The sequence below is a fragment of the Neomonachus schauinslandi genome, chromosome 3 (genome assembly GCF_002201575.2).
Source record: "Neomonachus schauinslandi chromosome 3, ASM220157v2, whole genome shotgun sequence".
Taxonomy (NCBI): Eukaryota; Metazoa; Chordata; class Mammalia; order Carnivora; family Phocidae; genus Neomonachus; species Neomonachus schauinslandi.
The window spans coordinates 154,564,577-154,636,665 of NC_058405.1; the positions used below are offsets into that span (position 1 = coordinate 154,564,577).

At 36.4% G+C, this 72,089-nt stretch overlaps 2 protein-coding genes and 1 pseudogene across 2 annotated transcripts in view; all 3 read right to left on the bottom strand.

The window, feature by feature from the left end:
* Window positions 1-10,435: 10,435 nt before the first annotated feature.
* On the bottom strand, window positions 10,436-42,609 carry STK17B (serine/threonine kinase 17b). The gene is made up of 8 exons (XM_021702772.2): window positions 42,380-42,609; window positions 33,638-33,803; window positions 27,353-27,565; window positions 21,441-21,585; window positions 19,255-19,381; window positions 17,119-17,167; window positions 15,770-15,949; window positions 10,436-14,074 (listed from the first exon to the last, which is right to left on the bottom strand). Exons 2-8 carry the CDS (start codon window positions 33,757-33,759, stop codon window positions 13,792-13,794), a joined length of 1,119 nt encoding a protein of 372 aa, XP_021558447.1. The 5' UTR covers window positions 33,760-33,803; window positions 42,380-42,609; the 3' UTR covers window positions 10,436-13,791.
* Window positions 42,610-47,923: 5,314 nt separating this feature from the next.
* LOC123324365 lies at window positions 47,924-48,038 on the bottom strand (annotated as a pseudogene).
* A 20,685-nt stretch (window positions 48,039-68,723) lies between these two features.
* HECW2 (HECT, C2 and WW domain containing E3 ubiquitin protein ligase 2) overlaps window positions 68,724-72,089 on the bottom strand; it is a 225,631-nt gene continuing 222,265 nt past the window's right edge. The window contains exon 28 of the mRNA XM_021702919.2: window positions 68,724-69,444. Within this exon, the coding sequence (XP_021558594.1) occupies window positions 69,333-69,444 (112 nt within the window). The 3' untranslated portion in view covers window positions 68,724-69,332. The remainder of the gene's footprint in view (window positions 69,445-72,089) is intronic.

The window sequence follows — 72,089 nt, forward strand, 5'->3', positions numbered from 1 at the left end:
CAAAAGTAGTTTCGCCTTAGAATACATTCACACGGAGGGTAGGGAATGAGAACCATCGTGGATAATGACAACTCAGGGCCTGAGAACAAAAGAAATCTGCTGGCGATCTTAAGGAGTACACTGTGAAGGAAAGTCCCTTTTTAGCTCCCAGTGAATTCCTCAGCAATTAGTGGTTTGTCTTGAAATGACAGCAGTTGCAAGAACTGTGACCAGAGATCCAATGCTTGCCTCCATCATGGGAATATCCCTGGCCTCTGAGAAAAGGACCTGCACGGAGCTATTGTAACACACGATCTGTTTTTCAAAGCTTTATGGGCCCCTCTTTCAATAATATGTGAAACAAACAAACAAAAAATAAGCAAAGAAAAATTGCCCTTGATCAGGATTTCATAGATATTTCAAAGGAGAGGGACGCATTCCTACCAGAAAGTATTGTTTCCGAATGAGGAAATGTGTTTCAGGATGCCAAGCTCCTTCCAAGAAGTATCTTAAAACACGTGGGCAAATAAAGTCCAACATAAATGGTTGTGGGATTTTGTAGGTAAGAGGACTCTAACTTTCTGGCGTTCCTCAAAAAGATATAATGAATTGCCATGAAAAACCACATACTTCCAAAATCATCAAAATTCATTAAAGTTGGTATATTACTTTAGTTTTACATTTTTGTGTGTGTTACTGCTGAGAGAGCTTTGCCTCCTTCCCCATCAAATGCCTGATTATAAAAGAAAGGCATGCTTATTGTAGGTAACCGCAGAGCATGAGGAAAAGATCACCTATCATCCCATTGCCCGGGTGCGGCCATCACTAACATACCACAATGTTTTTTGCTTGTCTGTTTTCTACATTTTTGAAAAAAACATAGTTAAGATTATACTCTGTGTGTGTGTGTGTGTGTGTTCACTTGATGTCTCATAGAAGTTTTCCAAGGTCATGGAGAACACTTCGTAATTATCATTTTAAAGGCAGCATCATATTTCATCACATAAATATGCCATAATTTGCTTAACTTTGTCCTGTTACTGTACGTTTTGCACATCCTTTTGAACATGTGTACACTTAGTGAGTGTTTTGCTAATGCAAGGAATGAGGAGATTTTCTTGCTAAGAAATGGTATCTTACATTTATTTGTACGTATATGAGTGTATCTCAATTTTGGGTGTCAGATATTTTGATTTATTTAATTTTTTTTATGTCATCTCTCAGAAATGAAGAAGACTTGTTTGTATCTAGACTATATAAAGAATTCCTAAAAGTCAATAATAAAAGAACCCAATTTCAAAATAGGCAAAAGATTTGAATAGATATTTCTCTGAAGAAGATATACCAATAGCCCATAAACACATGAAAAGATGCCCAACATCATTAGTAATCAGGGAAATGCAAATCAAAACCACAGAGAGATATTACTTTACACCCACTAAGAGGACAATAAGCAAAAAGACTAACAAGCGTAGCGGAGGATGTAAAGAAATTGCAACCCATGTGAACTGCCAATGGGAATGTAAATGGTGTAGCCTCTTTGGAAAATAGTGTAGCAGTTTCTTGATGGTTAAACACACATTATCATGTGACCTAGGAATTCCACTCCTAGGTATATATCCAAGAGAAATGAAAACATACACCTACCCCAAAACTTGTACGTAGCAGCCTAATAGCCAAAACGTGGAAACAACCCAAATATCCATCAACTAATGAATGGGTAAATGAAATGTGATGGATCCATACAGTAGAATATCATTCAGCAATGAGAAGGACTACAGTATTGATATGCATGGATGAACCCTGAAAACATTTTGTTAAGTGAAAGAAGCTAGTCACAAGAGATTGCTTATTTTATGATTTCCTTATAAGAAATGCATAGAATAGGCAAAGCCATAGAGACAGAAAGTAGTTTGGTGTTGCCTAGGGCTCAGAAGGTTGGGAGGAAATTGGGAGTAACTGCTAACGGGCACAGCATTTCCATGTGGGGAGATGGAGATGTTCTGGAATGAGTGGTAATGGTTGCACAATTCTGTAAATGTATTAAAAACCATTAATTGTACACTTTAGATAAGTGAATTATGTTTCAATAGAATTGTTATTTAAAAAGAGAAATCTTAGCATATTATGGGAAATATTCAGATATTGGCTCAATTTTATCACTTAAAAGGTACCAATAATGGAGCCACCATATTTTTGGAAATATAGTTTTCCTGGTTGCAAAGCACCCTCTGGTATCAAATTTCTTTATATGTACAAGATGATCTTGTAGCCACAGGAGATAATTACTAAATTTCTAGTCTTGTTTCAGACGGTTAACTCATAAATGCCTGCTTTTTTAAGAACAGAGTTTAGGCTTCTTGAGTGAAACTAAACACATTATTTTTTTTAGATAAATTAATCCAGTTCATAGGCCCTTACTGTAAGTTCAAAGAAAATGTGAGTTTTCTTTATCCAGGGACTGGAATAAGATTTACATTTGAATCTCAGACACTGCAAACATTTTGAAAAAATTCTATATAAATCTCACATGTAGATATTCCCATTGCTAATTTTTCTAAGAATAAATGTACCCTGGCCAGTTTGATTTAGTTGGCATTTGTTTATTTTTTCACAAGCATTTTTTCCTTTTTTTTTTTTTTTTAAGTAGGCTCCACGCCTAGCATGAAGCCCAACATGGGGCTTAACTCTGACCCTGAGATTAAGACTTGATCTGAGATCAATAATCAGACACTCAACTGACTGAGCCGCCCAGATGACACCTATTTGTGCAATTTCACAAATGGGGATGGAGTACGGGAGTGGCAAGGTTGTAGAAGCTCATGAGGGATCATAAATATTGCTGTGGTTATTTTCATAAAATGTAATCTGCCACTAAGGATAATTTTTAAAGCTTATATTAATCATTTTCACTTTTGTGTAAATATATTTCAGATTCTCTCTGGGAAGAGATTTTCATAAGAGGGAGAGAACCTGAGTATACAGCCTTAAAGGAGTTGGGAAGGGGACATAGGTAAAAGAAGGAAATGGGGTGCTTACAAAAGTAGAGACAGGTTTTACCTACCACCCCTCCTGCAGTGGTACCCAGGAACCCATAAGTGCCCTAACCCCCCCACACTATTTTAATTGTTCCTCTCTGTTGATATGAATGGTGGATATTTTATTAAAAAGACATTTGAATTCCTTCCATCCTTTCTCCAATCACTTCTCTCCATCCTGTCTTACCTCTCTCCTCCCAAACTATGTCCTGCTAAAGACATGGCTTTAAAGCAGGTTAATAAGACTGTAATATGGAGACCTGAATTACGGAAGGCATTGTAGGGCCTGGCTCAATTTCACTGGACTGCTCCAAGCTAATAACCTCATTCAATCAGCTTTGCAATGACAATACCTCAATTTATATCTCCATCGCTGACCACACCTTGCAGCTCCAAATCTATGCAACAAAAAAACCATCATCATATTCAACACATCTAAAACTGAGCTCATCTTCCCCTCAGACCTGCTTCCTCCTCCAGGGTTCTCTTGTTTTACTAAATAGCCAACCACTGAAATGGCTGCTCAAAAGAAAAACTTAAGAACCATTACTTACATGCTCCCTCATCCTACACATCCACGTAATCAGGGAACTCTAACAGTCCTAATTCCCAGGTCTCACTTGAATCTGTCCATTTCTCTCGGTTTCCTAAGCCCCCACCATCTCTTGCCAGAACAACTGAAATAATCCTCCAAAGTGGGTCTCTGCCTTCAGATTGACCCCCTTTCAAGACATCCTCCACACAATGTCCAAACAACAAACCTTCTAAAACACAAAATATGATTATGAGCAACTCTCACCTGAAAACTCTTTAATGGCAGCATGTGACCTTAAAGTAATTCAAACTGGTTACCATAGACCCTGCCCACCTCGCCAGTGTCTTCCCTCACCTGTCTGGAGATCTTCCAGTTCCTTGAATGAGCCAGGCATTTCCTGCCTCGGAGCCAGTTCTGCCTGGAGAAGGTGTTCACGGGAAGGCTATCTTTGCAAGAGGTTTCTCAGATATTAGAGATGAAGAAATGCGGAAGACTCATCTTATACCAATATCTGCTCCACGTGGAGCAAATTATGTGTGGATACAGGCCATCTGTTCAGTACCTGTTTGTATGGTACAAAATGGCTAACTCAGAAACACTAGCGAATTATTCATATTTCTCTTTTCTACTTAGCAAATACTACATTCTGAAATGCTTCAAATATTACTTTGACTTGATGATATGTTTTAAATTTTTAATCAAACATATATAAATTAAAATTTTGATCCAAATGTTTTTCAATGATACAGATTCTAATCACTTTCTCCTAGTTTTTTTCATTCATTCCGGGAAAATTTAATTTAAATCTGGTGTGATAGAAAGGACCCAGGTGGCATTTGAAGCCAGGTGGACTTGAGCTCAAATCCCCAAGTGTGGTAATTAGGTAACTTTGAAAACTGCTTAACCTCTCTGCAACTCAGTTTCTTCACCTACAATATGAGATATTCAGGGTTGTTGTGAAGAGTAAATGAAACAGCATGAATAAATAGTGGGACCTTAGTAAACTTTATTCTTCCTCATTTATTTTATATCCTCTATATTTCTGAATACAGACATACCAGCCAAGTGGTATTTTTTTATATAGACCCACAAACACCCATTTTATAAACACAAACTATAAAGACCTTCCAAAATTGATACTTAGATACAATGTTGTGGGACTATTTGTGTGGGTTATTTGGGACACTGGAACAAAGCCAAAGTAATTAAGTCTCTTACAAATTTAGTAATATAAAAGGCTCCAGGCACTGGCCATTGTAATTATTCTATTTCTGGGAAGAAAAGAGACAGGTTTATTTGCAGTATCCCATACTTAATCATTAGTATTAAATGAATTCAGACCAGAACTAATCAAAGAAGCAAACAGCTGATTACTGCTGTTTTGTAAAAGAAAGAAGTAATTGATGTTCACATAGGTTAAAACGGCCAAAAAGGCCTTTAAATAAATGGCTCAGCTTCTTTTCTCCCTTTATAACTTGTTTTCAATGGTCTTTAGTCTGTGATTACTTAAATATTCATTTATTTCAGAAGTCTTTTTGTGCAAATGCCAATTAAAAAACCAATCACGTTCTTAATAAATTGGGCTAACAACTTCTTTCAAAGGAAGAAACAAATAAATCACAATGTTTCATCTATAAAATTTGACTTCCTATGACTATCTAGGCAGTTAATTCAATTATAACCAGGAAAGATCATGAAGCCTCATAGATTTAGTCCTGATGATTGAGTTCTAAGGCAAGGAAAGGCTCTGATATTACATGACACGAAAAATCTGTTATATTTTATTTGTTCAATCATTCTACCTTATAATTTTCTCCACATACATTTTGTACTCGCTTGTTGACTATTCGGTATAACTAGAGTGCCTGCACATTTACAATTGTGTCTGTAATTGGTGACCCAGTTGCATTTTATGATCTGGCTAGCAATATTGGTATAATTAGCATATATCTTTCTTTTGGCCTTTCAAAGGGGTGTTACAATCACTAAATTTAAATTCCAGTGGTGAGCCACAGAGGGTGGAATCCTTCCTACCATTATAAAATAATGCCTTTTTTTGCTTATTCCGAAGATTGACCACAGTATAGGGTTGGCATAGGACCTAAACGTGAAAGATAATTCATTTAATTCTGACCACACTTGCACCCACTCTGCCTGTTAGATTCTTTAACAGTTTCTATAGTAATATGTTTTACAGAAAAGGACTTAATTTCAGTAAAGTGGAAGATTTATTTGTTTCCTATAATTAAAACTTCTACTTTTCCATATAAAAAGATAGACATTGTGTGTGTGTGTGTGTGTGTGTGTGTGTGTGTGTGTAGTGAGGAAACTATGTTGAGGGAAAATGTTAGAACTTCTCTATTCTTATAGGAAAGCCTTGACAAATAAGGAAGAAGCCAGAAGATAGGGAAAGGCCCATGATACTTAATTTCATGGTATCAACTTGATAGGGCTGAGGGAAGCCCAGATAGGTGGGCAAACATTATTGCTCGGTGTGTCTGGAGGGGGTTTCTGAAAGAGATTAGCATTTGAATTGATAGACTCGGTAAAGATCATGCAGGTGGACATCATCCAATTAGTTGAGGACCTGAATAGAAAAAAAGGCACAGGAAGGGAATTTTCTCTCTCTTTTCTTGATCGAGGATATTCATCTTCTTCTGCCCTCAACATTGACCCTTTTGGTTTTCTGGCCTTCAAATTTGGGCTAGGATTTACAGCACTACCTTTCCTGTTTCTCTAGCTTACAGACAGAAGATCATGGAACTTGTCAGTCTCCATAGTCATGTGAGCCATTTCCTATAACAAATCTCCTCTTAAATATGTCTACATATCCATATATATCCTATTAGGTTTCTGGGGAGAAACCTAATACAAGGCCTTTGCTTTTAGGTGTGGAACATATACAAATGAACGGATAGAGATGAAGGAGCAGTGAGAATGCAGTCTGCTCATGCTGGAAGCCAGGGCATAGCCAAGCTGAGTCTCCACCAAAAAGCCATGCCATTGACTTTCTATCAAGGAAACATCATCAAAATATTGAGAGCTCATGAAAATCAAGAGTGTGTTGTATCAGAACCTAAAGGTGATTGCTAATAGAGGTGTGAAGCTTAGAGTACTACAAAGAGGGATACTGAAAATGGTCTCACTTAAATAAAAAATTAGGAGTCTGTCCTTCTCAGTCTCTTCTCCAATACAAGAGCTGATTCTTAACAAAGTAACTTTAATTTTATTTTGGGATAAGCCAGATCTTTTGAGATACTTGGATTACATTTATTTAGCATCTAGTACAGTGTAAGTGGTCCATGGATACCATCCAGAGAGATGTTAGCATGAACAAAGTAATTATAGTACACACTACACACTAGGTTCCTCACTTGGAGATTCCCAGCATAAATTAAAGCCTCCAAGGAATCTTGCAGTAAAAATGCAGGTTTAACACTGTTGAACATGGTGTTTCTAAAACCCAGTTGGGTATATGTGCCTTCTTTCTTTGCCACCTACCTAATAACATTACAAGGAATGTTAGTTTGGAAAACATTGATTGTGTCAATTAAAATGCTTTCAGCTGCAAATAACAGAAAATCCAAAGAGAGTAGCTTAACCAAATAGGACATTTATAAAAAGCAAACTGAAAAGTTGAGAAGGAAGTGACTACTCCTATTACATCCGTGGCTTCAGTGGAACAATAATGTCAGGGCCAGGATCTCCAGGATTCCCTTGTCCCTTCATTCATAATTACAAAATGGTGGAAACAGCTCTCATCCAAGATGGTCAAGAGGTTGGGGCTGTCAGCATTTCTTGTTTTCATCCAGAAACCAAAGCATTTCAGAAGCCACCCAGCAGACTTCCACTTCATCCCTTGCCTAAGTGAGCTGGATAGTTTCTGTAATGGAGGTAGGCAACAGAGAAAGAAACGGTCTATGGCTGGTGAGTTAGCCAACCTATGGTTTCTCCAACAATGGTAGAATTACTTTTAGAGACTTGCATTGTAGCTACATGCTTTCAGCTTCCACCAAGGGATACTGTTAGAACCAATTGTATGAAACCTACTGTTTTTCTAGTAAGTGCATTCTGTTCATGAGGATGTTGGCCAAAGTAAAAGAATATACTCTAATTATACCCACATGAGAACCTCTTCTCAGGCTCAATGCTATCTTCTCCCTCCCTGCCATGCTCATTCCAGAGACAATGTTTACCCCACACAGGCTTTTTGGTTCTACCTTAGCCCTAGAGGCCACATTGCTGCTGTTGGACCATTCTCTACAAAGTCCCACAATACTCAATGTGCACAGGGAACTGGGCAAGTTTCGTATTGCTCCAAGACCTATAGATTTTCCTTCTTGTTGCCTTCTGAGACTTTCCCACTCTTTTCAAACTCTATTTTTCTCAGCAGATTTAAGTCTTTATAAATAAAAGCCCCAATGGAACAGGGGTTTTTTTTTCTTTTGAGTGCTACTATATATCTCCCTGATGCAAAGAAAGTCTCCTGATATAAAAGCAAAAGATATAGGCAGAAATGATAAATTAGTATTATAAGAATTATTTGGCTACACACTACACACAATAAACTAATCACAAATTACGATCTTTGGTGTTTAATATCTGTCTCTCCTGATTGGTTATAAACTCCACTCATTTGACCAACATTGTTGACCACCTCTGTCCTCACCTTGTGCCAAATTTTTACTCTTCCCACCACACCCACCTCTACTTCCTTTACTCTCAGCAGACCACTAGCTGCAGTCTTCTTAGGAGAAACAGATTGTCCCCTCACTTCACACCTTTGTTGTCACCCACTTTCTTTTTCATTTTTTCTGTTGGGAGACATTTTCTTTATTCTAGCCAAAGTTGACCTCTGCCTTTGTGCTTGTGATCTCATCACTTTCTCTGGCATTTTCTATCATTAATCATCTTGTGCTCTTACGCATTTCAACTGTTGCCTCCATGTGGACTTCTCTCCTTTGCCTATTAATTTTTTCAAGTCTTCCCCATTTTAAAACATTTTTAAAAAACACTCTTCAAACTATAGTTCTCCTTTTCCCCTAGATTTCTTGGAAGACCAGTATATACCTGTGGCCTCTACTTTCTATTTTCTCAACTAGTTGCAAACTCACCATTCTAGTAAAATCACATATCCAATGACTACTCAGTCTTCTTCCTCTTGGACATCTGCTTGCTAGACAAAGTGAATGCAGATGAGGCTCACTTCCCTGTGTCTTTCTGGCTCTCCTCCCCTTTTAATCATGTTAGAGCTAAGAGAATTAATGTGATAATCTAGATTGGGGTCAAAACAAACTAAATGTAGCTCATCATCTGTTTTTATAAATAAAGTTTGATTGGCTCACCCATTTGTTTGTGTATTGCTTATGACTGTTTTCATGCTCTAAAAGCAAAATTGAGTAGTTGTGACGAAACACTGGCCTGCAAAGCCTACAATATTTAATAATTGGCCCTTTATAGAAAAGGTGTGCAGACCTCTTTCTAGGTGATATAAACAATCTAAATCTAGATGAATGTATAGGAGTTATTTTTAAGAGAAAATAACTATGATATATAAAAAGATATTATTGATAGAAATTAATGACTATTAGGGAGCACCTGGCTGGTTCAGTCAAAAGAGCATGTGACTCTTGATTTCAGGGTCATGAGTTTGAGCCCCACACTGGGTGTAGAGATTGTTTAAATAAATTTTAAAAAGTTTAAAAAAAAATAATGACTATTGGAAGACGTGCAGTAAGAAAACAAAATTTTTAGAATGACACCTAGAGATATCCAGTTGGGATGTGTGGGTAAACAGTGCTATATTAACTGAGGGAGATAACATGAAGCCAGAAAGTTTGGGTGAGGAGGTGATATAAAGAGAATATGATCATGATTTTACTTAGAGCTATTTTACATTTGAGTATTCTTCTATCCAATAAGGATAATACATATGATTTCAGTATCCAGGAGGAAAATTGGGACTAAAGAGAAAAATTTGGGAATGCTATTGTGTCAGAAAAATATGGAACCTGAGAAGAAAGTGCTCACAATTAAGAAGTTCCAACACATAACAATTTCTTCTCCCTAAAGACTAAATTGTTAAGTTGTGCACACCATTTCTTTATCACACTTCATACTTTTTACATGATGATTTTGGCATGTAGAGTTGACCCTTTTCATTCATTAATTCCATATTTGTGAACTTACATACTTACTAAAATTTGTCACCCCAAAATTAACATGCATAATGCTTTCACAATCATTTGCAGACAGGATCACAGCAGTAAAAAATTTGAGATGCCGGACACACATTCCTGTCTTAGGTTGAGTGAAGTGATGCTCTGTCTTGTTTTAGCTCTCATACTGTAAGACAAATGTCCATTTTGTGGTCTATTTAGTGTCATGTTTTCTGCATTTTTGTGCTTTTTGTTAGTGACTTCTGTGTTTAAAATGGCCCCAAATCGTAATTTTGAATTGCTGTGTAGTTATGTTCCTATGCACAGGGCTGTAATGTGCCTTATGAGAAAAAATGTATTTTTAGATAAGCTTCATTCAGGCATGAGTTATGGTGCTGTTGGTGTGAGGCCAATGTTAATGAATCAACAATATATATTAAATAAGATCCCTTTAAACAGAAACTGCATAAAACAAGGTTATGCATTGATTAGTTGGCAAAAATGTTATAAACAGAACCTTGTAGGAACCTAACCCTGTATTTCCTCTAGCAATGTTTGAGTATTCACTGTTTGTGGGAACTTTATAGAACATAACCAGAGTATGTTATGTTAACTGATTAGTCCATAAACAGATTATAAATTTCTTAAAGAATCCCTTATTCATTTTTTTAAAAATTCAATTTATTTAAACTATAAACAAAGACAAAAACAAAAAAAAACCCAACAGAAACAGTTCACCCATTTCTGGGTAAATAAAAATCCCTTATTCATCCTTATGCAACAGGTAGTACACTGCCATTCACTGACATTTTCTGAAAATATCTAGCATTATCAGAGAACAGACTTGTTTTCAAATTTATGTGGCTTTTTAATAGACAGGATCTAATAAACAGATATGTACTGAAAAGGGAGTTCAAAGATGACGTGTCAAGGCTAGAACCTTCAGGCAAGGTTTGCTTTTAAGAAAAACAAACTTAGAAATACTTTAAAGCAAAAGACAATCACAGATGTAAAAAGTGCTTTTTAATTTTTAACCAAAAGGATCATTAAATTGATATATATATATTTTTTTTACTGGGGTATTCATAATAATGTCAGTCAACATGTTTAAGCAACATGATTATTTAATGAAAGATGGGGGCAGTTGTAATTTGTGTGAAATTTACAATTAGAATTTAAAATTCTTTAAACTCATAAAATTATAAATTTATACTATTTCTCCAAATTGGAGGTCAGATAACTTAATTTTAATACAATTTGAAATTGAAGTACAATTGTTTACACAACAATGAATAAAGACAAGTTTTTAAGACAGATATAAAAATGGAAATTCAAAAATAAACAGAAGAAATGTAAACAGTTATAAAATATCAATTTATAAATGCTGCTTAGAGCAAGGCTATTCCAAGTATGGTCCGTCAGCTATTAGCAACCCATCCCAAACGAAAGAAATAACTTGTACCAGGATGAAAATCAATTATATCATTAATCAGCTGACTTTTTTTTAAACAACTTGCTTTAAAGGAAGCAATGTATTGATATACAGTCTGGCACAGGTGCCTTATCTCATTACAGACTGCAGAACACACACTGCTTACATCCTTAAAGTGCCACTATAATTTTACTGCTCAGAGTTAACTTGACTGTGGAGAAAAAAATTAAAATGACAATTGTAACTGTCGTCTATACTTTATTTTTTAATCCTATCTATCCAAAAAGAAAAGTTATTAAACTTTATAAACTCATCACAATTTAACATTAATTTTCAGATGTGTTTAAGTGTTAAGACATCTGGTTCACCTCAGAGGGGCTAAAATTCCTACTTTAATGAGGTATATCACCTACTTTTGATAGATGCTTGTTTTCAATCTTGAGAGAAAAAGAATTGAGTCATTTGTTGAGTTCTCTCTAAATACTGGTTTAATTTTCACATTTCAAACAGTGAAAATATTTAAATTCACTTTTATGAAAAAATTGAATTTTTATACTGTTTGTGCAACTACTTGTTACTTTTTTACAATAAAAATTGTTAGGGAGAAAGGTATGGAAATTTACGACTTTGTGTATTCTGTTAACTAAGGGGCAGCATATGAACTATTTTAAGATTCCTCAGACTAAAAGAAAACTGGTATAAAATATTTTTTAAGAATTAGCTTATAATTTCAAATTCAAACATTTCTTTATTTTTAATTTTTACTATGGCATAATTCCTCTAGAAATTTAAAAATAAAATATGATCTTTTGTAAAAATCCTCTTCCACCAATGGCTTACCAAGCTTTACCTGCATTAGCTTAATATGGAAGGCAAATAAATGGACAATCAACAATTTAGAAAAAACTCAGTTTTAGATATACAAGAGCCCAATGTAGCTTCTGCAATGGCTAGTTTATTGAACAACAAACTACTTCTTAAAGAATTTAAATGTATATTTACATGTCCTAAGAAGAGAGCTCCTTTGGCACCTGAGTTGAACACAATATAGTAGAGCAAAGAATCTCTAAGAGAAGGTTGTCTAAAGACTATATTTTATCTATCTATACATAAATACATAGCCTATACATATACACATATGCACACACAAGTAGAAATAACTTTTCCTTTAAGAAATGCTGAAGATTTAAAAGGAAGTCACCACTTAGCCAAATAAAGTGAACAGATGGCTATTAAAAACAGTTTTAAGTTATTTGGAATTTTACCAGATTTCAGAAAGTTAAAAGTTTAGAGTAATATATAATTCAAGGGGGGAACTCAAGAATTTTTTTTGGTCAAAATATAATTTCTTTTAATGTAGTAACATGGTAATGAGGTTACAGTTATCCTAACATGAATCTTTAATAGTAACCAGGTGCAAAGTCATCAAAGATAACCAAAAAAGGAGTAAATTTCCCTCTATTAGCAAAACAGTCATCAGCCACTCTGCTGACCTTCGAATCTTACTTAGATTGGTCCCAGCAAAAGACCATTAAAGGCCACCTGGCAGATTGCCTTCTGCTGAGCCTCGTCACTCACTGGAATTCTACAAAAGCACTTGAGAAGAGCGTGATGTCATCAGGTTTTATGATCACGTTCACCTTGCTGTCACAGACTCTAGCCCTGAGTTAATAGTCTTACTGGGCTGTGATATTTTTTTATGCACACTTTTAGAACTCTGAATGACTGGCTTATATCCTAAGACTCAGAAAACATCTAAAATTCTCTAAGTTGCCAAAATCAGGCAGCATTTTGTCCTATACTCAAATAATAAATATGTTTGGCCACCCAAAATAGAGCACATTCAGTTTTATTTAAGTCTCTTCTACTCCAGAAATTCTGGAAGATGAAAATCCTCTACACTTGTGTACCATCTAATTCTCCATCTTTCAGACCTTATTAAATAATCTGAAGAACGTTGAGAGAGGGCAAAAGACATTTGAGTTAAAAAATGATGCCACGCTGCTCTTTTTTCTGCTCCAACTCGTATAGAGTATTCCTAATCAGGTTTCTAACTCCCTCTTTGCTCTGGTTAAAGGACCTGTCTCATATAGCAGACCATATATCCTGGAAATTTTAGGCAGTTTCAAAATATTTGTGATTGAAATATTTTCAAATGTAAAAAATCCTTTGAGCATCTATAAAATAGGACATAGTCTTCTTAAACTTGACACTATTATCCTAACAAAATTTTGTCAATAGAGGCATGGTATAGGACTTAGCTTAGAGAACCTATTAAATTCAAATGTCTTCATTTTGTTCAGTTTATTTCAACCATAACATAACCCAAATCACTGTTTTCCTTATCTGTAAAACATTTTGAAAAACCCATTTGAACTTGAATTATTTCCCTAACATGTAAACTCACATGCAAAACTTTATCTTTTGTCATATATTTAAATATTTCTTCTCTGCAGTTAGTATCTCAGAACAGGAAATGAAATTATACTGGTAGCTAGTAATGTAGCATCAAAACACTTCCCTAAACTCTCCTATGCAAAAGTGCATTTACAATATAAACAAGCCATAAATGAAGCTACAAACTACAACCTCACATTGGAGTAGATTTCAAATTCCAAATTCAGTCCAAATAACTCAAAGAGAAAAGTGCTAACACAGCAAATCTGAAACAAGTTCATGGGGATTGGGCAATGAGTTATCAAAGCGAAATCTTTTAGAAACCATGCTGCTATCCTCTGGAATATTCTCTTTGTCTTCTCGATCACTACAAGTTCCATTACAAGAGGATTTAGAAGTTTTGTCTTCAGAGGACCTTAATGAATGATCTTGACTTTGAGAGGAACTGCAAGTTTCTTCAGGGTGAAATAAGCTTCCAAAGTCCCACTGCTGTAGCCAAGAATGAGACAGGCAGATTTCTGCTGTTGGTCTTTTCCTTTGAAAGAAAGCATCAAGTGAAAATTTAGAACTAAAAATCAAGTTGGAAATGCCTGCAGTTTGATATACAATAGACTTATTTTTTTAATTTATTATGAAAATAACACATAGTACAGAAGAGAATAACAATACAAAGACTGGAGTACCTAGAGTTTCTTTAATACTGACATGTGCTGGAAATTCATTTTATCATGGAGCTTACGGATGATACTATCTAGTCAAAAAGCTTGAGAACATATGTTTGCCTCACAAATAAAAATTAGTAAAATTATAAAATCTCTTGGGTATAAAAACTCTGAAAAAAATACATATATTTTATAATCTTTATTATTATTTTGTGTTCTTAAAAGCAATACTGTTAAATCTTGAAAATAAAGTCTGCTCTTGAATGATGTTTATCCAATATTTTGAATTTTTACATTTTGTTTTCTCTTTTGAAAATAATATGGTCAAATATCACAGTATGTCAAAAGTTAAGAAAATATCTATTTATAGTCAGAACTCCAACCTTAACACAACCACCATTTCCATTAGAACATATGCTTTCTTAGGCTTTGACTTCATTTTTTTAAAGATTTTATTTGTCAGAGATAGAACACAAGCAGGAGAAGTGGGAGGCAGAGGGAGAAGCAGGCTCCCCGCCGAGCAAGGAGCGAGATGCGGGACTCAATCCTGGATCATGACCTGAGCCAAAGGCAGACACTTAACTGACTGAGCCACCCAGGTGTCCCTTAAATTCATTTTTTATGATCATTTTAATTTCATTGTTTTCTGATTACCAAAAAATTAATGTGTTCATTTTAGAAATTATGTTCATTTTTTATAAGAAAATGAATGTGCTCATTTTAGAAATTTTAAAATCTAAGTAAAAATGAAAATGAAAACTGCTTATAATCAGAAGTATTTTTACTACTACTACTAAATAACCATTCATGTCCAAAATATGGCCAGTGAGAATTTGTTTGGACTTGCATTAAGCCAATAGAATAATTAACAAACCTGTGAGTTCTTTTTCCTTAAACAGATAAGAAACTGAGTCCTCTAGGAGATTAAGTAATTGTCAGAGATAAAAGACCTGACAAGTAACAAAACCAGGATCCAATCCCAAGGCACTATATCACAGCTTCTGCATTAAGTATAGCCAGGCCATTTTAAAGTAAATGGGGCTGATCTGAGTAAAGAAAAGGGAGGTCAGCTTTTCTTTTCCTGCTCTGAAGTTGGCAATGAGAAACCTGAGTCCTAAGCGATAGTTTCAAGTTCCTTTTTTTGCAGGTGGTCAAAGAGCATCTGACCCTTAAAGATCTGACAATCAGTAATTTATACTTACCACATAACTGTAATTACTTGTCTATAAATTATTCATAACAAAGCCTATCATAGCCAGCCATGTGTATTGTAAACCTACTTGTAATTATTGTAGGGAATTTCAGGGTTTAGTAGCAGGTTGAGAGAGAAATAACCCAAATCTTCTCTTTAATCCAAAATTTCCTGTTGTATGTTTTATCTATTTTCTATGTTTGAAGTTACCAACTTGTTATGTAATGATCTCTTACACCACCTCTCTTCCCATTTTATCTGAAACTTGAGAGCATACTTCTAATAACTGTATACTGTTTTAGAATGTATCTTTTCTCAATAGACATATATTATCCATTTTGTAACAGCACTTAAACAAATTAATGTTATAACTTACTCTGGATTTTTTACTAAAAGCCTCTGGATAAAGTCTGTGGCCAGCTGTGAAACTGATGAAAAAATTTCTTCTGAATAATCTACATTAACTTGAGAAATATTGAGGTATGTTTCTTGATTATCTTCTCCCACAAATGGAGATGTATGAGTTAACAACATATATGCTATTATGCCAATATTCCTGAAAAACAAATAAGGGACAAGAGGGGAACTTAAAACGCATGTTAATCTGAAAACATTTATATAAAGTAAAACTGATACTCAACATATTCTTGTCCTCAAAACTTGTACAGTTAATCTACAGACTTAAATTGCTTTTCAAACTTCCTATATTATTAAAACTAAGATAACTGTGTTATCTCAAAGTCTGTCTCACAGAAAAAGAACATGAGGGGAATGCATGTGTGTTACATAATTATAAATATAATGTATAAAATACATATCCTGATATCTATAGTCTGCCCTTCACTCAGACACCTGTTATTGAGTACACAAAGCTGCTCGAAGGGCAGCATTTCCTAAATGGTGTCAATGACACAGTAATGATCTGTGAGACATAAACAGGAGTTCTGTGCAAATAGAGTCAGCAAGTTTGGCAAAGCACAAAGTTGGGCAGGCAGATTTTTTTCATTGCAAAACTTTTCAGACTTAAATATATTAATGACAAGTCTGGTGCTCAGGAGCCAGAAAAATACAACACATACAGTACATGTTTCCCACTTATTTAGCCAAGGACATTTTTCCTTGGCAAGCCAACTACAGTTACATGGAACACAGAGAGTAAGTCTAAACTCTTCCACGTGGTCTGTGGAGTCAGCCCCCATTGTGGTCCCAACTAAAGTTCCAGTAGGAATTCCAGTTTTATTCCTTATGATATCTGATATTCAAAATATCATTTTGCTTGTGACAAAAACTCACAATACCCTAGAGATATCATAAATAAAATTAAACTTTTGCATGAACCCGACCTCATTTTTCTGCGTAGCAAATACCTTCCTAGTTCTTCCAGACCTAGATGAGATTCTTACATCTGGTGCTTGTCTGCTGCTTCCTCCATGCTCATTAAGTATTTTACCTTATTACAGAACACGACGCACAGTACTGCAACTATTCTGGTTTTTTATTCCTTCAGGAAAGGGATTTTCCTATTTATTTCTGTACCTTTGGCTCACAGCCAAAGTATTACTTAAAAAGAATGGACAAGTAAATGTCTTCTTGTGGCATAGTAATGATACTTGAAAAAAAACCTTTTATAGAAAGCCTTATTATTTACATTTGGAATCAAAGAACCCTAGGATATATACTACCCAGCACGTAATAAAAGCATTTAGGTAACTAGCAAAATCTTACCACATATCTGTTGCTGTGGTAATAGGATCATAGTTCAGGATTTCTGGAGCTGAAAGCAAAAATAAAATTCAAATTCAATACTCACAAATTTAAAAACATGAAAATTATTTTATAATAAATTAAAACTGGTTTTAATTTTAAAGACCTAGTAACATCAAATTAATAGAAATTTAGCATAGTATTAATTACCCTGTGATTAGACATTTAAACATATCTAATGTTGAGCAAATTGTATAACCAGACGGTTCGAAAGCACAAATAATATTCTTGGAGTAACCAGTAGCTATGTAGGGTTTTTTGGGTTTTTTTTATTAAGATCAATCTTAGGAAAAATAATTATGAAGTAAAATTTTAGACACTAGAATCCTTTGAAAAATTTTAGTTTTATTACTCTATGTTAAGAGTTAGCTTGTGTTATTTTATTATACTAATTTAAGTTTTTCTTTTCAGGGTAAAGAGAATCATATGTATTTATAATAACATAATGAACAAATTATGCTTTCTAGAAGTGCTTTAAATTTTCAAGTAGATTAAATATCCCTCTTAAACTATCAAAAACCTAAATTCCTATGCAATTAGTTTCCCCCCTTTTTCTTCCCCACCAGTTTTTTAAGTGCAAAATAAATTTTCTATATTTTGTAAACATTATCACAAATTTCAAATTAGTAGAGTCCAAATTAGAATTTATGCTTGAATAATAACTTTGTTATTTCATAGCAGTTTCATAATTTCTCCAAAGAGAAATTTTTTCCTAAAGCCTAATGTTTTTATTAATGAAGACTTTGAGTCATATATATTTGTCAGTTTCTGTCTGTCACACAATCTACAACCTGACACACACTTCTGTGAGCTGTGTTATCTATAATTACAATCATTTATTCTAGAACATTATAGCCCCCATTAGCATTCAAAAGTTAGTAATTTGCTTTGTTTTCATTTCAGGAAATTCAGCCGTCTTGATGAGAAGCACCTGTTCTGTTTAGTTGTATCTTTTCAATGCTCACATGGGGATATCAATATGAGCAACAACAAAAAAGCGTAAAAAGATTCTTACTATAACTTAAGATACTTCTTTTTTTTAATGATTTTATTTCTTTATTTGACAGAGAGAGAGAGAGCATAAGTAGGCAGAGTGGCAGGCAGAGGGAGAGGGAGAAGCAGGCTCTCTGCTGAGCAGGGAACCCGACACGGGGCTCGATCTCAGGGTCCTGGGATCATGACCTGAGCCGAAGGCAGACACTTAACCGAATGAGCCACCTAGGCACCCCTAAAATACTTTAAACTTATGTGCTGCTTTATAGAACTTAAAATTTTTTTCATCTGCATCATCTAATTCGTTGATATAGTACAATATCCCTATATTATCTAATCATAGGATCTTTTTGGCATCTTTTTTCTTCAAAATCCTCCTTTTACAATCCTCACATTTTTAACACAGCAGCAACGAAGAGCAAGCAGTCCTGCTAACAATTCTTGCAAAACTGAAGATAATGTATATTGTAAACAGTTTCAGAGTTGGGACCAGGACAGAAGTAGAAATGTTGGCACTCTAGCCAACAGCCAGGCTTCAAAGGCAATAATGGACCACGTGACTCTCTGTTTTCCTCTTTTTTCTCCTGTTCCCTAATTTCCCCTTTACCCATTCTTCTTTATGTACAAAGCTTTTACACACAAACATTAACTTTTGGACTTATATGACCAATGTCCTATGAATTGTTGTGAATGTCTCAATAATCCTATGTATGCTAAAGTTCACATTTAGATGTGTAATAACCAAATTTCAATGCATTAAAATACCTGAACTAAATATATCCTGGAATTACATGCTCTAAAATATAGTTTTATAGAGGTATCATTTAGTTGATAAATTTCAAAATGGTTGGGGCGCCTGGGTGGCTCAGTTGGTTAAGCGACTGCCTTCGGCTCAGGTCATGATCCTGGAGTCCCGGGATCGAGTCCCACATCAGGCTCCCTGCTCGGCAGGGAGTCTGCTTCTCCCTCTGACCCTCCTCCCTCTCATGCTCTCTGTCTCTCATTCTCTCTCTCGCAAATAAATAAAATCTTAAAAAAAAAAATAAATAAATAAATAAATAAATAAATTTCAAAATGGTGTAGAAAATAAAAAGAAATTCTTACCTAAGTATTCTGGCGTTCCCATGATTTCCCGAAGTTCACAAGCATTCCCTATTTTTCGAGACATTCCAAAATCTACAATTTTTATATCTCCAAGAGGGTATATGCTGCTCAATAATATATTCTGTGGCTAAATAAAGCATAATAAAAAATGGTAAGTAATATACAACAATAAAAGAATACTAGTCTCAGATTGGAGGTAAATTAAGTGTTTAGCTATTACCCATTTCATTGAGTCATTCACCAAACATCTGCTGAACTACTTATTTAGGAAATGCTTTACACTCAATGATAAAGTTAAAAATATACTCAGACGATTCTTAGTTTGGACAAAAAAGTTAGATGAATATTTGGATTGATTAATTGACTATGAGATATACTCAGTAATAAAGACTATTTAATTCTGCCTATTATAAAGTTTAAGAAGCTTTTACTGTAGAGATGATATTTAAGCTGAACCTGATAGGATAAATAGGAGTATGTCAGTTAGAAAGGCACTCTAGGGAACAGCATGAAAGAAGGAATGAAGGAATAAAAAAGTATACATTTCCAGAAACAGAAAATGGTCCAGTAGAGTATGATGGTTCTGGGTCTGACTGTTGCCAGGTTTTTAGCTTAGACAATAAGAGATATGGATGTATGGAAGGTTTCAGCCATTGCTTCCCAGAACTATGTGACTTTGCTTTACAAAGCAAAGGCCTGAGGTCAATTACAAAACTCCCTGCCACTGTCATAACCCATATAGCTGCCAAGGTAGTGCTCCCAAAGTCTGCGAGAAGAATTGTAAGTCTAACTTTGGGAAAACCCCATGCTTGTTTATTATTAAATCACAGAGAGATTAAAGAAGAAGAGGCAAGGGTAATTAGGTCTATTGTCAATCACAGGCTTTAGGATATATAAAGTCAAGTTTATTTGCCATCCCTGACTGCAAATGCTGCGTGGTGTTACATAATGCACATGACTAGTTTGTCCTTAGCAGGAAAAAAACCCAACAGGAAGTTTGTGGGGGCATGATTATCCTGATAGTAATGGTATTGTTATTTTTCAAATATCTTATTTGTAAGGGACATGGCAGGGCTATTAGATAGTAAGTACTACCCCTCCTCCATGGGGGGGACCCACAGAGATGAACAGATTTTCTTTTTCTTTTGAAAAATGGGATAAGATAAAGAGAAAAAGTAAGTCTAGTTTGAGACATGTACATTTTAAAGTTTCTACAAGATATCCCAATGGTATCTAATCTACAGTTGGAGAAAATAATTTGGAGTTTAGGAGAGAAGCCTGGGCTATAGGTAAGAGAACTGGAAATCATCATTATTGTGAAAGTGATAGGAAAGGACAAAGGATCATGCAACAGAGAAAGTGTAGAGAAAGAGAAGAGTCCAATGTTCAAAAAATGAGAGACAGAGTGATTGAAATTTTGGATGGCTGTGGAGGAAGGATACGGAGAAAGGATAATAATATAAGAGGCTAAAGTGGTATTTCAGGGCTTGAGGAGTAAGTGGCCTGAATGCTTGGGGGGGGGGGCAAAAAAAAAGAAGAACCAAAAGACTAAAAGTCTCAAGGTAAAGATGAATGAATATAATGGGAGCAAAGAAATGAGGCCTAGGAGGAGGTTATCTTCAGAGATGGAGATCAGACTAAAGTATTTAGAGGTAGGACCATTTTACAAGATTAGAAAATCCAGTGTGTAAGAGTGAGATGGAGTAGGGGGCGCCTGGGTGGCTCAGATGGTTAGCGTCTGCCTTCGGCTCAGGTCATGATCCTGGAGTCCCGGGATCGAGTCCCGCATCGGGCTCCCTGCTCGGCGGGGAGTCTGCTTCTCCTCCCTCTGACCCTCCTCCCTCTCCTGCTCTCTGTCTCTCGTTCTCTCTCTCTCAAATAAATAAATAAAATCTTTATAAAAAAAAAGAGTGAGATGGAGTAGAATGACTGAAGGATTAGAACATGGAGGAATGATGGTTTTTAAGAACCCAGTGATTAATTTGAGCTGCTCATACATGCGGTCTTTTCCTCTCTGCCAATACAAAATTCAGTCCCTGTAGCACATGGGTAAACAAAGACTGCACCACTGCAGTACAGAGGGGCATGATCTGACTGTTGCTTCCTACCAATACCAGCTTGCAATTATGCATCCCAAGAGCAGAAGGAACAAAGATGTTGTGTTACATAAAATCATGTTACATTACCTTTAAATCAAGGTGAACAATGTTATTCTGATGTAGATAACAAACTCCTTCAAGTATTTGTTTAATGAGTCTGATAATGTCATTTTCAGAAACCATTTCAGCCAGCTCAGGTAAACACAAGTTGAAAATTTCTCCACCTGCAGCACTGAAATGAAATTCAAATAATAGAAACTTGAAAAATCATTGACCTAAAAATGACAACTTTTAAATACTGTGTAACTGTTAAGTAAAAGACAAAGCTATCTAAACTTTAGTCTCTCTATATCGATACATATACTTAAGAAATTGGGGGAGGGGAGGGTGAGAGAGATCTTTAAGGAAGAAAGTAAATGACAAGAATATTTCAAATTTTGAGTACCAATACTTGTATAATAAATAAAACTAAATTGCTTTATAATTCAAGAATATTATAGTCTGCTTTAACAATGCAATAAAAATAATAGCTAATACTCTGAACTCTGCTCTTCATTTTATTCATTTATATATAGATATAAATATCATCTCTTTTGATTCTCATGACAACCATGTGGGTAGGTAGTTATTATTTCCATTTTACTGATAAAGAAACAAGTACAAAGAGGTTAAGCTACTTGTACAAGGTCACATGGTAAACGGGGAACCAGAATCTGAAGCAGTATGATATGGGTGAAAATCTGCATTCTTAACCAATACCCTGTATTGCAGCTTCACAAATCTTTTATTATTTTTTTTTAAAAGAACTGAAAATCTAAAGAATGTTGACAAAGGCATAGAAAGAAGTCCCTAGGTTTGGAATCAAACAATATAAATATAAATCCCGAATCTGTTATTTACCAGCAATATAACTTAGGATCAGTCACTTATTTGGCTTTCCCCATCTGTAAAACTGAATCAAAATCACTGAATTCAATAGATTTTTTTTTTTGAGGGCTAAATCTAAAAAATGCAAAAAAAATCTAGGTGGTTATTCAACAAATTTATAAGGTATGTTTAAGAATATCCCAAGTAAAGCATATTTTATATGGTAAAATAGGACAGTGTCTGGCATGTAGAAAGTGTTCAGTAAAAGTGTTGAATGAATGAATGAATGAATAGGCAGTCATTCTTCAGAGTGGCTGAAACTGAAATGCAGAAGTCTCATTGGTTGTCAAGAGGAAGAAGCGTGTCATATGTATTAGGAGCTAGAAGAAGAAAAAATAATGGTGGTAAATTTCAGTCCTACACTGAAAGTCACAGGACTGACCCTTTACATTGCAGATATAACGTATAACTAAGCCATCTCTACCAATCTGTGCCAGTTAGAGGATGCAGAGATTTGCTGCTTTGCACTTTACCATATTCCAGAGAAAACTGTGTGGGACAGCTGGTAAGGAATACTTGTGAAAACTCCAATTATACTGACACTTCAACTTCCCCTAACTCCTGAAACTCCAAGAAAATTCATAAAAAACTAATACCTGTCTCAAGGTATCACGGTAAAGACAATCTGAGTATTAAAAAGTTAGTTTGCTATAAAACTTATAGAACCAAACTTGAAAATAACATATAGGAAGACAATATTAAAAATTCATGCTCACCTACAAAATAAATTAATCTTTATGAATAGTTATATATAGACTGCCCTTGGTAGTCCCTTGGTCTGCAGGTCAGATGTTTACTTGTCACAGCCCTGCTCAAGGTCTCCTGAGGGAAGAGGGACTCCCCAGGCCAGATTGCCAATGACACCCTCACTCCTTCCCTTTCTGGTTACATTTTTTAATGAAACAAATCCTCTTAAAACAGAAAGTGGTCTAAATATTCCTACAAAGATATTGCAGATAATATTACTAATGCAATCATAAGCAGTAAGAAAATGAAGAGATGATGCTTTAGATTCTTAGAATGAGTCCTGTGCTCAACAAGAATTATTTGATAAGAAACTAGACAAAATAATTTGAAATATAAGAAAACTATATAAAATATGGATTTACAACCACTATTAAGATATGAAAATCCAGGGTGTAAAAGTGAGATGGAGTAGAATGACTGAAGGACTAGAACAGGCAGGAATGATGGTTTTTAAGAAGCCAGTGACTAATTTGAGCTGCTCACAAATGCGGTCTTCTCCTCTCTGCCAATACAAAATTCAGTCCATGTAGCCCACATTCACCAAATTTAATTCAACAACCAGAACCCTCCATTAATTCAAAAATTCAAAAAATATAAGAAAACAAACTAAGAAAAAGAATGTGAAGCACTCCCTGGTGCCTAGGACATAAGAGATAAGACAGCAGTTTGCTTATAGGGGTACCTACTGAAATTCAAGACTGCCTGGGTTCCATTCTGGCTCTGCTGCTAACTAGCTGCATAAATTGGGACAAAATGTTGCCTCTGTTTCCTTTACTGTAACACAATGATACATGATGAATAACAACAGCTTCTGCTTCACTGGATTGTTTTAAGAATTAAATTAGATAAACCATATAAATTATTGGACATAATAGATGTTTTAGAGATCAAAGCAGATCTATAAATATTTATCACAGTGTCTGACACATGGTTAATATTCAGTAAATATTAACTATTATAATAATGAGTCAACAAATTTTAATTCCAAGCCTAGCGAACATCTAGCTTTTCTGAATTTGGGAGCTTTTTACTGAACTCTGATTTTTAAAGGCAATTTAAAAAGTCTTTGCTAAATTAAAATTCATTTTTAGAAACATTATATTATGCATATAAAAATGCACATAACATATTCTTAAGTGAAAAAAGAGAGTTACAATAGAGTACTCCCAAACTCAAAATTTTGTTTCTAAAGGTACGTAGACACAGACCAAAAAATAAGAATAATTCTAAAATATAGGAATATGCCATAAAAGTTACCACAATTTACATATGATTTCTATCTTCTACATCCTCTAAATTTAACACAATTCATAGATATTACTTTTGTAACCAGGAAAAGTATCCTAAGGGCTTTTGTCTGTTTCAATAACAAAATTAAACAATTATTATGATTGCCAGCTAATCAGATTGTCTCTTCTTTTCAGTTTGGCAAGCTGACCAATGTCTTTTGTAGGATTGCCATTTTTCCCATAAAAGAGGGATGTAGGTAGAGCTATGGGAAATGGAAAATTAGGAGGAGCTAAGAGGAGGAAAGAACAGATAACACAAGAAGCAGACAGCAGAAGTTAGCAGAAACTAGAAGCATAAATGGAAGCAGTGAGTAGTAGACAGGCAGATGCTTTGTTAAAACAAGCCACCCAAGAGCAGTAACTAGTGAGAAGAAAAAAATGCCTCTATAGTCAGGAAAGACACCTATATCATTATCATTGCGTTGGAAGGTATATTCAGGTATATCTCTTCTCTGTTAGAAGAATTTGCCCCCTGATGGGACATCAACCAACAAACTCAGAAACTTGGGAGCGTTTGCATTCATTTGCTTATGTATTTGTATATATGTTGTGTGTGTGTGATAATAGTACTTTAGTATAATTACACTGTCATGCAAACCTATGTGTATATACCCTCTTTCAAATGGTTCAGTACATGTGGTAAAATGTCAACAATTGGTAAATCAAACGAAAGAGTATGTCAATTGTATTGTTCTTTCAACTTCTCTGTAGATTTGAAATTTTGTAATAAAAAAGTCAAAGAAGAAAAGTATGTAGGATGGTTTGAGGAGGGGATCAGATTGGTAATTGTTTATTAGAGTAAAAGATCCCACTGTTTTGTTTTCACCATATAAAACAACTAAGCCTGTCTGACCAAATTTTTACCTTTGAGATTATCTGATGTGACAATGCCACCCCGAAAATGATAGGAACGGTAATTAAACAAAAGTTCTAGTAATAAATTTTAGTAGGTCTTAGTTGTTCTAGTAAGAAATTATTTTAATCCATCTACACATTTATTGAGTGCTTGCTACACTTCAGCCATGAGGTACAGTCCTGCCCTTACAGAATTCAGTTTACTGGGTAGGGTGCCTGAATCAATGTTCAGAGTATGGACAAGGTCCAACTGTTAAATGTGTCAAAATGTTTTGATATATCTTGTTGCTGCTATTTAGATAAACCCCCCAAAGAAAATTTTATGAAAAGTAGTCAATGCTCCTATTTATTTACCCTCCAAAACTAGTATTCCATTACTGTGTTTGAAAAATGTTAGCTAATTTTCACATACTTCAAACATGCAGTGTCATACAAGTAGCTAATTGTTTAAAGGTTAGGTGAAGAATCTGATCAATCACAAAATGTATGAAAAATGAAGTCATGTTGGTAGTACTGTGGGTATTTCTACAATTCTAATTTATTTTGAAGGTGCTATAATATACCTTAATTGGTATGTTGGTATTATGGGAAATGTAAATAGTATTCATTTTTAAATGAACTATTGGTCAGTTTAACATTTTGCAAAATAAGCATTTTCATATTTAGAAGTTGATTCCAGGCAATCAAATTTCCTGGTACAAAAATATATTGATTTTTTATAAATATATAAATAAACCTCTTCATCCTTAAAATAACTGAATACTAAAATTAGGCTAATATACTTTTAAATTCAAAAAAGCAATGATGCAGTTTAACCACTAAAAAGGATTATTATATTTATAATGCATTTTTTTCTAAAATGAATACTTAATTTCTTTAGTTTATTATGAAATAGATTTCTTTTATAAAAAACTAACAGAGCTTAAAGCATACTGAACATAAATTTAGCTAATCTCTTCCAACCATTGCAGATATTCAAACACATTTTACATACATACAATAAATGTGTCAGACTGTCACTCAATAAAAGTACTATTTTAGAGTCACATGTGAATATACTGGTTAACAAGCCAGTTGGCTTAACCATGCTCTACCCCCTCCTCATGCTTAACCTGATGAAATGTTGAATATTTGGGTGTTTTCAGCTTTTCAATGACTTGTGAGAAGAGATACATTTTATTTCTTATTGCTATAATTCCAAACAGTTTTTCACATGTTACACAATACTAAATAAATGTGTTTCTTCAAAAGGTAGCGGGAGGGGAAGAATGAAGCGGGGGAAATCGGAGGGGTAGACGAACCATGAGAGACGATGGACTCTGAAAAACAAACAGGGTTCTGGAGGGGAGGGGGGTGGGAGGATGGGTTAGCCTGGTGGTGGGTATTGAGGAGGGCACATTCTGCATGGAGCACTGGGTGTTATGCACAAACAATGAATCATGGAACACTTCATCTAAAACTAATGATGTAATGTATGGGGATTAACATAAGAAAAAAAATAATAAATTAAAAAAAAAAATGTGTTTCTTCAAGAAACAATGTGGTAGGCAGGGGCGCCTGGGTGGCTCAGTCGTTAAGCGTCTGCCTTCGGCTCAGGTCATGATCCCAGGTCCTGGGATCAAGCCCTGCATCAGGCTCCCTGCTCCGCAGGAAGCCTGCTTCTCCCTCTCCCACTCTCCCTGCTTGTGTTCCCTCTCTCGCTGTGTCTCTCTCTGTCAAATAAATAAATAAAGTCTTTAAAAAAAAAAAACCAATGTGGTAGGCATACCTTCACCTTCATGCAAATTCACCCTTCTACTCTCCATGAGTCATTTCCTTGGATGTGTTTTTCAAATAGATGGATAAAATATGTAAATGATTTCAATTCTATTTATCCATCAGATAGTTTTGCACAAAAACTCATCAACTTTCTATCCTATAAAGCAATGAAAGTTTACTTATTTTACCACATCCCCCAAATGTTGTGTTGTCATTCATTTTGTGTGTGTGTGGTTTAATTAGTTTTTGTGTGTGAAAATATTCGAATATACACTATGTCTTTCTAATATTTTATCAACAGAAATCTTTACAAGTTCTTGTCATACTTTCATCACTCCTGTTCTTGATATTTCAAGTCACCTTATCCGACCAATTAAAATAAGTACAATAAATTTACTTAAATTTATTAAAGTGTATACTTACTATTCCAGTATCAAAATGATTTCACTGGCATTTTCATAGACTTCATGAAGATTAATTACATGAGGACAAGACTTTGCCAATTCAAGTATGGCAATTTCATGTAGAATCTCTGCTCGACAATCCTGCCCTCTTCTTCTCTTTTTTAGAAATTTTGCAGCATATTCTTGGCCAGTAGATTTTGATATACACTGTCTAACCACAGCAAATTTTCCTCTGGGGGAAAAATGAGGACAATCAATTTTAATGTTTGCATAAAGAACAATATTAGTATAATACAGACACAGTTATAACTTGAACTTAAGAGTTAATCCTTTCAAACAACTATGCTATCAGGAACTTATCTATGTTCTCTTAACTGAATCAAATACTACATGTACTTTTATAAAATTCATAGTACTATCACATAAAAATGAAAATGGCAAATGTAATAACAGGATAAGACAGAATTATATTTGTTCATCACCATTAATATAATACATCATCATTGTAGGGGGAGATCTCATCTTCATACTAACTCCATGCCATACTCTTGATATAAATTTTTGGGTTTAAATATTGTAATAATCCTATATAGTAAGTGATATTCCATTTTGCAGACACCAGAGAGTATATGTATCTTGGTCTATTTCCAAAGACTGTACCCTTAATAGAGTACCACACTAACTCTCTAATCAAAATAGCTTCCTTCTAAAACAAAAAATTAAGATGAATGCAAAAATGAGTATTTGACATTTAATTTTATTAGTGTAATCACTTTGCCTTTCAACACCACTTTTGACAATCTTTGAAGTTTTCTATCATTAATTTAGCAGTTGTTTTACCAGTAAATCTCTTAATATTGCCCAGTGGTCTATGAAGCCTGTAACAGATATCAAAGGTATATGTGTCCTATGGAGAGTATCCAGAGATAACTTCACGATCAACTAAGAAAATTAATAGTTGTCAACAGCTACCTATTAAGGTCATGTTTATTGTTTTAGGAATAAGTATGTGTTTAGCTCTTTCCAATAGAAGTGCTTAGCATCTCAGCCAAAACTTAAAAAGACACAGGCAAAATGTGTACTCTAAGCCTATATTTGCCTAAAATCTAGTTTCCCCAAAGACCTAAAGCTATTTTGAGTAAAACTACTTTAAGAAACTAATAAAGGCTACTGACTGCCTACCCAGAAAAATGTACACATACCCTTAAATAGAAAGCTTTACATACAATTCCAGAGGGTTTTCAGATTTCAAAGCCCATCTATAAACCTTCTAAACCTGAGTCCAAGGGATCTAAAATTAAGAACCTGTATCTTAAGGCTCAAATTACTTTATAGATACTAACAAATGAGGTATAAATAAAGGGTCTTTAGAGAAGAACTTTTGTTCCACAACTCTTCTTTCCCCAATTCGACTTCTAACACAGAATATCAGGTGCTTGGCAAGGAAAACTTGGTATTTGGGGTGGGGGTAGGGGACAAAATAAATTGCCTGATTGTATTTTACTTGCTATTCTCAAGGGTCAGGATGACAAAGATTCCTACTCTTTATTTTCCAAATTTCTTCAATATCAGTGCCAGTGAAAAGCACTGGAAACCAAGCTGAAAAAGTATAGCTAATACCAAAAAAAAAGGTGACCAAGCTATAATTTGACTCTTCTACATTTATCAAAACTACATCAACTCAATAAATTTGCATGCACAAACCTGATTCTTAGGAAGACCTTTCCTTTAAGATCTGAAATGTCTAACTTAAACTATAAGATACTTTTTCACTGTACGCAAAAGCAATGCAGATCAATGCATTTCAATGAGCACACAAAAAGGTCATCAGTCTCTACTTTGTATTCAAACCACCCATGTTTATAGATTTTATACTGGATAAATTGAATCAGACTAAGATTCAATGATTCCTGAAAGGTCATATATGGAATCGTAGTGCCAAGAATTGAACTATGGAATGTGAATTCCTAGCTTTCTCTTCTAACCACTACAAAACAATTCCTTCCTTTAAGATAGTTTTTTTTTTAAGAAGTACAACTCACTTCTGCCAATTCTCACTTAGATTTAGAAGTGAAAACATGTCTAAGACAGAAAGGAAATTTTGAGTTTTATGAAGAAATTCACCTTGTAAAACTTAGTAAACAGAAACTAGTTAGCCAAGACAATTGTGCATCCGTAAAAAAAGTTTATACTACCAATTGTGACAATTAAATTCTGCTGTAATTTTACAATTGGCAAGCCAGAATTTTCTCAGGAACAACGAGCAAAATTAACTAGTAACACCTTTTTATCTAAATTCTTTCATGTATTCTTACAAGGCTTTCTTAAAACAAGTACAGAACTCATTAATCTAGTACAAAGGTGACCAAATGATATTGGTAATTATTTATCTGTCAGTATTTACGACTAAGTAAAAGCCCCATGAGGGCAGAGACCCTGTCTGTCCTAATTACTACAGTTATTATAAAATGTACGCTTTGGTGGGGTGCCTGGGTGGCTCAGTCGTTAAGCATCTGCCTTCGGCTCAGGTCATGATCCTGGGGTCCTGGGATCGAGTCCCACATCGGGCTCCCTGCTCAGCAGGAAGCCTGCCTCTCCCTCTCCCACTCCCCCTGCTTGTGTTCCTGCTCTAGCTATCTCTCTCTCTGTCAAATAAATAAACAAAATCTTAAAAAAAAAAAAAAAAATCTACGCTTTGGTAACACGTAACAGGAACTGAAATACCTGTTGAATGAATGCAAGAGTTATGCACCTACTACAATACCATATACTGTCTTATTTTGCGTCCTGTGCTTAAAGCATTTATATTTTTAAAGCTTTTTTAAGATTCCAATAACATTTTACATATATATTTTTATATACTGTTAATTACCATAATTATCAGATGACTTAGGAAGAAAAAAGTATTTGTTTCCCATTCTAAAATGCTAATTGTGGTTTAGAAGTATGAAAAATAATCTTTTATACATTATGTTCCTGTATCAAATTTAACAGAAACATTTAAGAAAATTAAAAACCCTTAACAATAATACTTAATTCATACCCTAAAAATGCAAAACTGACTAGATTTCCCAGCAGTGAAAAGGTCTAGTAGTTAGTGTTCTGCATTCTAGAATAGACAATAAAATGTGAAGGGTGGGGGAGGGTAAGCCACAAAGGAAGCTACGTTTATTTCTGCATCTGCCTCACCCTTCTAACCACAAGAAGTCCTAAGGAACCTTGCCTCGGTTGGGGGAGGGGTGGAAAAAAAACTTGCCCAACATGTTAAAAAACAGGAACAATGCAAAGTTTTTTGAGAATAGTCTAAAATGAACTGTTAACTTTTACATATTTTCTTTTAGTCTGCTAAAGGAAAATAAATTCTTAAATACTAACATCTTAAAATGAATTAAAAAAAAAACAGGTGATTCAGAAAAATCAACTTGATTTACAAAGAACTTTGTAATTCACCACATGGTAGAATTATGTTTACTACATACTTAAAATGTAAAGCCTCAGGAGAAACAATATTATGATCCTAATTTTCATTTTGCATTAGTTCTGCATATTAAAATTGGTAACAATATTGGAAGAACTTAAAGGAAGTTATTGGTCGTGAAAGATCATGATTTCAACTGATCAAGTTTTACTAATTAGAAATATCAGTATTTACCACAGGACTCATTAGCCCACATCAATTTAAAGAATAATGTTAGGTCCCTTTCCTAAAGATATTAGAAGATGGGATATTAGCAAACTGAACTTGTTTTAATCACATTCTATCGTTTTTGCTCTAAAATGTTAAAAAATATACCTGATTCAAGTTTATGCTTGTTATTTATGATAGTACCTCATTTATAAAACCATTTAGAATTACTAATAGTGTCCCCCTCAAAGTTTAAGTTCTCCAAAACTCCCAAAGGAAAAAAATATTTTATAGACTTTCAAGCCACGTGATATCCCTATTTTGAAAAGTTAATTTAATAAACGTATGTACATTTACCCATCAAAATAGTAACTTAGAAATATGGGAAAGAACACCCTTTATTGTGCATACTGTTCAAGGCTTTTCATATTCAGTTACCTGTTCAAAGCAGTTTTCAAACATTTTTTCAAATAGAAAGAAACTTGGAGTCATCTTAATGAAAAGGAAACCACACAACTAAGTATATGACACAACTTTAGATCCAGAGTAAAGACAGGTCAACCGACTTCCAGTTTAATCTGTTTTTTACTAATATACTATATATGGCATATTTGACATAGCTGTTTTTTAAAAAAAAAAAAAAAGGAAAGAAAACTCCTAAGAGAATCTTAAGCTACCTCAATAAAGCTTTATGATAGTCTAGATGTTAAGATATTGACCAAACTGTGTCCACTCTAGGCCTTCTTATTTTAAGACTGACAATGAAAAATGCAGAGTGGTCCAGAAGAACGTAACTAGATCAAAGATGGCTGTCTGGAAATTAGGTCGTAAGATGAGCATTTAAGGAAACTGGCAGTGTTTAACCATATTCAGATCTCTGAAGGATTTATTATATTTATTATAATAATATTACATGCAGCTACAAAAGAAGAACTATGTCTATTGGGGGTAGATGTTAGCAGAACAGAGAACCTTCTGTGCCTAAGAGGCACCCACAAAATGGAACAGACACATTTTGAGGTAAATGAGTTCCCCATCGCTGCAGCATTCAAATTGAAGCTAGATAAACAGCTTGTCAGGAAAATTATTGGAAAGACTGTTGCATAAAGAATTATATTAGAAGACCGCTGACCACCAAAATCCTTCCAGTGCAAAGATTCTATAACTATTCCATGTGCGATATAAGCAACTAAAAGAAACTGACTCCTGTTATGATGCAAAGAGAAATAATTACAGGGGCGCCTGGGTGGCTCAGTCGTTAAGCATCTGCCTTCGGCTCAGGTCATGATCCCAGGGTCCTGGGATCGAGTCCCACATCGGGCTCCCTGCCCAGCGGGAAGCCTGCTTCTCCCTCTCCCACTACCCCTGCTTGTGTTCCCTGTCTCGCTGTCTCTCTCTCTGTCAAAATAAATAAATAAAATCTTTAAAAAAAAAAAAAAGAGAAATAATTACAGATTTAGAATTAAACAATTTCTTAGAAACATTCTGGAGGGCTTGAAAAACTGTATCTTTCAATACACCATTAAAACACCAGATATTTTGCACATAAAATTAAATAAATAAATATGCCAGGAATTATGAAAAATGCTCTCATATTTAGTTCTTAGTCTAACGAAGTATATATTATCACCCTTATTTGCAAATGAAAGGCTGCATCCAACATCTAACAAGTCTAGGACTCGTTACCTTTCATGTAAAAGATCACTAAAAACAGAATTCTTTTCATGGTTCAGTCAACTTTTATTTTCACATTGAGATTTTCAAATATAAAAATCAATCATACTATCTTACCATACATCTATCAGTACAAACATGGACTTGGTAAACCATTTCAAGATAAGCAAACATCTGCCTCCAGAACTAAAATCAAACTAAAGATAGAAACAGATCACCATCTTTCAACTCTTTGTTAAACATCATTTAAGTTCAAAGATGCTGAACATATAATAAATAACTTAGCATTTTTTTACAACTTCCATATATATTTAAATGGTAGTGCTAAATGGTCTTATAATTTCAGGTCACCCCTTGGCCTTAACACTCTGGTTAGGCCAAAACAGATCAGTATTAGTGTAAGTAGAGGGTTTTACTTACAGAACATGCATTCTTCATCATACAGAATTGTATTATCAAATATGAGTTAATTCTTTTTGTTTAATTTAGGAAAAAAGAGGAGGAGACGCTCTATTTTTTTAGCCCAGCACAATATCCTAGGAATTTAAAAAACTTTTAACAAAAATTGATAGCATTCTACTAAATACTTCACAAATATTAACTAATTTAATCCTCATAACAACCATAGAAGGTAGATAGAATTATCTTCATCCCCACTTCTCAGATGAGGAAATTATAGTACTAAGAGGTACAGAAATTTAATTGAGGTCACAAAGTTTGGAAATGGCAGAGCCCTAAGCTTCCTGTTGCCATGCACAGCCTCAAAGAAGAACCCTGACCTCCTATTGGGGCTCTGAATCTAGGTGGGATATATCATATAAGCTCACTAATTTTCTACAGATTTGATTTCCAAGTCAGTTAAGACTACACCCTTATAATAATAGCAGAGATGATGATTTTCTTTCTAATCATTTTTTAAAATGATCAAGTGAATTTTATAGAACTATAGACCCAGAAATCCAAAATACGAATTTAAACAGCAAATACATTATAAAATTTCCTTACCTTCCCAGCTCTTTAGATGTAAGTGTATAAAAATTATTAAAGTTTTCCATTTTCATTGGAGTTTGAGGAGTTGTAGTTATCAAGCCTGAAATACTTCGGCAATCAAATCTTCTCCTCAACATGTTAGATGACTCCCAGATATGCTTCTTTAGTCACTTATTTTTACCTATTTAAAAAAAGAGAAGATACAGGATATAATTTAAATGCAATTAAGAAAAAAAAAGATGTTATCTCAGACAGACAGGATGTACATTACATTTTACAGTTCCAAATACAGCTGTAAGATACAACAAAAAAGAAAGAAAGAAAGAAAGAGAGGGAGGGAGGGAGGGAGGGAGATAAGAAGATTTAAACAGCACAGTCTACCCAGAAGGAAGAAAAAAAAGGCACACACATAAATTCTATTACCTCTATGGTACTTGAACTAACTTAATGGCTTTATTTCAGAATAAAACTACTATAAAAATCCTCAAGACCTCCCAAATTCTTAAAAAATAGTTATAATTTTAATACAAGCAACCATTCAATTTCATTTTTAAACTCTCATTCTTTAAAGTTTTATCTTCACATAAGATTCTAACAAGCAAGGTAATGATTATTCATTTTAAATTTCATTTTACATGGCCAAATTTGATGGTGAATTCACATTTTTTGAGTTATGTTAATGACTTAGAAGAAATTAGAAATTACAAGAAATAGAACTTGTTTAACAGACTACCTACATTTCAATATTAAATTCAAATTTTCATAGGTCTTAGAGTTTTTTTCTTTTGGTAGAACAAAGCTCTAATTTTGTCGGATAAGTTACTGACCATATACAAAGCCTATTCTACAGTTCTATATCTTGAACTCATATTTATCTGCAACTTTGTGATATTTACATGTATTCAGTTTTAACAACAAAACTACCATTTCGTATTAATTGAATTCATATAATAATTGTAGACTATATATTTTATAATAGTTAGGACTTCCTGCTATGTGTATCTAACAAAAGATCCAGTATTACTCTTCTAGCACCCTCTTTCAATAACCCCCTGGGGCTTTTGTTCTTTCTCTGCCACGTTTTTCCTCCACTTATTTCCTACTTGACATGTATTATTCTTTATCTTCCTAAATTCAAATGCCAACTATATTCAATTTAATAAGCAATGTGATAAGAGTTTAGTGCCTTTATTTTCTTGGTTTTATTCTTAAGTCAACAATTTTTTTTCCTCTAAATCCATTTATCTTTGGAGAAACCAAGACCTAACTAGTTTTGGTATACATTTCTAGTAGTCTAAGGGTTGCAGTGTAGCATTCTGAAAATAACATTTGGACTGAATTACATCTGAGTCTGAATCCCATTTATCCATCATACCAGCTAAGAGATCTTACTAAATTATTTAACTTTACTACTGTTATGGACCAATTGTGTCCCTCCCCTCAAAATTCACATACTGAAGTCCTAGCCCCCGATACCTCAGGAGGTAACTGTATTTGGAGTTAGGGCCTTTAAAGCGTTGATTAAGTGAAAAATGAGGTCATTAGGGTGGGCCCAAATCCAACAGGACTGGTGTCCTTATAAAAAGTGATTAGGCCACAGAAACACACAGAAGGAAAACCATGTGAAGACACAGAGAGAAGAGGACATCTGCAAGCCATGAGAAAGGCCTTAGAAGAAACCAATCCTGCCAACACCATGATCTCAAATTGCTACTCTCCAGAATTATGGGAAAATAAATTTCTGTTGTTTAAGTCACCTGATCTGCAGTACTTTGTTATGGCTGTGTGGGAAACAAATATAGATACTTTAAAAAAAATTAAAGAAAAAAATATTTCAAATGTATAGGAAGGGATACAAATATCCTAACAAACACTTGCTTTTTCAATCTTATTGCTTTGTCATATTTTGTTTAAATTAAAATAAAGAAGACATCACATAGACACAGCTGAAGTTGGTCCCTTCATTCCATCCCCCGTTTATATTCCCACTAGCACTAGGTGAGAGAGCTTATCATTTCCTTGCCAATGTTTGTCCCATTTAGGCCTTTAATTTTGGCTATTCTAGTGTGATGAAGGGAAATGAAGTTTTGTGTTTTACTTTGCATTTCTCTAATTACCAGTGAGAAAAGCTTCAATTCTGCTTCTTCTAAAGTATAGATTATAATAGAATCTATTTTGCACAGCTCTGTGGATTAAAATTAAAATATGATGTACTCATGAAGAATGACACTGGTACAGGGCTAATCATGAGAGTTCAGTAAGTAAATATGGTTAATATTCTACCCAAAGATACTCTCTACACCAACCCTGGCTGTTGTTGAGAAGTTGTACTGTTTCCATATACAAAAAAACTCTCACCCCAGGTTAGCTTAAACTCAACTCGTAAAATTCTGCCTTTTTTAACTGTGTACTTTGTGTACTTTCTTAGATCTGATGGTATGCAGTTACAATGGTCATATATTCCTCTCAGAAAAATCAAAACGGTTACCAATTTCTATGCTCAATCTATTTATTTTCAGGTCATCTTTGGGTTTTGACAATTTTTTTCTAAATTTAAAAGTCTATGAATATGCCTGCTTATGACTGCATATTTATTATACATACATATATACAGAAGGAAGGGATGTACCTGTATCATGGATACAAATTGGGCTACATTCCCAACACTGTCCATCAATCAGGCCTTGGGAAATATAAGAAGTACGTGTCAAATTCAATCATAGAGACAGAGTATAGGCTCTTGATTCTGAGATGTTCACCTCATCTAGATTCTAGAATCTAAGATCTTTATCTCATGCTGTAATATATCAGCTACAAAGTGAACCATTCATAAGAACTCTAGCAGAACTAATTTTATGAGTATTTTCTGCTCTCAAGTTTCCAAAGAGTCAATATGGATCTTAGATGTAGTCAAAGATTTATGCTCAGTGAACTAGTATTTATAATAATGAAAAAAACAAACTGGTTGAATGAATGAACCCTAAAGTCCAAAAAGTGTTTAAATATACCTAAATAATAGGATATAATACTCGAAAATCATGCTTTCAAAGAATATTTTTAACTCCTGTAATATTAAGTGAAAAAAGGAAGACACAAAAAGTATATACACTATGATAATTTTGTGGCAAAAATATAAAAACAAATAGAAGAAAAGACTGGAAAACTAGGGCAAAATGTTAACAGTGGTTATCTTTGGGTGGTGGGATTATGGCAGTATTTATACTTTCCTAGTATTTAAAGTATCTACACTAAGCAGGTACTACTTTAATAATAGGCAAATAATTAGCAAACGCTTTTGGGTAAAAAAGATGGCTGTGAATATATATCACTAGACTCTAAATGCAGAAACTTACCCACTTGCAACAGCAAAATATATCTCTTTACACATTAAGGGTTTACTTGACTGTAGGTTCAAGAACCATTATTGCTCAATTTTTTTAAGGCCAGAGAGTTTTCTCTGCATTTATATAGAGCAGATGGCATTTACTAACCAAATAGTATGTCAGTTCTTATGCAGAGACCATATAAGCATTCAGGGCAAATACTAAACAAGAATTAATGCCTTGTTTAATACTGGATAGAAAAGACAATTTAACAAATTCTGAATTAATGTTATAGTTACAATTCTATATAATGAATAACAATCTGTAACTTTAAGATACACACCTTTATTATGAGTATCACTTGTGAAAATGCAGACTTACCTGGGACTCCCTTCCCTCCCAAAATCTAAAATGTGATATCCAAATATACATATAAATATTGTTTTGTAGTATCTATTATTCAGCTATGTTAGAAGGAAAAAGAGCTGATCTTTAAAGGATTGATAAGATAATAATAAAATAAATAGGGTCTTATTAAATCAAGCTACTTGAGAGTATTTCCTATTACTGGACATTGCCTTGTGTTTAATTTTTTACCCTAACAAATTTTCCTCCCTTCACATGTACTGTTGGTCATCATAATGCTGAATGTACCCACAGGCATTTTTATGACTAAATGTAGCTGAAAGCAGCACTGGGCAATCAGCAGTTCTTTTAAATACATGTTAATACAAAAATCATTTTTTGAATTGTGATACATTTTACTCTAGCTCTGAATATGCTGGAATACAAACTATGTCTCAGAAAAACAGAGCCTTACACTTACCTACTTGTTGCTAATATACCTATATTACAGACTGCTTAAGGCACCCATATAGCTAGCACCCTCTAAGTGTATTTTTCCTTCTATTTCCTGCACCTGAACCAGTTGCCACAGCCTAAATATCTTTCCATTTCTTCTCCTTTGGCCAATTTTACTTATAGTGGAGCATGAATGTTACCCTTTGTCTAAACCCTCCACAAACATCTGGTTGCCTGTCACATAAGATTTAATCCTTGGGTACATGAAGGTTATCAGTCAACCCTCTGTGTCTCTGTGTATCTTCCTAAATTTTTCAACAATTTCTCTTTAACTCCAACAATTCCAGCCCTTTTCTTTGTTTTCTACCACAATTCACATAACTGATTCTAAATTACCAATATGTCTCAATCTATTTGAAATTCATTTTGTAACACTTTATTAGGCTATACTAGTAAAAAAAAATCTTAAGGGACTTAGTAGGTAAATGTGTGTGTGTGTGTGTGTATAGAGGCACACAATTATAGACACAATCAGGCACTAGAAACAGTAAGAGGGTAATAGAAGGCAAGATAAAATTAAGCTTCCAAGTATACAGTACCTCAAACTTATTCTCAAAGATTTTTCTTTTATTAATTCCCATCACAATAATTACAGTAAAAATGCAGATATGGATCAGTGAAGGAAGTAACAGAGGAAATGTTAGGCTCGATGTGGACCTTAACTTACTTGAAGGGAGACAGCAATGTGATGTGACCAAAAGTAAGACAAACAACAGTCCCTTTAAAACCTTTAAATAGCTCTATTTAAAAAATATTCATCACAATATTCATTTCGAAGTTATCAATAAAAATGTTTTACAGAAATAGGAAATATCATACACAAAATATGATAACATCTAGAGAATTAAATTGTCTGGTTTGATCCCTTAATTAGCCACCCGGTACCAATAAGCTAAAACCCTACTGCATGACACACAAAAGCCTTTGAGGCCAGGTACACACCAGTTTCATTTCCTGCCACACTTTTTTTTTTTTTCCTATCTCTGTTCTACTTCTCTGCCTGAAATGTTCTCTCTACTTTTCCTTAAAAGGCTGTCTTCTCATACACCCTTCATATCTCAACATAGAAGGTCACCTCACCCAGGAAGCTTTGCCTAAAACCCACAGGTTGGTTTAAATGCCCCTCCTTTACCTTTCAAACAGGAGGAACAGGAGGACCCTCGACATACCTCTTTACTTCAACATGTAACATGTTAGACTACAATTCTCTTTAGAGTCTAAAGGGCAACATTTGCTTTTGTGTCTAAACTCCTAGCATGGTGTCTGGCACCCAGTAGGAATGTCAGCATTTTATAGCTACCAAGTTTTTCCTAGGAAACAGAGGAACTGGAGATTTATTTATCTAGCCTCCATCAAAATAAAGAAAGAACTTTCTGCTAGTGTGGCAGAAGAATCCATTTTTAGTCACTGATTAGAAATAAATGTATTGGCGTAGGGATAAGGATGAAGATGATTTTCAATTTCAAGGAAGAGACTATATTCCTTCTACTAACTGTATTCTAATAACAGGTTTTGTTTGTTTGTTTGCTTCTAAAGATTGAATAAGAAGCATAAGTCAAGAATTTAATCCTTTGAAAATCACAAAAGGAAGCCAGCTAACTAAACTCTAGTTCAACCAGTCTCGTATATACAACCCAAGGGCTGAAGTTCCAGGTAACAACCCCAGGCCTGATTCTATGCCTTCCTTCAGAAGGAAAATTAAACCTTGCAATTTTGAACCAGGATAAGAAGATGCTGAAAAACAGAAATATAGTGGACCAACAAACAAACAGTGCTTGTCGCTCATCAGATAGAAAATTAAGTTTCTATTGTAAAATAAAGTACTGTTTACTGACCTCACTGCTGAAGTACTGTTTGTTCAGTAACCATTACAATGTAAAATGGGATATGATCCTTTAAGGATTTAAAGATGAAACTACCATCTCACTGTTAATATCAAAATTTTTAAATGCTTAAAGTATAACTATGCCCTCTTTGGGTGAAGAAGTTGCAAAGGGTCAGGGATGCACCAAAATATACATATAAATATTAAAAGAAACTGATTAATTTAGATGTTTAAAGTGGCACTGAAATTCAAAGTTAAATGTTATTGGAAAAAAAGGATAAATAAATCAAAGAAATTTTTAAAAATTTGACTAAATATGTCTTGAAAATTGCAACATCACAACATATTTATATAAAAATATTTGTAACTTAATTTATAAGTACATTTGTTAGTTGAAATAATCAAAGAAATATCCTTCGAAAATAATCCATCATAGACTATAAACTACTTAAAAATAATAGAATTTTGTCATCAATATGGTGGAAAACTAAAGCAACTAAAATATTTAAGGTTTTCCCAAGGGGAAAGGAAGTACATAAATGACTGTTAATATTTCTGACATAATCAATACCCACAGAATGCAAAAGAATTCTTAAAAAAAAAAACAAAACAAGATTCAATCAAAATCTTTTAAAAGCAGTAAATCTAGGAGCACTGTTCTTAGCTGCCAATTTTATATACAAGAAATATGCACTACAATATAATGTACATGCAATTTTGAGACAATTTTAGGATTTAGTGACAGTGTTAGCAATTGATTTCCTTGATTCATGGGTTTTAAATTAGGTCTTCTTGAGTACAAGAAATTTTTGATAAGGATATTCTCTCATAATAATCAAACAGCTTCAAAACAAAGCTTTTAAAATATGTTTAAATATTTACTTAACACCAGTAAAGCACTGCCAATGCAAGCTTAAAAATAAAATTGTTTGATTAGAAACATGCCATAAAATGCCTGTATCTTCTTCAGAATTGTTATTAATGTGCTGACACAGTGATCAATTTGTCAAGGTTTGACTTTCCTAAAAACTGATTCTATCTTAACCAAATTGTAATTCACTATTCAGAGTCCAAGAGCAACTACAACCATTCTGCCCACACACACAAAAGAAATATTTTAATATTACTACTCAAGTTTTACTTTTAAAACTTAAATATATTGCCATGTAAATATATTTCACTTCAATTTTAGATCCATAATTTAGAAAATGATCTAAAATGCATGTTATGTGTCTCAAAAATAAAGCAGCTATTAATAACTCCACTTATTAAAATATTAGAAAATTTAAAAAAATGAAACATCTCACAGAAGGATGAATGGGGAAGAAGAGAGGTCTTAAATTAGGGCACTGTTTCTATGGACCAACTTTTTAAAAAATATAAAGTTCTATCGATATGTGGTTTAATACTTATAAAACAAACACTAGAAGTAGTTAAAAACTGCTTCTGTCCAGTTCACACTGGTCAGTGTATCAATAAGAAAGTAGGTTTATTATCTTTTCCTTTAATAAAATCGTGCTCGTGGGCTTAAATTGCCAGGTTACATACATTTGCCACCACTTGCTCAATCATCTCTGTAGACCATGCTGTCTCAGCGCACACGTTCTCAAAGATGAGGACTTAAAGGGGCCGCGCCATATCAAACGTCACTGCAAGGTTCAGCATTTCATTGGTACCGGAGGTAAACATTACGCTGGCAAAACAGTGACTGTGATACACAGACCTAATATTATTGAAATTTGACCAGCATGTGGTTGGACTTTTTAAATGTATTTTTCCTTCTTAATTTTAATTTGCAAGTTTATGTCCGAGTGTCTCTTGTCCCATCACAGACGGAGGAAGAACTACCAGCTACCAGCTGCCATAAAGTCTCCTCCAACTTTGCTCTACTTATCCCTCTAAGGGAATGCAAATGAAGCGCTTTTCCCTACAATAAAACAAAGAGCTGGGTAAATTTCAATACTGTAGTCATCACGTAATTGTACAGTTTCAGGATGGCTCATGTACACTTAAGTGATTTACATGGCGTCAAAATAAAATCAGACCGCTGAAAATTACCGAAACAATTGAAATTTGTCTTCTCTATTCAATGGCTTTACAACACTGTTCACAAGCTGTAACTGAAAATGCCCCACAAGATGAGCACAAACTTTCTCGAGACTAAAGGCAGCTGTGAGCAGGACGCGTCCACCAGTCCAGATGTAAACCCGTCCTGTGCCCACACCACAGCTGTGAACGCGGGGGCTGGGGACAGGAAGGACCACATCGACGCGACGTGGAAAGGGGCGCAAGCGAGCCAGTCGCGCAGGGAGCCCCCGCGGCATGCGACCCGGGGAGAGCCCGGGCCGCCCAGGCGACGGCGCGCGCGCACACACACACACACACACACACACACGCACAGACACGCGCCGCGACTGAGGAGGGGGTTGGGAGGATCACCGGACGCCCCAGAACCGAACCCGAGGGAACTCCAGCCGGAGAGCGGAGAGGGGCCCGGGGCAGTCAGGCCACCTGAGGTGCGGCCAGTCCGAGTCCACCTCCACCAGGCCGGGGGTCCGGGGTCTGAGGAGACTCCGAATCCGCCCACACTGGCTGCATCCCTCCTCGAGACCCCTCCGACGTTAAGGGGGGGGGGGGGGTCGCCATACCCAGGGTAAAGGGGGCGGGTTCAGGGATTCAAAGTCGCAGCCCCGAGCCCACCCACCAATCGTGGCAGGACCGCGGTCGCGCAAAGCGAAAGACACTGACCGCTCGGGCCGCAGCAGGTTCTCTCGGGGCTGCCCCCTCCAAGGGGGCTCCCGTCCCGCTCCACGCCGGTGGCCACCACACGACTTGTTCTCCAGCTCTAGCCCGGTGAGGCGCCAGGTAGCTCCGAGCGTGGCAGGACCCACTTTTACTCTTCTGGACAACGGCCAACAGTTGTGACCTGTTCCCCTGTGAGGTGGCTCCCGGCGACGGCAGCGGAGACGGTGACCGGAGCTTACAGTTGAAGTTTGAAAACTGCAGCCGCGTTGCGGGGCAGTGCTGTAAGCTAGAACCCACCCCCTCGGCCGGGAGAGCCAGTCCGAGCGCGCACGGAGGGCGTGGCTGTCACGTGACGGGTGGGGCGGGGCGCCGGCCGCGGCGCGTGCTGAGGGGCGGGGCTGGGGGGGCCAGAGCAGTGAGAAGGCTGGGCGGAGCCGCGGAGCAGGTGGGGCGCAGGGGTAATTAAGGCGAGGGATGGGGGAGACGGGCGCTGGCTGCCAGGGCTGAGCGCAGGACTGTAACTTCGACTGGGTGCCCCATTCCCTGCCTTCAGAGTGAATATGTGCAAACTGGAAAGAGGAAGAAATAGTCCCAGCTGTTCACTCATTCCCAAACTTCTGTGCCTACCAAAGACTTGCTTTCTAACTCTTCCTAGTCAACTTCCCTATGACTTGAAACCACCCTGCAGGTGGAGACCCAGTTTGCTTCAAGTTGGCAAGCATCAACATCACTTGGGGATTTATGGAGCCTGAGCCCCACTACTGAAGTTCACTTGAGGAGGCTGATTCCTGAGGCCTGGCTGAAGGCAGTTTAAGGAAAGTCCGAATGGGATGAATTGCTGATTTTGCATATAGAGTGCTAAGAGAAGAGGTGAAAGCGCACAGCAGCTATTCAGGATCTGTCGTCCCTTGAACAGAATGAAAAGGTTGAAAGTTCTGTGCAAGACACAATTGAATTTTTAAAAATATTTATAATCTACGATTTGTTGCAGAGTATATTTACAGTAATTGTAGAAGATTACTAGGAAAATATATTGGGAGAGAAATAGTTCTCTTTCAAAAGGCTGTAACATTCAGCCAACATTTATTTACTTATTTAAGATTTATTTATTCTAGAGAAAGAAAGCATGTGAGCATGAGAAGGGGCAGAGGGCGAGGGAAAGAGAATTCTCAAGCAGATTCCCCGCTGAGTGTTGAGCCCAACATGGGACTTATCCAAGGACCCTGAGATCATGACCTAAGCTGGAATCAAGAGTCAGCCACTTAACCAACTGAGCTGCCCAGGAGCCTCCAGTCAACATTTAAAGAGGAGGTTTTCTTGTTCTATCCCAGTAAGCCAAGCAAATTCCCATGAAGCCATCTGTTGACTCTTCCATAATATATTTTTCTTAAGATAAATGCATAAAATGCCTTTTAGTCATTTAATGAAGTCTGCTTGTTGTTACTTAACTGACTCATCCCAGTTTAATGTGTCACTTGGAGAATACTGCTTATATCTATCTAGTTTCTTGCTGCTAACAATTGAACTGACTAGAGAAGTCTATGGTTAGCATGGAAACAAACAAAACGCCTCATGTTAAAATGGACTTTTCAGCTATCGTCATCTAAGAGTTCACAAACCAATAAGACTGTTGCCATCTTTTTTTTTATGAACACTGGGGTGTCATTCCCAGAGGTCTCAGTACCAGCACTGGAACCAGTAACCTCTGGGAATCGCAGATATCATCATAGTGACTTTTGGTGTGTGTGTGTGTATGTGTGTGTATGTGTGTGTGTGTCTGTGTGTCTGTGTGTCTGTGTGTAATGCTAGACCTCCTCAATTACAGCATTTGATCAATTGCCAGCTCTTAATCTCCACACACTCAATCTGCCTTCTCCTCTGTCACTTACCCAGTCCCATATGACTTCACACCTAGAGGCAGACCTTTCTCCATCACTGCTTTAAACCAACCCTCCTTACTCACAAACTCTGTGCTCTAACCATCAGCTTCTAGAAGATCTTTTCATATCTTGCATTTCCTGCCCCTGCCTTGGCTCCAGATTTTCACCATCCTCCTCATCAGTACATGTTCACCAATTTCCAACTATAAGAAGGCTACCCTCTCCAGAAATCAGAAATCTTTGCTGATTTCTCCTTTCCACTCTCAGCCTGATCACCTCTTTGCCTTACGTTGCTCGGTGCAGGGCTCACATTATACTTGTTCCATGTGTTTGTCTTATGCCCCTAAATAGATTCTTAACCCTTGTGCCTGATGTCAGATTTGCCAGCCAGGATTTAGCACATTATCCCAAGGACATTCAACTACACTTGCTTGGCCTCAGGCACTGTGGTTCAAGTAACGAGGAGTACCTGGTGTTGAGAAGCAGACTGGCAATAGAATTCAGGAGTCAGTTATGTCCCTCCATCTAATCGCATTTACCTAAAGTCATTCATAGCCTTGTCAAAGGTGCATGTCTTGTTCTCATTCCCTTGAGTAGGAAATCTTCATGTGACCTAATAGTCATTTCGTGGGCATTGCATCTGACCATGCAGTTCATTAAGTTGATCCTCAAATGCCACATACTGACCAAGGATGGTGGTTGCTATGGGCTGTGTACCCGCCAAATTCATATGCTGAAGTTCTAACCCCCAGTACCTCAGAATGTGACTGTATTTGGAGATCTGGCCTTTAAAGAGATAATTAAGGTAAAATGAGATTATGTAGGTAAGTGGTAATCCAGGATGAAGAGATTACACCATCAAATAAAATGAAAAGGCAACCTACTGAAATGGGAGGAAATATTTGCAAATCATATGTCTGGCAAGCTGTTAACATTCAAAATATATAAAGAGCTCACACAACCTCAGAGCAAAAAACAAACAATCTGATTTTAAATTGGGCAGTAGATCTGAACAGACATTTTACCAAAGAAGTCATACAGGTGGCCAACAGGTAAATAAAAAGATGCTCAACATCACTAATCACCAGGGAAATGTAAATTGAAACCACAATGAGATGTCACCTCATACCTGTTAGAATGGTAATTATCGGGCACCTGGGTGGCTCAGTTGGTTAAGCGACTGCCTTCGGCTCAGGTCATGATCCTGGAGTCCCGGGATCGAGTCCCGCATCGGGCTCCCTGCTCGGCAGGGAGTCTGCTTCTCCCTCTGACCCTTCTCCCTCTCATGCTCTCTGTCTCTCATTCTCTCTGTCTCAAATAAATAAATAAAATCTTTAAAAAAAAAAGAATGGTAATTATCAAAAAGACAAAAAAATTGCAAGTGTTAGTGAGGATGTGGGGAAAGGGGAACCTGTGTAATTTGGTGCAGCCACTATGGAAAAGTATGGAGGTTCCTCAAAAAATTAAAATATAACTACTATATGATCCAGTAATTCCTCTTCTAAATATTTATCCAAAGAAAACAAAAACATCAACTCAGAAAGATATCTTCACTCCCATGTTCACTGCAGCATTATTTATAGTAGCCAAGATATGGAAACACCCTAATTGTCCATCAATGGATGAATGGATAAAGAAATTGTGATACATCTACAAGGTAATACTATTCAGGCATAAAAAGGAATGAAATCTTACCATTTGCAACAATGAAATGGACCTCAAGATGAAATAAGTGCAAAGTAAAGTAAGACAGAGAAAAACAAGTACCGTATGATCTCGCTTATATGTGGAATTAAAAGCAAAACAAAATGAAAAACCAAGCTCATAGATACACAACAGAGTGGTGGTTTCCAGAGATGGGGGTGAGAGAGGTGGGAGAAATGGGTGAAGGGGGTCAAAAGGTAGAAGCTTCCAGTTATAAAATAATTAAGTCATGGAGATATAATGTACAGCATGATGACTATAGTTAATAATACTGTCTTGCATATTTGAAAGGTGCTAAGAAAATAGATCTTAAAAGTCCTCATCACTAGGAAAAATACGTATTTGTAACCATGTAAGGGGATGGATGTTAACTAGACTTATTGTGATTATTTTGCAATGTATAAAATATCAAATCATTATGTTGTATACCTGGAACTAATATAATATTACCTGTCAATTATGTCTCGATTTAAAAAATAATTTTAAAAAGAGAGATTACAACACAGACTGAGGGATGACCATGTGAGGACACAGAGAGAAGGCAGTCATCTGCAAGCGAAGGAGAGAGACCTCAGAAGAAACTAAGCCTGCTGACACCTTGATCCTTGGACTTCTAGCCTGCAGAACTGTGAGAAAATAAACTTTGGTTGTTTAGGCCATCCATTCTGAGGTATTTGTTACGGCAGCTCTAGCAGGCTAATACAGTGGTCCTTCCCAGTCATTGCAAATGAATCACCATCTGTGACCAGGGCCGGTGGTCCTTTCTTTTCGTGCCACGATATTCACCACAATGTACCCAGGGAAATTGACCCTCCCCAATCACACCAGGTCCATCACCACAAGCTGAACACATACTGACCAGGGATATTTGGACATATCCTTCCTGATAGCACATTTATTCCCTACAGATGCAGAGGAGGGTGGAATTTTACACAGTGAAGAAGGCCCGAATTCAAAACTCCTGCCATTGATATATGCTCCTTCTGAAGAAAGCCTTGCCAGCTATTTTTGTGTCAAGATCCTACAGTTTAATCCATGTGGCAAGAACCAAACAGACACTACTACCTGTCTCCAACTGAAACAACCAGAAAATTGTGGCCAGGCTAAAGGCAGCCAGACACAAGCAGGGGGCAGCAGCCTCTGAAGGGGCTTGGCTCAAACCTCCACCCAACAGGGGTACTCACGCTGCATGGACACCGGCTAGTCCACAAAGACGGAGGAGTGCTGGGTGTACTCAGATGGATAAGTCACAGTGCTTTATCCATGGTGCCTACAGCGCATCCCAGTTTGGGAAGCCCTGGGGACTACAGAGTCCTCACATCCCCTGGCTCTCTTAAAACAAACCCTGTTAACAAAGGTAATTGGGGCAAGTCTTTCCTGATGAGAATAATGACTCAGACTGGTGCAGGGTGATGTTATTCTTTTCCTCAAAGGGTGATACTAGTCTTTTCTCCAAAGCACCTGTGACTGATGATCTAGGTTGCTAATCAAACCACCCACCACACCATAGTTGTTAGAGTATAAACTTCCGAAATCATCAAAAAGAAGTGTCATGCAAGCCACATATGTCATTTTAAATGTTCTAGTAGTTATATTTAAAAAGTAAGAAAAACAGGTGAAATTAATTTTAATAATATATTTCACTTAACCCAGTATGTCCAAAATATTATCATGTCAACATGTAATCAATATAAAATTATTTTTTTAAAAAGATTTTATTTACTTATTTGACAGAGAGAGAGAGAGCACAAGCAGGGGAGTGGGAGAGGGAGAAGCAGGCTCTCTGCTGAGCAGGGAGCCCAATGCGGGGCTCGATCCCAGGACCCTGAGATCATGACCTGAGCTGAGGTGGACGCTTAACCAACTGAGCCACCCAGGCGCCCCCAATATGAAATTATTAATGAGATATTTTACAACCTTTTTTTTTTCACATTGTCTTAAATCTGGTGTATTTTACACCACGCATTCTAATTTGGATACTACATTTTCATTGGAAACACTGTATTTAGTTTTCAATTAGCAATAATCCCACCTCGGATAAACCTCATTGGCTACGATAACTGCCACTGCGCAAAGCTGGAAACACTGTATTTAGATAGCACAAAATTCACTGTTGAGAAAAGAAAAATCACATCCGTATGTTGTTTCAAACATAAAAGTTTTCAGTACCTGAATGCAGGGTCAGTTTCTTAATTCAGATTTAATCAAAATGAAATAAAACTGTGATGAGGTCACAGCAACCACGTGTCAAGTGTTCCATAGCCGCATGTAGTTGGTGGCTACTGCATTGGACAGTGCAGGTCCGGGGCTAGCCCTGTGCCTTCCAATTGCTTCTAAACCTCAGATTGTTTAATGTGGTACTAGGCACACTGGAGGTGCTCAGTAACTCATAGCATCAGGGCAGTTGGAAATTTCAAAAATCGGTGAGGCTCAGTAGCCCAATCCCCTTGTTTTAGAAGGGAGACAACCCAGAATGAGAGAAGTTAAGGGGCTAGCAGAAGAGCACACCACTGAACTAGTTGGTGTGTATCTGGACAAGAATTTACGTCTCCTGATCCTTAGTCCCGAGGTCTTTCTATGTCATTACCTCAGCCATACTTCAGGGGGGGAACCCAGATTTTTAAATTTATTTGAATAATCACTTGAGTGACGTGGGCAAAGAAAAACATACTTATATCCTAGTTGTACTTGCTAACCTGATAAAGACAGTATGTTCTAGAATACCTAAGGGTTCCTTCCACTTGGTCTGGGGTCTAGGTGGTTTAATCTGTCAGTCCCTCTTACCTTGGCCTGTCACCACTTGGCACTGCCTCACTGCACATCCATCAGCCCCCCCACCCCCACCCCAGAGCGTCCGGCCACATTTTCTGGTCTGCAGCTGTCCTCTACCAGCTGACTACCACAATTTGCTTAATGCTGTGCTTCAGAGAATCCTTCATATTTGCAAATCAAAGCATTCAGTAGAAACTGCAGCAAAGTTGGAGAAGAGCTGCTACCCTCCAGCCATGAACGGAACCCTGAGGTCCTGGCTCCTGGTAGCTGCGAGAGAGAGGATGTATGCGTGGTTAGGTGTGTGGCATCAGGCAGACCTGCTTTCGTGTCTCAGTTCTGCCCAGTTCCAGTTGTGTGACTTTGGGCAACCCTCAGTTTCCTCATCTGTAAAACGAGGATAATAATAACAGCTACTTCTGTGAGATTTAAATATGATAGTGTACACAGAGCCCATTGCTGGACAAGGGTACGCCCTCAGTTCATGAGAGGTTTTTCATTTCCAGGGGTCTGCAGGCTCTCCGAAGAGGAGGGCTACATATATCTGGCTCACTACTGCACCTTGTGACTAGCAAAATGCTTGAGACATAGTAGGTCCTAATTGAATGTCTGTCTAATGACTTTATAAGATACTTATGGTTTCCCTCACCTCTTAGGATTGATGCTAAGAGAAATGATTGCGGGGAAAATATGGTAAAATCACTGATAAGGAAAGAGGAGAGGGAGGTGGCTGCTTCCACCTTCTGCATCCACCTGGTGAAGACACCCAGGTTCAAAATGAAGCTGTAGCGTCAACAAATGTTGACATTTGGGGCTGTGTGCAATAAAGAAATTAAGAGTCACTAGTGCTAAAAGGAAGTAGATATTGACTAGAACAAAGAAATAAATGTAGGGTGTAAGATTGTCACTTATTTGATTTGAGTAGATAAATGTCTTCTGGTTCTGCCCCTAAAATCTCCTTTCTTTTTATTCTCCTAGGAAACCTTCTCTACCAATGGCATATTCCATGAACCGTAATCTGATGTCCCATTCCCCAAAGCACACAACAGGTGAGAAGTAGTAACGCTTCCAGGAAGCCTTCACCGAGTCAGGGAGCAATAGGTAGAGGTAAGGCAGAGCCAGCTTCTAACCTCTGCCAACTCCCTTGCTGGGGAGTTTAATCTGTCAGTCCCTCTTACCTTGCTGGGGATGGTCCTTGCCTCAACTGGCCTGAGGTGACAGCCTGAGCACTGAGAGGCCAATCTACTCCACTAGCTGAGTGCTTTCGTGGCACAAAAGTGTTGGTAATTTGGGAAATGGTAACATTAATGATGATCACAACATCCCGAACACTGAGGATATTCAAAGCTTCCTTGAGTTTTTGCTATAGTTAGCCTTACCTCTAGATATATAGAATAGCATTTCATAGCTTCACTTTCACAAAAAGAGATGTAAGTATAGAGCTGTTTAGAAACACTTTAAAGGGCACATATTACTAGCTGTGAGACCTTGAGCAGGTTATAATACCTCCATGCCTCTGTTTCTTTTCATCTGTAAAATGGAAATGATAATATACCCCACAGGGTAAGACTAACATTAGGTTATAAATAATGAGCCTGGCATTGTTCTAAATGTGCTATTTGTGTTTACTCATTTAATCCTCACACTCCTATAAGCAAAGTACCAAGTTTTCCTCTCTCAAAGAAAGAAAACTAAGGGACAGGGAAATTATATAATCTAAGTCACTAGTGGAGCCAGGATTCAAGCTCACCCTCTACTATCTGGCCTTTTACTGTGGGTATTTAATAACTGTGGTTATCAACAATAGATATAGATAGAGTAGAGGGTTCTTGGGTGTTTAATTCACCTTAGCTCCTGGAGTCCCTGATCTTTTCATCTTTTTGTTTCTTCTCACAACTACCATTCCAAAATTTTTTCATTTTTAAAATAACCTTACAAATATATAACAAATGCAAGAGGAGGTGGCTAGAATGATCCATGTGCCAATGGATTAAAGTTAGAGACATTGGTATGAACAATGTTGAACTTCATATAGATGCAAATGTTTACCTATAGAAATATTTATAGATATTATAGATATGTGTCAGAGCATGTAGAAGCAATGACAGTAACAATAAACATGCCTACCACTCAGGCCTTGCTCTCCAATACCATTCTCTAATAAAAGGAACCAAGACTCCTTAGAGAAATTCATGTTTCTAGGAATGGAGAAGGAAACATACAGATGGGCCTGGAACATTGTGTAATGCCAGAAAGAAGGAAATTCCAACAAATAAACAAAACCACCATACACTGATGGGGGTGTGTCAAAGAGACCCAGGAGCCAACTGAAAGAGCTCCCAATGACCAAAGCTGGGACAATTTGAGCAACTGTGTTAAATAAATAAAGTAGTGTTGGATTATACATCAAAGAGTAACATAGATGTGCATGAGTACATACTAATATAAAAAAAGATTGAATAAATAAATAAATAAATCTTTCCTACAGAAGAATTATGAATAATTTATATAACTACTCTTCAAGTTGGTGGAGTGAACTCCCCCCTCCTTAAGTGTGGGCTATGCATAGTGACACTCTTCCAAAAAGGACAGTGTGGAAAGGTGGGGAAAAAAGTATAGTGAAAAACTTCCAACAGCCAGATGACAATCACCTACTTCAAGCCAGGTGATCAAAGTTAACAAATAATCACAGGTCACATTAACAACACCTACCCTTAATATGCTATAAAGAGAATGATAGGGGCGCCTGCTAGTCGGTTAAGCAGCTGCCTTTGGCTTGGGTCATGATCCTGGGGTCCTGGGATCGAGCCCTGTGTCGGGCTCCCTGCTCTGCGGAGAGCCTGCTTCTCCTTCTGCCTGCCGCTTCCCCTGCTTGTGCTCTCTCTCTCTCTCTCTGTCAAATAAGTAAATAAAATCTTAAAAAAAAAAAAGAGAATGATAATTTGCCTCTGTCGTCTTCCTCCTCAAAACCCATAAGCCCCATTTACCCATGAGAAAAACATCAGACAAATCCCAATTGAGGGACAACCTACAAAATATCTGGCCTGGTCTCCTTAAAACTGTCAAAGTCATCAAAAACAAGGGAAGTCTGAGAAACAGTCACAATCAAGTGGTATCTAAGGCAACGTGATGACTAATTGTGGTATCCTGGATGGGAGCTTGGAACAGAAAAATGACATTGAACAATAACTGAATAAAGTATGAACTTTAGTTAACAATATGAATTAATATCAGCTAATTGATATCAGTTCATTAATTATGACAAATGTACCCTACTAATGTAAGATACTGCTAGGGGAAACTGGCTGTGGGGTAGTCTCTGAACTATCTTTGCAATAATTCTGTAAATCTAAACTGTTCTAAAATAAAATAGTTGTTTAAAAGAATGAATGACTCTGTCATTGTTTAAAATATCCATATTTAGAATTATAGAATCAGTAATTAAAGCCAGAAATAATCTTTGAGATCAAAGGAGATAACCAAAATACAGCTCAGGCAGGAGCAGTTACCCTAGGTTCTATTAACCACCTGTATATACTTGAGCCTCGATCTAGAGCAAGTGAGGCTGGCGCCAGGAGCAACTCAGTGACAGAAGGAGAAGTGGCAGGGAAATCAGGTCCCAGAATCGGTACTTCTCGTGGCCTCTCCTTTGTCCACTGTTAGTGGCGTCCACGGCTCAAACTACAGCCTAGAATCCCATCTGGAGACAGGAGTGGTGTCTTCACCTGAAAAATCCGCGGATGTGATTTTGGATATTGTTCCTGGTTATCTTGTCCTGACCCTGGTTCTCCAGCCCAGATCTCTCTTCTATGAGCTACACAATATCCTTTAAATACGTTCCTTTGGTAGCTTCTGTCATTCAGAAATGCTTAATTGCTTGCAGTTAATAACTCTGATCGATCATACCAAGAACTGGTTTCTGAGTTAACTTCTGCAGTTATAGATCTTGATTTATTTTAACATCAGCCTTCCTGGAATTCCACAAACGAACCAAGGTTAACTAAAGGAAAGAAAAAGTGAAATAAACTTACCTTTTGCTTTATCTGCCATAGAAAACAAGTAACTACATAAATAAATTAAATGCTTAGCATCTTGAAAGATGAAAAAAAAAATGTTGGCCTCCTACTCTAGCTGTAAACTTTTACCTAGATTTTGGAATTATGATCCAACTTTTAACCAGCACAGTGTAAGATTTTCATTGTGTTACTTCCCAGTGATGCAATTTCTATAAATGGGCAAGAGGCTCTGAAGAAAATGAGTGATGACACCATGCCATGTGCTTAGTTCATTATAAATCATTGCAAGTCCCTCCAGCAGTTCTGAGCCAATCAAAACAGAAATGTTCTAACACATTTGAGAGTATCTTGTTTTACAGAGTGCTTCAAAAAGCCATGAACAGCACACAGGCTTTCAAACGTACCAAATTATCCAGAAAGGATTTTGGAACTGTTTCCTATGAGGTTACTTTTCATTATTATTTTATGGGATATATAAAATATAATGCTTTTTCTACTTGAGCTCCTAGGGCCTGGAATGGTTCTGCCTTCTACAATTTTGCAAGCAAATTTTAAAATCTTTTATTCTGGTCATTTTCTTGCTAGACTTTAAAGGTGAAAAGTTTTTAGGCCAGTTAGGCCCTTCAGATCTTTCCATTTCATGCTAACTCAGATTATTAGGGACTTAAATTAATTTTGACTCGACAAAGTATCTTCTTCTGCAATTGAAATACTACCTCTGATTAAGGATCCTTTGAAGTAGTGCCTTGAAATAATTCAGGAAAAACACACAAGGAAAGCAACCTGTCCTTTTTCCCCCTTTCATGCTCTTTGTCCAGGTTTGAGTTTATTTAGGGGTTCTTGGATCTGGATTCTGATATCTCCACAGTTAAGTTCTCAGAGGAAAGTTTTGTTTATAGGAGAAGTCAACAGAAAAGCATAAATCAGCACACCTCACCTTGAAACAGGTTGAGAAATAAAAAAGCAGGCGTATGTGATAACCAATGATAACCTGTTTTTTGCAAGTCTAAAATTGGGGGGTGCATCTTTTAAAATGAGGGTTTTTCTTAAAAAAACACTTTGCAGATGATTATCTTGAGAGAAGCTGCACAGGCATAAAATCATTTGTCTTAGTGTCTTCCTGTCTCTCACCCAGCGTATTTGTCTTTCTCTCTACTTGCTAAGAACAGGAAATTGCAGAAATAAAGATTTAATCTGTTCCCATTTCTTCAGTGAATCTTGCTCAGTTTAACCTAGGTCAATAACACATTTAGATTTGCCCAAATAAGTTATACAATTTATCAGAATAGGCCAGTTTTGTATAGTTTTTAATTATCTTTTAATCTTACAGGCTTTAAGTTCTTCTCACTATGAAGTCTATCTCTGAGAAGGTTGCTCTTTCAAAGTAAAATTAGGCAATACCTTTGGGACACTGTCCATTACTCACTGACCTAGAAAAACCCCCTTCTAGTAGCTCAGTCCCACGCAGGTCTAAAAGGCTTCTAAGGCAGCCATGTATACTGAATGTGGCACAGAATTTGTTAATATTAATAGCACTCAAAGTCTGTATAGCATTTTAGTTAACGTGGACCTTTCACATGGTATATTTTATCTGAGCCTCAACCATCCTGAGGTTACTGTGAGCAAGGCTTGTGTTATCCCATTTTACAAATGAGAAAAAAGACTCTGAGAGTGACTTTTCCAACTGAGGTCTGGGCTCTAGTCTAGAAGTGAAGATTGTATTATCCTCTGGGGCAACCCCTAAGAGAGAGGAAATCCAACTAACAAAATGATCTGACCTGCTTTCTCTCCTCTCCCACCCCCACTCTTTCTCTGAGACATTATAGGAGGCCCTACCATGGAGCAACTTTGGACAATAGGGAAGGAAACGAGGCTGTAATTTGTCAGGGCCCAAAGTCCAGATGGCAAGCCGGGCTGAGCCCCGTGGCCATTTTGTCTGCAATCACATACAGCACTGGTATCACCCCAAAACTTAGTGTTCCTGTGTTCCCAACTGGCTGAGCCATGCTCACTCCCCACTGCTGCCCTGGATCGCCTGGGCAGTTTGGGGTAGGGGGAATTAGGAAAATCAAGAATGATTTACCACCCAAAGTAATAAGAACCAAGAATTCCAAATCAATAGCTGAGGTTCACAGAAGATATTTAAGAGAAAGGAGTGTACCTGTTTTTAAAAGTTGACATTTCTGTTGTGAGATTACATAAGCACAAAGGATTAAAGTTTTTGTAGTGACATGACGGGAATGTTTTAACTAAAGCATGATCATAATTTTTCATGCAAGATGCTATGTATATGCATTTTATTTAATTATTGAACATAACCTTGAAATAGTCTTTATTATTATTTCTCAGATGAGGAAACTCAGATTCAGAGACGTTAAGTGACCTGCTTGAGGTCATACAGTTAGAAGTGGAGACAGAGTTTGAACTCAGACAACAAATCCCCTGGCCTTTTCAGTATACTGCACTACACCCTAAGCAGTAGGTTACCTGTTCTCATTTCTTATTTCCCAAATGTCCTATCTCCATAACTCATTATACAAATGAGTTTGTATTACTGTAGTGGAAAGCTACTTATCTGGTAGTCTCACTTTTAAGAAACAGGAAGTATGCAAAAAAACTCTTCTGAGAAGCAGACTAGATGTTACAGCAGGCGTTCACATGTGAGAATATTCTCATTGGCGTTGAGTATGTCTTTTATGTTTACTATGTAATTATTTTGGATGTTACAAGACTTCAATGATAGGATAGTGCAGGAGTTTTCCCTCTGATCTTCCAATGACTGCCTGTTTTTCTACTTTCAGTTCTCACTTTAGATGTTACATCCTCTGAGAGGCTTTCCCTGTCCACTGCGGCCCTGATCTTTATAGCACTTTTTATCATAATTAATAATGATGGATTTATTTGTTTACTGCCTGTCTTCCTCACGAGATTGTAAATTCCCAAGGACAGGAACTGTGTCTCCTTTTTCACCAGTATTTCCCCAGCACCTATGGTGGTGCCCAGCACAAAGTAGCAACTCAGTAAGTATTGATTGGATGGATGGATAGATGGATGGATGGATGGATGGACAGATGAGTGAATCATTCCCTGAAGAGTTTCCAAAGGGATCTGAGGAAATAGGTGATATGGTAATCTGTTCTAGGAGAGGCTGGGTTACTTTTTGGGTTAGGGTAGGTCAGTCATCTTTCCCTAAAATAGGCCTGAGATTTGGTGCCTTCCTAAAGACAATACATAAGAACGGTGAGGCCAGTCAACCAGAACAGAAGGGGAAAGGAGAGTAAATATACTGAGAACTTACCAAATGCAAAGCAGTGTGTTAGATTCACATTATCTCATTTAACATAAAAAGCACTGCATCAGAAAGGCATTATCCCTATCCTACAAATGAAAAAAGTGAGAGTCATACTGGTGAAATTGCTAAAGGTCATTCAACAAATAAGTGGCAGAGCCAGGATATGGAGATAGATTTGTTATATTTCAAGACCATGTTTTATTTTAATCAAATTAGATTTTAATTTTTTTGTTTTTATATTAGCCTATAACTTACATATAAGAATTGCTCATATTTTAAGTATATAGCTTGATAAAATCTAAATATATATGCATCCTTGTAACCACCATCCAGATAAAAAAATAGGACATTTTTAGCCCACCAGAGGTTCCTCTGTACTTCCTTTCAGTCAATATTCCCAAGTCTACCATTATTTTGACTTCTATCATGACAGGCTCCTGCTGCCCATTTTCAAGCCATATATATATATATATGGAATCCTATGATATGCCTTCTTTGGTATTGGGCTTTTGCCTGCAAGATTCATCCGTGTTGTTGCTTACAGTAGTAATTGATTCTTTTTCATCTTTGAGTTATAGTCCAATGAATTAATATAATCACATTTTATTTATTCTAATGTTGATTGACATTTGCGTTATTTCCAATGTTATTAGAAAAGTGCTATGTATATTCTTGGATATGTGTTTTGGTGGACATAGGCACTCATTTCTATTGGGCATACACTCAGAAGTGAAATTGCTGGTCATAGCTATTCATATTTTTAGTTTTGATCAGTTTTGCCACTCTTTCAAAGTGGTTGCATCAATTTACACTCTTTATTAAATTTAAATTCTATTAATTAACATGTAATATATTCAAAAGTTTCAGAGGTAGTGTTCAGTGATCATCAGTCGTATATAACACCCAGTGCTCATTACATCACGTGCCCTCCTTAATGCCCAACACCCAGTTACCCCATCTCCCTACCCGCCTCCCCTCCAGCAACCCTTAGTTTGTTTCCTATGATTAAGAGTCTCTTCTGGGGATGCCTGGTGGCTCAGTCAGTTAAGCGGCTGCCTTCGGCTCAGGTCATGGTCCCGGGGTCCTGGGATCGAGTCCCACATCGGGCTCCTTGCTCGGCGGGGAGCCTGCTTCTCCCTCTGCCTCTGCCTCTTCCCCTGCTTGTGCTCTCTCTCTCTGACAAATAAAATCTTTAAAAAAAAAAAAAGAGTCTCTTCTGGTTTGTCTCCCTCTCTGATTTCATCAATTTACACTCTTAGCCGCAATGCAGAGAATTCCCATTGCTCCATATCCTTGCCAACTGTTATCATTGGTCCTTTTAATTTTAGCCACTCTGGTGGAGGAAGGCCATGTTTTTATAAACTATACCTTGGTGCCTTAACATGTGGGGCATGAGCCCTCAGAAAAGGAAAGACCAAGAGTTTGTTTCTGCTTCTCGGATGAAGCTGACATGATACTATTCCCAGGTCTCTAGTATCACACAAAAATGTGGCTCTCATATCTGGACACACAGTGGGTGAAGAAGCAGGGCCTCCTCAAAGGTTAGAACAGACTCTACAACTGGCTCATGAATGTGATTGAGACAAATGGACCCACTGAGAGAGAAATGGGTCACAACAAAGAGAAGAACTTCTAACCCTTTGGTCAGAGCAGCAGAGCAGTGAATAAGCCTCATCAAAACCAGTCCACCTTTTCAACCAGAGCAGGACTCTTTTAGGTAAGGAAGTGCCCACCCCAGGTAGGAGGTCAGATATCAGAAAATGGCCCCCATAATTGTCGTTTTTTGAGCCCTTTCTATTGCCAGTGATAGTGCTTCATACTTTATAGAATGCAGTAGTTAGGCCTGTGGGGTTGTAAATAACAGAATGCAACCTGATTATTCATATAAATGAATTCATTTAAAAGAGAGTTCTTTATTCTGAGATTGTCCTTCTCTTTATGTGGGTGCTAAATTGTATTCCATTTCATATAATAATGGTAAGTATGGACGATAATTTGCTAGTTGTTATCAGTAAATGTTCCTTTTAATCCCATGCATTCCAATTGGATGGGGGCCAGTGGCATGGGCAGTGAAAAAATTCACCCAAGGCAGAACAAAGAGATAGAAGTTTATCAAATACACTGCAAGGGAGTAGCAGGCCGGACAGCAAAAGAGAGATTGTCTGCCACGTGGTGGTGATGAGGGGCTATAGTCATAGGGCAGAGTGAGGAAGTATGGGAACGTATGGAATTCTCCCTTTTTGGCAATCTTAGGAACTGTGCCTTGTTGAAAGTAGCCTGTTGGTCAGTTAGGGGCTACGGCTATTTCAGTGTGGGTCGCTTAATGTGCCTGTTTGGTAGTCACTGTGGCCCTTCTGCCTTGCTCAAACCTGTTGCCTGAAAGTGACCTCTACATAAAGTTCACAATACTAAGCCATTCCCCTGCTCCAACCAACCAAATATTGTCGGAAGGGTTGTGTATGGAACTGAATTTTATTGCCACATGACACTCCAGTGGGAAAGCTACTGCTTCACACAATTCTCTAAAACTTGGGTGCTTTCATCCTTTTATCCAAGAATAGCCCTCAGGTTCTCATCAAATCCTATTTATTAATGAATGTTAGGTAAGCTTGTATGATAGTGATACATTATTATTAACTAAAGTCCATACTTCATTCAGATTTCTTTAGTATTTACCTAATGTCCTTTTTCCATTGCACAATTCTATCCAAGTTACCACATTACATTTAGTCACTATGTCTCACCAAGCTCCTCTTGACCTTGGGTGTTTCTCTGTTTCTCAGACTTTGCTTGGTTTTGATGACCTTGACCTTGATCGTTTTGAGAAGTAGAGGTCAGGTATTTTGTGAGAGGCTCCTATATTGGAATTTGTCTTATGTTTTTCTCATGGTTAAATTGAGGTGCTGGGTTTGGGGAAGACCACAGAGGTAAGGTGCCATTTTTATCACATCATGTCAAGGGGACATACTACTTGAGACACATGACTTATGACTATTGATACTGACCTTGATCACCTGGCTGAGGTAATGTTTGTCAGGTTTCCTCACTATAAAGTTACTCTACTCCCCCACCTGCATTCTGTGATGTACTCTTTGGAGGGAGGTTATGATGAACATTCCTACATTTAAGGGTAGAGTCTTTACATAAATTATTTGGAATTCTTGTGCATGAAAGATTTGTCTCTTCTTTATTTATTAATTATTCATTTATTTATCAGTATGGACTTATTTTACATTTTGTGTTGTAATTCAATAGTACTTTATTTTGTTGCTCAAATTGTTCTAGCTTTGGCCACTGGAGCCATTTCAGTTGGCTCCTGTATCCTTTTAACATACTCCCATCTTTGGGACTTTTTTTTTAAAAAAAGTACTTTCCTACTTTCAAGCACTACATGATGCTTATCTTGACTATTTCCTAGAATCAGTCATTTCTCCAAGGAATAGGGATAATTTTTAAAATATGTTTTATATCTTAACTAAGGGCCTTAGCTTAGGACAGGTCAAAGTCAGCTAGGAAATGTTAGTAGCGTGTGTGTACCAACCATCACCACACCCAAACTTTATGGCTGGTTGGAAAAACTCTGTACATGTATACCAGCCACAAAACTATTGGCATTCCTGCTTGGTTCCAAGATTCAGACAGCCTGTTATCTTCATTCCTCCTTAAACATTGTTATGAGTGATAGAACAGACAGGTTAATTGCAGACGAGAGAAAGCAAACCTAAACATTTTAGCTCCAAATCATCAGTAGTATTGTATGAGGAAGAGACTCCGATGATACAGACATTGCTTTTCAAACCAATGCATGCACACCCCAGGGTACACAATGTCGGTTCAGGGAATAGGCAAAATTAAAGTGGTATCTTACTGGATCATCAAATTCCTTCAATATTTAGGGGAGCAAGGAACCAGTTGTTATTAAAGCTAATAAGGGAAAGTTCCTACTTTCAAATTAAAACCAAGTTTGATGATATATGAAAGTATTACTTAGAAATGAATGAAGCAGACAAGTAATTTTGTTTGGTAGGGCTGGCTTCCAGCTACATTTCCATATTTGGAGGATCCTCTATCATGGTCATTGGGCACTACATTTAAATTTTTTTGAAATGGTTTCTTAACTGAAACTGGAGTAATAGTAAATTATCAGTAATTGGTGAGTAGTTCTTTAGTCAACAGTTAAAAACGGTTTGTTTTGTTGTTTTGGTCTGGGAAGCCAATCATTCCAGAATAGAATTGCCCCCAAGGGAAATGTATAGCTCCTCTCCATTCTCCCTCATTCCAACCTCAAAAAAGAAATGCTGATCTAGATTGGTCAGGTTCAGGAACTTGTTCTCTTTTGGGGTAAGGGGAGCTGCCCAGCCTCAGTCAGGTTTGACAATCTCATTTTCGGGCTTTCCCATTGTTCTGGACTCATCAGTAGTACTATTTCCATTAAGGGACTCCTTTGCCCTGAGAAGTCATAGAGTGGGCAATCTGAACCAGCTCCAGAGTCATATATTATATATCCAGATTCATATATCAACATATTCTCTTACTTCTCTTTATTGGCTGGGTTTCTCTTCTTGGAACTTGCCTTTCCCTCTAAGTAAGATACAGAGAGTCAAGCTATGATTGTGGGTGTAGGAAGAAACAGGTGTAGGAAGCCTCTTGACCTCTTTCAGTCTCTTTAGAACTGACTCTACTCACTGCAAAAAGATGCCCTTCATACTGTTTTAATCCAATTAAAAGAGGACTTCATTTGACATTGGAGGAAAAGCCTCATAGTAATAAGAAACAGGTCTTTATTTGGGCTTGAATTGAGGATTTAACTTGGGGGTAGAAGCAGGGAGAGGGATGTGTTGGCAATGTCATGACAAAGTTCAAGAATTTGGATTTGGGATCCGTTTTCCAATGCCAACTGAATATCAACAAGACATGAATTATTATACTACTCCATTATTTTGTGTAGGAAGAGGTAGTATTTTATAAGATCATTATAAATTGTCAGAGAAATATGTATCGTTCTAATGGTTTATGCTTTGGAAAACTGCTTGCTTTTCCTTTCTAAATGAACAATCAGCGACTAAAAATCTTTTGAGAGAACCTATAATAATGAAGACAATAATGAAATATGTGAAGCTGATTTCTATCAATGTGATCATTTTATCTTTTTCAGATGTTCTCATTTCAATTATTAACATTTCAATTATATTTCAATATTTACTCTGGTTGACAAATGTTATACTAGTCAACCTAGTACCTATAGAAAGGTCTATTTAGAAGGGAAAAAAAGCCATTAATAGGTAAACATTTTTGATCAATAAAGTATGTAGAAAAAAACCTTCCCCCCTCCTTGATAAAGAGGTTAAATGCTTTCTAGTTAAAGGATGAAATAAAAAACACCAAGAAAGACTTCACAGGAGCATTAGTAGGATGGTGGAAATTATGCATATTTAAAACATTCACTAACTAAATGAGTTTCAGGTTTTAATATAAGAATATAATGAAGGCAGATAAATATATCATAATAGAAGTACACTGAGGTCAAACGTTATAGAAGGAATAAAATGACACAAAAACCAGGAAGTCAGTGCCATGAATGCAATCTCTTGCTCTTCCCTCTCAATAATGATGTCAAAGTAGTCATTTTAAAGGATGAGTCTTTCCTTTAACTGCTCTCATGGGGTATCTGAAATTTATTTCTAGTCTAAAATACAGAATGAAGAGTCTAATGGCACATCTGTTCCATGAAACCTTGACAAGAATACTCTTAACTCATATGAATTAACACAAGGTGGTTTTCGGAGACACTGGTAAGCAAGATCATTTCCAAGTACGTAATTTAGTGATTGTCTGCCCTCATATATAGCTGCCTTTCTCCTTCCCCTATCTCTTCCTGTTAACTACTTTTCTTAGTAATATTTTATGTATTTGGTCAATTCATTTACACTATCAATCAAGTATAAAAGCTAATGATATTGATTAAATCAATGGTTCCAAATTGATTTGGAAGGCAAACTCAACTAATAGACATATTTGCCTTGATCCACTGAGTATTCAAAAAATCTAGACATATCACATAAAAATTTAGATTTCTAGGTTTCTCTTGATAAATCAGAAGATCTTTCAACACTGGACCTGAATTTTATGTGACTAGAGCTGGAGTAAAATATAAGAATGCTCCCTTTGGGTAAATCCCACCACTCTCTGTTGCTTACATTCAGCCAGGTTCATTCATGCAACACCTAGTTGGCCCCTATAGGCTTGTGCATATGTGACCCCTGGATGATACTAATGTGGGTGGTAGTGGTAGTGTGGTATGCATATGTGTTTATGCAACAAGTACTCAACCAAGACGGCTTAACAAATAGTCTCAGCCCCTTATGACTTCTGTTAATTCATTTCTTCAACATTATTTGATGGGCTATGAAATACTAAAATATTCTTTTAGGGATAAACAAAATGGATTCCTAATTGTAAATATCATGGAAAGAGAACTTCCTGTATCCACAAAGCTGCATGCTAATCCCATGAGACCTTTATTCACTTTGTTCTCTTTCCTCTTGAGTTTTTTTCTTTCCCAAATGTATCACAGAGAAGTAATAATCTATTTTTTTTAAAGAAGATTTATTTTGGATTAAGTGATTTCATGATGCAACATGGTTTTAAACAAAAATAGAGATCAGTATGAAAATAAAACAAATTGTACACATTAAAATATCTTTCCCTCAAAGCATTTTGGAATCATAAAAAAATACAACACAAAAGTCAGGGGTTCAGGTGAGGATAAGAATACAAACTTTCCAGAAAACCAACATCTAGTCTACATTTCAGAATCCCAGGATCCATTTAATACCACCCACAAATCATTCCTAGGATGTCAACAATCTGCATTATTTGCTTTGGAAAAAAAAACAGATGGAATTTAAATATAAGGTGAAATGAGAGATGTATGGTCTTAATGCCAATACTAAATACCTCCCATTATTATTCTCTATTAAAAGTCACATCGAATGAATATGAAGCTTAACTCAACTCAACAAAAATAGAAACATAGCTCTTGACTGTGAATACATGGTATAGTAGACACATGGGTGGAGTTGGTGAAAAGAAATGGAAAGGCTTAAAAAAATACATCACCTGTGCTCTACTGAAATCTTAGAAATAAATATGGGTTTTTTTACAGAGCCTTAATATTAAAAAGTAAGCATTATTATAAAATTAGATTAATACTTTCAGTAAGAGGCAAGAGAGATGCATGTATTTTTATTTATTTTGGAATGCCTGCATCCCTATTATAAAAACATGTAATCTTATGCACTTTCCAATATATGAACAGCTTCAAATTTTACTTACGATATCATATAAAGAAAAATAGGTTGTAATAACAGCTTTTAGAGCATAGGGTCCTAAAAGAACATTCAGTTTTGTGTGTTTCCTGGTTAATTCTTCCAAGGTATTTCTTAAACATTATCCATCCTTTTTTACAGAAGGTGTAGTAACCAGAAGTTTACTGATGGTTCCTTACCTGCATCAGTAATAGCTGATTCAGTTTGAATCACACAACATACCTATCAACATTCCTCAGGGTTGTAATATCCTAAAAGAAAATTAGAAAGATATCACCTGCCCAAGGCCACTGGACGTAAACATCACGTATGTAAATTTAATTTCCCTGTTTTTCCCAGAAACCCTACAACTAGGGCCTGCCAATGCTGCTGAACTGTGCCATTGTGAAAGCCAAATAAACTGCCTAGCGGATTAAATCTAAGCAAATGTGTTTTCAGTCTTGATTAGCTTCCCGAAAAATTGGAAACACTGATTAGCTTCTCCATTTGCAATTCAGCAACCTAATTCTTAAGTTTTTGCTTTCTGGATTAATAGGGAACATTTAAATAACCACTAAAGAAACCATGAAAATGTCCCAAAAGCTATTCTAATGTCAAAGAATGTCTGCTGAGAAACAAATTAAGCATCATAAATATGTCAAGCTACGGTTTTGTTTTTTTTTTTACTTATATAGAAAGTTCAATAATAACAACAGTAATTCTGAAGTTAAATAAAATCCATGACATAATGTAATGCTAAATTGTCAAATTTTCCTGACTCATCTATGGTTAGCTTTAATACTTTTAAATTCTGTTGTGCAATACAGAAGATGTTACCAACCTACCGAAGTTACATGACGAGGGTATTTCCCACCAGGGAGATTATCAAGCAGTAGCCTCACTAGGCAGCACGACATTCTTTTTTTCTTTTTTCTCCCAAAGTCAGAAACCAAATTGAAGCCCTAAGATGATCTTTCCGACTCTCTCTCTCTCTCTCTTTTTAAAGATTTTATTTATTTATTTGACAGAGAGAGACACAGCAAGAGAGGGAATACAAGCAGGGGGAGTGGGAGAGGGAGAAGCAGGCCTCCAGCTGAGCAGGGAGCCCGATGCGGGGCTCCATCCCAGGACCCTGGGATCATGACCTGAGCCGAAGGCAGATGCTTAATGACTGAGCCACCCAGGCGCCCCGATTTTTCCAACTCTTGTTTTAACTTTCCCTTTGCTAGGGTCCTGTCTTAACCATCCCTGCATTCCTTCTGGCCCAGATTGCTGTGATTAAGGGTAGCACACACATCCATTATATCCTTTGTGCCCACTCCTTGGAATGGAGCTACCACTCCTGAGTCTTGACAGTTGGTCAATAATTAGCATTACATTCCAGCAGGGGTGGGGGACACAACTGCTGGGCTTCTCTTTATGCTTTTTGCTTTTCTGCTTTTTGTTTCTATCACCCTTCTAGTGGACAACCATTGTCCTTAAGCCACAATTTAGAAAGCTTTAATGTCTCTGGCCTTCCTTTGCTTCCATGTTAGATAAACAAATCTATCTGGAAAACAATCAAACTAGAAAGGTAACAGTTTTTGCACAATTAGAATCTGATAAAAGTGACATGCTCATTAATTTAAACTCAAGTTTTATGGAAGTAAGGTGTCTAAGATCTAGCGTGCTTTCACTCATCAACTAAAGCAGATAAGAGGGAATAGGGCCTGAGACTCAGGCCCAGTTTGGAGAGTGGGTCACATTCTTCTTTTGCATGTTTTTACTGTGCAGGGTTACAGATGTCTTTTAATAATGGTATATCATCATTTCACCTGCCTTGGGAATTTCTCCAATATAGTTAAGTTGGAAAGACTTTCAGGCTCTTTGTTGTAAGATGTTTGCCTTAGTTAGAAGTGGGCAAGTCATAAATACAATTTGTGCAGAAAGACAGACAAAAATTGAGTGAATGTGAAGAGGACAGAGAGGAAAAGAGGACCTGCAGGGGTTCCTTCATCCACATCACTGGAACCTAGCTACCAGAGCTTCTAGATCCATCCTTTTATTTTTATTAAAAAATAAAATAAGGTTTCTGATTAAAGCAGGTTTTCTTCCCCATTATCTTGCTTCCAAGTAATATCTGAGAAAACTAAACTACTATACTGTAGAAATCCACCAAATGCCATCAAATTTTGCATTGTTTTGAATTTCTCATAACAAGTAGTAAAATGCAAGTATTAAGTCTATGAGGAGTTTTTCCACGAATATACTAATTGCTTCCATGGGATTTTCAGAAGGTGACACACTTTAAGAGTGTTTGAAGAAATGAGAATTTGGGCAAATGCAGCATCTTGCAAAATTCACTGATAGTGGAATATGTTTGTAGAAACATTAGTCTCCACATTTCTTGAAATGAAACCTAGAATTGTAACCATGAGGTGCTGAAATGGGTCTTACAAGCCATCCATGAAAATCAGCCTCAACCCAGCTGGGATTGATACCTTCTACCCCATAGAAGCATGTGAGCAGCAAAAGACATAAGATGACGCACGGGAAAGCACTTTGAAACTCTAAAGTGCCGCACACACACATTCTACCGTTACTGTTAATCATTTTGAATGTAGTTTCAGTACTTCTGATTGTTAATGCAGGTGAAACAGATTTTCCTTCATTGATTACAGAATGTCTACTAAATTATAAACACAACATATGCTAGAAAAATGTGACCACACTTCTTTAGCCAAAATCCATTCATTTTTGTGCACAAAATAAATGTCCTGACCCCAGAAGTGGGTTGGGCTTAAGGACTGGGATTTTTCCCACTGAAAACCAAAAGTACATTCAGTGCAGATGAAAGGAAACAGGGAAAGTACTGGATTTAATTTGGGCATTTCTCTGATAATTTGAGGATCCTTGAGCTGCTCCTTCATGGTTCAGCTCCCCATCTGCGCACTTTAAGCCCTCATGTGTGAATGTGCCCTGGGCCTCCCCATCTGACCAGTGTTGACACACTATCACATGCCATTAGTTGCCAAGAGAAAGAGCATTTATGTGATTTTTATTTTTAGCCACAGTATCTCCCACGTATGAAGACTTCAGTGGGTTTACCCAAATGGAATAAGCCGTTCTCTCCTCATTCCTTAATTGTAGAACATACCAAATTTTATTAAAAATCGTTTTTTTAAACCTTAGTGTCTACTCCTCTAGACTGTGAGTTTCTCAAGGGCATATTTTGAATCTTGTCGCTCATCATCAAACACAGTGGTTGGCACAGAGTGAAGGCTGATAGTTTGCCTCTGGCTTCATCTAGGAGACGTTCTGCATACATACACGATGCATCATGACTGTCTTTTATAGAAGACAGTATAGTATAAGCATCACTCATGAATTTCTTAAAGAAAACGAGACCACACAGCCAGGTCATCTAGGCTCAGAGTCCAGAAGAAAATATTTATGGATATTTCTATTTGTAGAGGATATTAAAGTCTAATTTATTCTGTGGAAATGTTATTTAATGTTTTTATAGTTACTATTGGACTTTTTTGTTTACTAATGATCACTTATCATGGTGTTCTGATATGTTAAGTACATCTTTGGTAATTCCCAATTCTGAGAACAATAGCAACAGTGGATGATTATACTATTATTTGGGAAGAAGTTAGATGCCTTAACAAGAAATACATTTGTTAGGATTAATTAAAGAGATGCATTTTATTTCAAACCTCTTTTACCTAATAATGTGGAATGTGATAACTAAGTGTCACAAATCAAAATGAAAGCTAACATGGTCTATTTTTGAAAGAAATGTGTAACCTTTCATACCAGCTGCTTAGAGAATGCCAGCTCTGAACCATCTTATATACAATCAAAGATGTATTTTTTTTAAGTATGTTATACTATTTTTCCTTATAATGAAAAAAATACAAACAAGTAAAAATAGTTTGCAAAATTAAATATATACTTATATTCATGATCAATAAGTACAAACTAACATTTCCAATGAAAACTTTTTTCTCTTCCCTTTTTCTCTGGTCCAATTATAGTACACAAGTAAATCTTCCTTTCTTATCTCCAGATTTCAGTAACTTTTTTGGGGGAATATTTCCCCATGCTATAGTACCTGCCTTTAGTTCAGGAATGCAACATGAGTGGTATTTCTCTTGAGGGTCTCAACAGTAAACATAGCTTAACCAACAGGAGAGCAATTAGTTCTTATAAACCACCTGTGAAAACCATGCATGTGATCCTATAAAATACAAGATTGCCAACATCCCATAATAGGGATTCCATGGCTACTTATAATTCTCAAAGAGGTGTTTGGGCAACACCTGTAAAATCACAGGCTGGCAAACCAAATGCTAATCCAGTGCTTTTATTATCCATGATTTAACTTCACTCTATTGAAGAACTCACTCCGATTAGTTACGGCCATAAGTCAAGAAAAAAACAATGATGTGGAGTAACCCCAAAAGCAATAAAAATGAAGAACATCCTCTGATAAAACTATGCAGAAATAACATTAGTGATATCATGCAGTTTCTGAGATACCATAGAAAAATTGTTTCTTAATATTGATAAGAAAATTATGCATCAGTGAAAATGCAGGCTTAGAAATATAGTACTGAGAGTTTCAATTTGTGATGTCTTCACCGACAAGGGAAAGTGGAATTCTTATTACTAAAGAGAGCTGATCTCTTGGGTGTTGCTGATGGTTCCCTAAATGAGCTTAGTGTTTAATGATGCTGTACAAATAAAAAGCAGTGGGGGAAATACGAAATATCTGTATTAAATGCCATCCTGTAAAGTATTTGATGGATGGAAGAAGTCTAATGCATTTTAAATAAATGCACATCATACTATCACATATAGTGAGTCTTAAAAAATTATTACTTAGATGCACAGTCCTTGTAGTAGTAGACATGGCACTGTGAAGGAAGTCTGATTTAGAAGCTATTTTCTATTATACTTGTCAAGTGATGGAGTTGCTGTTAGTTGTATTGTAATGTCCCTTCAACTTTGGTACATTAGTGCAAAATATTTCGGGGAATTTTTTTTGTACCTTTATAAAAATAAAAGGCCCTTTTGTTCCCTTGAGAGTGCTTAAAAGGATACGTACTAGCATGATGCCCGAGTAAGCATGGAACATGGAAATGGAACAGGTGACACACACAGTAGGACAGGTAGGTTCTTATATACAGCTTAAAGAACGTAAATATAATGAACCTATGACAAATAAAACAGAACTCACTGTGTATTTTTTCCTGATATGCTGTGATTAATTGCTAGTTATTTTTAAATTGTTTTCATGCATTATAAAGCATAAAATCTGTCATTAGTTATTCATTGTATAACAGTTTGTCTTCAGCCATAGTTACACACTTTGCATATACATTGCCACAGACCACCTTATTGCAGATCTTTAAAGTTACCTCATGTTGACTGGCTTTCACTTTCACTTGCGTCCCATGAAAGCTGAAACCTACGGTGCACACCATGCAGGCACTCATAAGCAAGAAAATGAACATTCTGCTATAACTTAGGGCTTCAGTGAATGTACTTTCAGGAGACATATTGGTTTTTATTATATTATTTAACCTGCGCTAATTTGGAGATTGGGCCAAGTGCTGCCAGTTTGGCTGGATCCACGTTCAGGGGTAAGTTTCAAGATTCTCCTGAGTCCCTGAAAGTGACTGTGGAACTGATCGTGTACAGGTTCATCTTTGTCTTGGAACATAACACAAATGGAAAAAAGTTTGGCAGTCAACAACTGTTGATTGAAAGACTGTTGGGTTGTTCCCTGGGCATCAAGCTCACCCCAATCCTTCCAAGAGGACTCATCACCACTATCCGGTCCCCAAATGTGACAGAGTGTGTGTTCCTGGAAAATCAGAGCATTCAGCTTTACTCTAATGGAAGTGTACTCTTCAAACTTCCAATGTTCAGCCATTCTTCGAGAGGGCAGCTTTTGAAATTGCCTGTCCATACGGAGCCCGATCTCACTTTTCCAGGTCACTCAAGTCCAAAAGTGCTGGTCTCTTCCACTGCTGTCAAGAGTTTTTCATAAAGCATGGAGAAGGATGGGTACGGGGGGAGATCCAGACGGTTAAAACAAGTGTGAGCTCTGCAAACAGAAGCAGCAGTACATAGATTAGAATGCTTTGAGTGAAAGGAGATTGTTACGTGTGTGTGTGTGCTCATGCTTGTCTTTCATATTAGGATTGGCTTGTGGCCAATTTTCACACTTTTTTGGGGAGAATCTTTGAAAATATTTGAATTTCTAAAGAGAAATAGGATATTTAAAAAAATATTTTCTTTATGTTTTCACAACCATTTAAAATCCACATTACATACATATTAATATTACTATTTGTTTAGTTGTCGAAGAATTGCAAAGACAAGTTGTTCAGTTGTCGAAGAATTGCAAAGACAAGTTTGGTTTTTTTGTATCTCTTTTGATGTTAGATTTTTTTTAAGTTTTTATTTGAATTCCAGTTAGTTAACATACAGTGTAATATCAGTTTCAGGTGTACCACTTAGTGATTCAACACTTACATAGATATGAATATCAGTTCTTGCAAAGTGATTCATTTTCAGAGTTTGCATTTGTCTGGGTGTCTCAGAAAATCTACAGTTTTACATTTTTTCATTTTGTTGGGCAGGGAAGAGCACTGAGTGTCTCTGAGGATCCGCCTCATGTGTTAGAGTCTCGGGGAAATTCCCTGGCTGGATTTTCCTGTCGAGGTCAGTAGACCATCGTTACTTCTTTCAGTCCTGTGCTATAATTTCTTTTCTCCTAACTCACAGTACAAAATAATGTCCATTTAAATCATTACATTAAGCATTCTTTTTTAGAAATGCCTCCCCTTTGCCAAGATAGGAAAAAAATGTTTTCCTGTTATTTGCACCTGAATCACAATAAGAAATAGACAGTTTCCAAAATAGTACATCTTATCAGGAAACAAATCTGCACTTTTGACATGGAATAGGAAGCACTTTACTCTGAAAGTACAACAGCTTGTTTGTGAAAGCTAAACAACTTTGACTAAAAAAAAAAAAATGCTCCTGGATTAATATGGAATTTTAGGAGCTATGATTATTGATGGGCTATTTTTACAAAGTCACATGTTTAAATTTTCATTCTTATAAATCACTCTAACACTTAGGAAGTAAATATAATTATATTCCTACATGCAGTATAGTGCAGTGGAAAGATCAGAAGTTTGGAGTTGGACACCTGGGTTTGAATCCTAGCTCTACCAGCAAGCTGCATGATTTGGAGTTATTAAAACTCTCTGAGACTCTGTTTTCTCACCTATAAAATGAGAATCATATCATTTGTCTCAGAAGGATACAAGGATTAAATCAAATAACAAAAGCATTTTTTTTTTAAAGCATGCTTAGTAAAACGCCTGGTTCACACTCTTTGACGAAGTAATAAGAGATGTATTGTTAGCTACATTTCATTACCATTAAAAAGATTTGCTCTAGATGCCTTCATTCAATTGCCAAAAGATATCATGACTCGTGGAAATGATGAGATAACAAAGAGATAATAAAGCAGGTGTGTGGCCACACGCCTTATCCGATCAGGCATGCAAAGGGGCTCAATTATAAGAATATCAGTTTTAGGACACAGATAGTACGGGCTCAGAGCTTGTGACTCTTGTTATTACAAACGCTAGGATATATTGGGGGGAAGTCATCTAATTACTCTTTGCAGCCAAACACATTTTTAATATAATAAATTATTTCAGATTGCATTTGATATAATTCTTGTTAATATAATTCTTGTGATACCTTCCTTATACTGGAACCTCAACTTGGAAGCCTCAAGGAAGAAGTTAACTTTTTTAAAAATTGAACTAGCATACTAAGAGTCCCAGGAATGATTTAAAATCTATCTTTTGTATAGAATTTTTTAAAAGAAATATAGAATTATTAAATGAAGACTTTATCTCTGTTCTAGGGAAACAGGAAGAAGGAGAGAAGTAAAATATGTTTTGAATATAATTATATTCCAGACTTTGTGTGCTAGACACATAATACTCATTATCCCATTAGACTAAAAGATGATACTCCTTTAAATAAAATTTAAAATGTTTCATTTCTTTGGTTACCAACATAGCTGAGCATCTTTCTCCAAGTCACCTTGCTTGTAACATTTCCTATTTTGTGACCTACATGTTCATCTCCTTGGCCTGTTTATCTTTTCAAGTTTTTTTTTAAATTGTGATAAAATACACATCACATAAAATTGATAGACATTTAGCCATTTTTAAATGCACAGTTCTGTAGCAGTTAAGTACACTGACGGTGTTTTGCAACCATCACTACCACCCATCTCTGAAACTTTTAAATCTTTCCAGACTGAAACTCTGTACCCATTGAACACTAACTCCCATCCTCTCCCATCCCGGCAACCACAGTTCTATTTTCTGTGAATTTGACTATAGTAGGTACCTCAGGTATGTGGAATCATACAACATTTGTCCTTTGTGACTGGCTTATTTTACCTAGCATAATGTTTTCCAGGTCCATGTTATAACATGGGTTAGAATTTCCTTTCTTTTTAAGGTTGAACAATATTCCATTGTAGGTATATACCGCATTTTGTTAATCCATTCGTCCATCGATGGACACTTGGGTTGTTTCCATCTTTTGGCTATTATAAAAAAATCTTATGTATATTGGTGTACAAATATCCATTCAAGTCCCTGTTTTCAATTCTTTTATGTATATACCCAGAAGTGGAAATGCTGGATCATG

Bases quoted from the DNA above. Each gene is read 5' to 3' on its own strand.
- STK17B (XM_021702772.2), bottom strand. From the start codon at position 33,759: ATGTTGAGGAGAAGATTTGATTGCCGAAGTATTTCAGGCTTGATAACT. The intron at 27,566-33,637 runs GTAAGGAAATTT...TTTTTCCCCCAG, and splicing joins ACATCTAAAGAGCTGGGAAG to AGGAAAATTTGCTGTGGTTA. The intron at 17,168-19,254 runs GTAAGAATTTCT...TTTTGCTTTCAG, and splicing joins GGGAACGCCAGAATACTTAG to CTCCAGAAATCCTGAACTAT.